Here is a 72,089-nt window from a genome sequence, read left to right as displayed (position 1 = left end):
CGATTTAAATTGCGATTCGATTTTACTAAGTATTGCGATTTTATATTTCAATTATTGTGATTTTCTTTCCTTAAACAAGAGCAGGTTGAAGCAAACACTTGACAATACATCATAAGTCATAAAAAACAATACACACATCACATCAAAAACATTTTTTTTTTTTTTTTTTATTGAAAAAAAATCGCCAGAAAAAAAATCGCGATTAATATAAAAATCGATTTTTTTGGCCCAGCCCTACTGTACACCACTGTACACCGCTGTACACCACATACCTGTGGGTTAACTACAAGAAAGCAAGCATGAAGAAGTTACAGGTTGCGTATAACGATGCATTAAGAATCTGACTTAAAAGACCTCGATGGCTGAGTGCCAGTGAAATGTTTGTAAATGCACCTTTAATGCTGTATCAGAAACCTGATGTATAGATTCACGTGTCGGCTCGATGCCTCAGGAAATCATAATTAACAGTTTGATCCATCAACTGTAGCTCCATCAGATACCAATACACCTCTGTTCTCCAGACACTGCTACAGCTGTCTCTTTTTGTGTCTGTTGTTGTGTTGTGTCTTGTTGTGTTGTGTCTTGTTGTGTTGTGTCTTGTTGTGTTGTGTCGAAATGAAGATATATATATATATAGATATATATGTATAATGTAAATACCAAGACTCATGGTTATTATGAGGACTGGGACTGAACACAGTGATGGACTTGGACCTGGTCTCTCATTGGTTTGGTCCATCCATCTATTCATCCATCTATTCATCCATCCATCCATCCATCCATCCATCCATCCATCCATCCATCCATCCATCCATCCATCCATCTATTCATCCATCCATCCATCCATCCATCCATCCATCCATCCATCCATCCATCCATCTATTCATCCATCCATCCATCCATCCATCCATCCATCCATCCATCCATCCATCCATCTATTCATCCATCCATCCATCCATCCATCCATCCATCCATCCATCCATCTATTCATCCATCCATCCATCCATCCATCCATCCATCTATTCATCCATCCATCCATCCATCCATCCATCCATCCATCTATTCATCCATCTATTCATCCATCCATCCATCCATCTATTCATCCATCCATCCATCCATCCCTCCCTCCCTCCCTCCCTCCCTCCCTCCCTCCCTCCCTCCCTCCCTCCCTCCATCCATCCATCCATCCATCTATTCATCCATCCATCCATCCATCCATCCATCCATCTATTCATCCATCCATCCATCCATCCATCCATCCATCCATCCATCCATCTATTCATCCATCCATCCATCCATCCCTCCCTCCCTCCCTCCCTCCCTCCCTCCCTCCATCCATCCATCCATCCATCCCTCCATAGTCTCAGTGATGTGCAGCCTTGACACCGTTGTGATTAACAGCTGTGAGTCAGACTCTGGTAATTGGCCCCTGACTCTGGTTGTGTGTGTGTGTGTGTGTGTGTGTGTGTGTGTGTGTGTGTGTGTGTGTGTGTGTGTGTGTGTGTGTGTGTGTGTGTGTGTGTGTGTGTGTGTGTGTGCTGCAGCGTGGGAGAGTCGGAGCCTCGTCTCCAGAGTTCGTGTCAGAACTGCAATAACTTCCTTGGACGCCTCCTCAGCAGAGTTGAGTCATCCGCCGCCCGAGGAAGAAGAGTGAAGAACAGAAACAGAAACAGAAACACCGAGGCTGTGAGAGTTGGTTGGTGTTTGTGTGTTTGTTTGTGAGCGCCGTGTGAGCGCCGTGTGAGCGCCGTGTGAGCGCCGTGTGAGCGGCACAACGTCTGACTGGTGATGTGATCGGTGCTGCTCCTAACTTAGCCGTGTCCCACAGCATCACCTCAGCTTCCTCAACCTGCATCTGTAGAAACACAGCACCAGTTCTAGGCCTCTGAGCTGTTGCATGGAGACATTTTACTCCTTTTCCCCACAGACTTCTGTGTTGTGTAAATAGAGAATGTGAAGCTGACGTTTGTTTGTTTTCACATATTAAAGTTAAAAAAGATATAACATATAAAATCCAAGACAATGTGAAGGGGAAATGCCACAAAACCCTCCAGGGACTTGTAGGGTGGCATTCTCAGATGGATGGATGGATGGATGGATGGATGGATGGATGGATGGATGGATGGATGGATGGATGGATGGATGGATGGATGGATGGATGGATGGATGGATGGATGGATGGATGGATGGATGGATGGATGGATGGATAGATAGATAGATAGATAGATAGATAGATAGATAGATAGATAGATAGATAGATAGATAGATAGATCCACCAAAACAATGACTTTTCCACACTTTTTGGAAAAGTCGTGTAATGCTCTCAATCTTGGTTCAGTCTAGCCTGGCTAACACCAGACCTCATTCGGTCTGGAAACCACCCCTTCATTTCTTCATACTTGAGGCCCAGAGCTGTTGTTTGGGCGCTACAAGTGTCTGTGTATGTCTGTACGCAGCTTCTAGCCAATGGTATCAATCATACCCGATGACGTATGTAGAGCCACAGAAATACAATGAGGAAAAAGACGCTAATCGTTGCTCTTTTTTCAAAATAAACTGTCGGTCTAAACAACTAAAAACACTTTGTAACGCTGCATTGAAAGGTAAAGCGTCGTTGTTTCGGTGTGTCGTCATCGTCTTGCTGGCCCCGCCCCCGTTCTGTGATTGGCTCCCTTGTTGAGGGGGAAAATTGGATCCATGGTTTCCATGGTTTCGACTTGCAGAGCGAATAAAACCGCGCGCAAGGCATCGTGGGTAATCGCTCTTTAGCAACGTCTGTCTTAGAATTAGAAAAACTTTATTGTCCCGCCAAGGCAGGAGATTCATCTTTGGTGTCACTTATAGACAGAACAGTCAGAACACAAACACGTGCCAGCAAGGCTTACATGAGACAAAACAAGTCAACAGCGGTCACATCACATACAGATAGTAAAAATAAAAATAAAGTAAAATAAAATAAAATCCCCTTTACTGTGTCTTGTTTATTATGTAGATGGAATTGGGGATAAAGGAGCCTTGCTAGAGGAACTTCAGGACAGGGTCATGGACGCCATTTTTCTGATGTAAAAGTTAATTCAAATGTTCCTTACAAGCAAATTTAAATCTGCTTATTTTTCAATGGTTTCCAAAGGGAGTTAACCCTTTCGTGACCATTGTTTGTCCAACCTAGCAACAGTCACACTGCAAAAACTCAAAATCTTTCCAAGAATATTTGTCTTATTTCTTGTCAAAATGTCTCATTTCTAGTCAAAACTAATCTCTTTCCACTTAAAATAAATCTCATCACCTAAAAATGAACTTGTTTTTAGATCATTTTCACTTGTTTCAAGCTTATTTTGACTTGAAATAAGTAGAAAAATCACTTTCACTGGCAGATTTTTCTACTTATTTCAAGTGAAAATCTGCTTGAAAGAAGTAAAAAGTGTCTAAAAACAAGCTGCTTTTTAATGTGATGAGTCTTATTTTAAGTAGAATGAGATTTGTTTTGACTAGAAATAAGACAAATATTCTTGGTAAGATATTTGAGTTTTTGCAGTGCAGTTCTGTTTTCATCGCCAAATTTTAATGTCAGTGATCTGGCTCCATAATATAGAGACTGAAGAAAGCCCACATCCCATAATGTCGATGTTGTGTTCTCTGCTCCAGTGAAACCAGCAGACACTTTATTATTATTCTCCCCAACACCTGCAGCCTCCCGCTCCAATCATCTGTGTCCATGTTTATCACTTATCAGAGCAGGATTTAACCCCCCAACACACACACACACACACGCACACACACACACACACACACACACACGCACACACACACACACACGCACACACACCTCCGAGTGTCACTGAAGTGATGAGATTTTTCTTTATCCGTGGAAACGCAGCATCATGTCGAGAGGAGAAGAGAAGCTGAGACACGTTTCCTTCCTCCGTCCCGGCGCTCACGTGAGGTGGCGGTGTGATGATGAAGATGAAGGTGATGATGAAGATGAAGAAGAAGGTGGGAGGGGTTATCACCGCTGATTCCCTGTAACGGTATTTCACGCCTTGGAGCTCTGAACATGGAAACACTGTAGCCATGTTTCCATCTGAAGTGATGAGAATCACTGGGAAATGATGCATTAAAAGAAATTTGAATCGTGTGTGTTTCCATCTACAGACTTTGCCCCCCCCCCCCCAGACGGATTGACGGTCTGATTTGAACACATTAGCGCGATTTAGCACATATGTTTATTACCATCATAACGCGACCTGTCCGTGTGTGTGTGTGTGTGTGTGTGTGTGTGTGTGTGTGTGAGAGACTTTATTAATGATAAACTCTGGATGCTGGTTGATCAGTTTGGTTTTTACTGAGGAGGAACTATGAAGAACTGAGCAGTAACATCATTATGATTATTGTCACCTGCTGAACAACTTGCAACAATATAATTGTAATTGCTGCTAACACCCTATGTAGGTTATTATCTATCGTTTTAAATGTCTGAATGTCATTTTATTTGTTTGTGTACCATGGGACCACGGATGGAAACTAGCTTTCTAGCTAAATCTGGCATATTTACATCAAATAATTGTTTTTGTATGTTCATGAATATGTGGAGTCCCATCTCAAATAAACTAATAAATGAAAATGAAATGAAATGAATGAAGGTGTGTGGGGGCTTTTAATTAATTAGACATGTAGTGAAACCCTGATGTTGTCTTGTGAGTGAACTGCAACACGGGAGCAGACGGGGTGAACGTGGCTACGTCACTTAACTCACATGCAGCTGTTTCCATCCCATTCCAATCAACCAAACACCGGCCGTAGCAGCGTGTTTCAGTCTGTGTGAATCAGGGGATTTTAATTCTAATCACAGCGTTTCCATCATCATGTTTGGATGCGATACATCTAGACGATCTAAACAGCTGATGGAAACACAACTACTGAACGTCAAGGACGGAAGAAAATGTAGAAACGTTTCCTTCAGCTGCTGAGACGACGTGTTTTAAAGAGTCTGTTTCTGCAGCTGCACGTCGTCTTCATGAGGAGGAGGAGGATTCTGAGGTCAGAACTGTGTCCGAGGCGTTTGGTTTGTGGGTGATTCAAAGTGGTTTGAATGGAGGAGGAGGGCCATAAATCAAACGCACCCCGGGCGGGTGGAGGCTTCATTACCTTGAGAATAAAGCTAAAGCTTTTACCGCTGATTGCATTCAGCCGAACACACACCAGCCTTCACAACCGCTTTGCTTCGTCCTTGTTCCGTTTCCAATGAGACGACGCCAGAACGTGAGCCACGACGACGAGGAAGAGGAGGAGGAAGAGGAAGAGGAAGAAGAAAGAGAAGGAGAAGGAGGAGGAGAAGGAAGAGAAGGAGAGCGACGCCATCGCTGCTGTTTAACATTCACGGCGAGCTCTGTGGCTTGGCAGAGTCATTTCTCAGAGCGCTGCCGTGATATCGGCGCTGATGCACGAGCCGCTTTAGTATGCTGGACAGGAAGTGGAGAACAAGACGTGGAGGTGAAGGTATGAAACCCCCCCTCCTCCTCCTCCTCCTCCTCCTCCTCCTCCTCCTCCTCCTCCTCCTCCTCCTCTGTTAAATCTCTCCTCCAGCAGTTTGCACCCCCCCCCCCCTCCCACTGCTGACGTCTGTGCTCCGTCATAACGTCTCAGTGTTGTTGTGTCTCAGTAGCTACAAATCAATCTGAGTCGCGGCCGACAGCATCTGCAATGCAGCGGCGCTCAGGCTGCTGGGAGTTGAGCCTTCAGGGCCACCGTAGATTAGTAACATGCAATACATAGTGAGTTGAGCCTTCAGGGCCACCGTAGATTAGTAACATGCAATACATAGTGAGTTGAGCCTTCAGGGCCACCGTAGATTAATAACATGCAATACATAGTGAGTTGAGCCTTCAGGGCCACCGTAGACTAGTAACATGCAATACATAGAGAGTTGAGCCTTCAGGGCCACCGTAGATTAATAACATGCAATACATAGTGAGTTGAGCCTTCAGGGCCACCGTAGACTAGTAACATGCAATACATAGTGAGTTGAGCCTTCAGGGCCACCGTAGACTAGTAACATGCAATACATAGTGAGTTGAGCCTTCAGGGCCACCGTAGACTAGTAACATGCAATACATAGTGAGTTGAGCCTTCAGGGCCACCATAGACTTATAGGACCAATCTCCTTGTTGTTTACAACTACTTCCTGGTAGAAAACCAGCATGAGAACAATAGTGACGGACGAGAGTTTCACTATATTTATCTCATTGTTCATGTCACTATATCACCGTTTAGACCAGAGGTCTTCAACGGGGGGTCCGCGACCCCTAGGGGGTCCGCGGAGGTACTGCAGGGGGGTCGCGAAAGTTTTGGTTGAGGGAAAAGAAATATGACAAAAGATATGGAAGTTATGAAAAAAAGATCCATAGGGGCGTTCCCTGCTGATGAACATCGGATTTTTACATACAAGTCCTCTGTTTTCCTATAATATAGGTGTCAGGGAGCCTTTGTATTGTATCTGATACAAACACGGTGCACCGTCTCTCTCTCACTCTCTCTCGCTCACTCCCCTCCACCCCCCTCTAAAATCAGCCCGATGGCGGGCGCGTGCACACACACACACCACTGGTGCTGTGACACTCGGTCCCTGAACCGTCAGCTACACAACGATGGGACTTTAGTTTTCATTCTCCATACACACTCGTTAATTAACAGCACACACTCATACGACGGTGACATTAACGCGCGCCGCCACGTCTGCTCATAGCGCATCGACAATGAAGCAGCGTCAGGCCGTGACACCGTCACTGAAACGCTCCGTGGAACCGAGACATGACACGGCGGGGCCGGGGCCGGGCCCGGTGTAAATGTTCCCAGAATCAGCTCCGATGACCGCGGCGCTGACGGTTGGAGGTGAGTCACGAGTCTTGGTAGAGCACGGCCGCTGCAGCGACCCTCCGACTGTCCCATTGCTGCGTGTCAATCCCCCCTCTCACTTTCTCTCCGCGCCCCCGTTTCTCTCCAGCTGCCCTTTCAAAATAAATGCATCAAAAGCCAGAGAAAAAAACAGTAGGGGAAACGCTTTGTTTTCTCTGTCTTTTTATGGTTTAGTTCTTTCATTGGTGCAGTAGCAGCGTTCAGTTACCACGAGCATAGTTGTGACCTGTTGTGATCATGGCATGGCATATATTTTTTATATAAGTCCCTTTGACTAAACTCCTAAAAAAAAAGCGTGATTTATAGTCCAGAATATGGTACTTTTGGCATATGGCACCAGGGCCGTTGCTAGGAATTCTGGGCCCCCTGAAAGAATATTAAAGTGGGCCCCTGCCCCCTGACTTTTCCACTTGTTTTCATAGATTACGTATGTATTATCATTTCCTGGCAATACAGGACTCGTTAAATATAAAACACAATTTTATACAATATAAGTAGGGGGTCCCCGCTCCATCTCTCCATCAGTTTGGGGGTCCTCGGCCTGGAAAACGTTGAAGACCCCTGGTTTAGACTAATCTGATGTTTGTAAAGTTTATAAAACCAATGATTGGACAAACATTACTATTTCTGTGTGCACATGTTTGTAATTAGTCATGGTTATCATAGATTAGCTGGGCTAACGGTTAGCTACCTGTTTAACTTTAATAACTCAGTGACTCAATAAACGCTCCATGAAAAAATATTTTCTCCAGCGGATATCTGAGTTCCAACATGACTGAGCTAACTGGAGTAGTTTCATGTGGTGTCCCACAACGGGAGGGTTTTAACAGCTGACGTCCTGGTGTTAACTTAGCTACCGCTGTTAGCTTAGCTACCGTTAGCTTAGCTACCGTTAGCTGTCCCTGTCAGCTGAGCCACTGATGCTTTCTAGACACTGTGATTCCCCCAAACTGAATAAATACAACACATAGCAACACAAAACACACACACAGAAATAGTAATGTTTCTTCAATCATTTCAGATTTGTCTAAACGGTGATAGGGCCTGAAAAATATGATATATAGCTAAACTCTCGTTGGTTACTATTGATCTCATTCACATTACAGCTGGTTTTCTACCAGGAAGAAAACAAAGGAGGAATTAAACAACTGATGAGTTTAATGTGACAGGAAGTGGGCGGAGCTTTAAAGGACCGAGCTGTGATTGGTCGGGAGGAGATGGAGACGTCACGACAGAAACAGCTGCTGCTTCGGCACCGTGGACCGTTCAGTCCTTCAGCTCTGCCTGTCGACGGTGCAGCGCTATGTGGTGCTGACACACACACAGACACACACACACTGAACACACAGAGACACACACACACACACATAGAGACACACACACACTCTGAACACACACTGGCAGACAGAAGGAAACACCAGGGAGTCACCAGGACTGACGGAGGGAAACTGAGCTGCAGCTGTTTGAGTCTCTGAGTCTCTCTGGTCTGAAGAGGCAACACTGGCCGACCGGTGTGTTGATTTACAAAAATACTAAAGTTAAATAAACTACAGTGCAGACAGGAGCAACTGAAGGTCTGAATAAGTTTTCTGGAAATGTATCTGCGTGAGTTTGGAGAGTTTGCTCAGGAAACTGTAGTGTATTTTCTACCTCCTAATATGTAAGTAATTTATCCTGAGGGTTACTTTTGTGTTTAGTATGTTATCCACTTCAAATTCTTTACTTTTACCTTTGGAACTATCTCACTACCTTCTCCAGGTGTGTTCTTTGCTTGCCTGAAGGTAAATGACTGGTATAACAGGAAACAAGGCGTTGTTCAAACTGAAGACTATATGTTACATTAGGTCACTTTTGTATTTGGTTTGCTTCTCCCATGTTTGAGTTAGCCTAAGGGATAACTGCCTGGTCAGGATGGTAAATACCAGAGGGTCATTTGGACAGGTTAGGTTTTGTCTTAGCTTATGTCCATCTTGGTCAGTTACATTCTTCTGTTTAGAGAGGTGGAGTTTTAGAGAACATACTACAGTATATAAGGTCTGGACTTTTGGCCAAGACCCAGAGGTCTCATATTTGGCTCCAGAGACTTCTCGAAGAATTCGGCTTTTTGCCACCACATCTTTTTTTGTAATAAACTCTTTTTTACCATCTACAAAGAAGACGTGTCAGAGTGGTCATCTTTTCATCAGCATCAACATCGAAATATACCACAAAACTCAGGAAATCTGGTGTGACGTCTGGTCTGAAGGTGTGTGAACGGACCCGAGGACTGGTCTGTTAGAGTTGTGTTGTTGTGTTTCCTGTCCGGTCCCGTCAGTCCTGGTCCCGTCAGTCCAGCTGGTTTTTTTAGTTTTTATTATGGATCCCCATTAGTCCTCACCTTGGTAAGGACTATTCTTCCTGGTCCGGGACAGAGGTCAGAGGTCGTCAGCGTCTCTGCTCCGGCTGACAGACAGAAAGTTCAACCTCCTCCCGTCCTGTGAACTTCTGCTGAGTGGAAGACGATCGTCACGGGACTGGGTTAGAAATCTTTCACCGGTGAAAGTGAAGAAAACAAAGCGGATGGAGTAGAAGGAGGAGATGGACTGTCTGTCTGTCTGTCTGTCTGTCTGTCTGTCTGTCTGTCTGTCTGTCTGTCTGTCTGTCTGTCTGTCTGTCTGTTCACCTGTCTACCTGTCTGTCTGTCTGTCTGTTCACCTGTCTACCTGTCTGTCTGTCTGTCTGTCTGTTCACCTGTCTACCTGTCTGTCTGTCTGTCTGTCTGTCTGTCTGTGACGACTCTCCAGATGATAAAAGTAATAATCTGCTCTCATGAAGCCGCGGCCTCGGGCACGGCTCAACTAAACGTCATTCGGTTCCCCACTGAACAGCTGAAAAGAGACAAATGGAGCAGCTGCAGCGTCGACACGGCGACGGAGCAGCAGCTTCATGGGAAAGTGCAGCGTCACCGTCACCGCCACCGTCACTCTGCTGCTGCTGTTACAGTACAGTAATGCTGCTGCTCTGTTCTCTCTGTTCTCTCTGTTCCTTCTGTTTCTCTCTGTTTCTCTCTGTTTCTCTCTGTTCTCTCTGTTTCTCTCTGTTCTCTCTGTTCTCTCTAGCTGCACTGAACACGGCCAGCGTGTAAACATGTAAACATGCAGAATGTGGATACGTGTTGTTGTTTTCTGTGTTTGTGTTTTTGAATTGATTTTACTTATTTATTTATTATAGATGTTTTATTTATTTGTATATTTTGCCTATTTGCACCTTAGGGACTGCACCCAATGTAGTTGTACTTGTGCAATGACAGTAAAGACATTCAATTCAATTCAATTCAATTCAATTCAATTTCCGTTCAATTCTCTCTGTTTCTCTCCGTTCTCTCTGTTTCTCTCTGTTCTCTCTGTTTCTCTCCGTTCTCTCTGTTCTCTCCGTTCTCTCTGTTCTCTCTGTTCTCTCCGTTCTCTCTGTGTTCCATCGGAGCTCGTTTGGTTCTGTCTGCGACTCATCAGACCAGATGATGTCACCTTCCTCATCATCATCAACCTTCATTTACCCAGAGAGGCTCAGAATACGTTCTGCTCTGAAGTTTAAAGGGATAGTTGAACATTTAGTCAAACTGGCCCATCACCATAACCCCTATAGTCATAGCAGTAGGTTCGTTACCTTTAATTGTCGGTGCAAGCTGTTTTTAGAACGGCGGAGCAGAGTCGTGAGCTGCTCAGAGCTACGCTACGGAGGCTCATTATGGGATTTCTTGGTAAATTCAGAGACTGCTTGCTGAAAAACTGTCCCTGAAGGCAACGTGCATCAGCTGGTTTTGCATGAATTTCCCTCTAAAACAACTCTGTGTGGTAACGTTGTGTTATTATCTCATAGCGTGGTGAATGTGCAGCTCACAACTTGTCCACCAGAGCGTTGTGGAGTTGTTGGATTGTGTATTTGATGAGTTTGATGAGGGAAACCAAGAAATCCCATAATGAGCCTTCGTAGCGTAGCTCTGAGCAGCTCACGGCTCTGCTCCGCCGTTCTAAAAATAGCTTGCACCGACAATTAAAGGTAACGAACCTACTGCTATGACTATAGGGATTATGGCAATGGGCCAATCTGACAAAATGTTCAACTATCCCTTTAACTTCATAACGAGCAGATTCCCTCTCTGTACCTCCATGCTAACTCAGAGTCGTTCCACAGGAAACTAAAGATTATTAAAATCACTTTCAGAGCGAGAAACAAACAAACAAACATCAACAATGTTTCAGATTAAGGAACCGAACCCTTTGATTCTTAATCTGAATGTTGTTGAGCTGCTGCAGAACCAGTCGGATTATTACACACACACACACACACACACACACACACACACACACACACACTATGACTGAATTAATTATATTTAGATGATTTACTTCCACAGTGAACATGTCCATGTATTAGTGTGTTAGCTTTATCTTCATTTAAATAACAAATTCAGAAACCATCGTGTTGACACAAACTCAACACTTAACATTTATTAACATAAATAAACTCTTGTCTTTTAACTCCAGTTGGAGCTTTTATTTTGTAGTTCCAGTGATTTCCTGGATCAGGTTCGAGTCCCGGGGGGTCGGGACGCCGCGTCGCCTCGTCCGTAAAAACACACAGAGCCTAAAACATCCAAAACATCCACATTAAAACATTACTCACTGACAGAGAGACTGTGACCTCAATCTACAAGCAGAGGTCACGGAAAACACACACACACACACCACACACACACACACACACACACAGACACACACACACACACACACACACACACACACACACACACACACACACACACACACACACACACACACACACACACTGGCTCTGCAGCTCCCTACACACACACACACACACACACACACACACGCGCCCTGTGCGAGAACTCATTCCACACTCAATAAAAGCTTGTGCGACCAGGCAGACAAACCTCTCACAATTGAACCTGTCACAGATGGTTGTGTTGGCGCTAAACAACGACAACGGACTGGCAGCAGCTGCAGCGTCCGGACCGACAATCCATCCACTCCAACGTACTGCACCTTTACAATCCATCCACTCCAACGTACTGCACCTTTACAATCCATCCACTCCAACGTACTGCATGTTGCAGTTTAAAACCAGAGATAAAACAACAACAACAACAACAACAACAACAACAACACAACAGATCCCGTGCTGAAGGAGATTATGGGATGTTTGACTGTCATAGTGACCAAACAGTCATGTAGTCAGAAGCTCAGACACGGAGGTTGAAGGTCGACTCACCTGTTGCCTGGTAACGACACAATGACAGGGAACTGGAGTCTGTCCAAGGTGTTTTTACTGACCCAGAACCAGCTGGTTGGAGCTGTAGCCGGTGGGTTAAGATAAAGATAAAGATAAAGATAAAGATAAAGATAAAGATAAAGATAAAGATAAAGATAAAGATAAAGATAAAGATAAAAGATAAAGATAAAAGATAAAGATAAAAGCTAAAGATAAAGATAAAGATAAAGATAAAGATAAAGATAAAAGCTAAAGATAAAAGCTGTCATGGCCTCTGTATGCCAAGCTGTTCAATGTTATACTGCCCCCTGTGGAAACAAGAGTAAATGCAGTCTTAACTCCCATTTAGTTAAGTTTCACTTTCGGTTTTGAGAGAAGGAGAGCGCATGGCTGGTGCTGGAGACCATTTTCTTTGTCTGTTGAGCTGTGGGAAGACTTTACTTTGGTATTGAAGCCGCAGAAGACCATATCTGTAAGTTTTTATGTTTCATAAGTTCGTAAATGAAGATTGTGTGTTACAATCATTTCCATTATCACTTTCATTTTGTACATTGTAATATTCAGTCATGTATGATACATAATTTAGCCACCTAGCTTAGATGCTATTTTGATTCATTCGAGGTGTTTTCTCTTTTTGTGCATATCAATATTGTTTGTACTTACCTCATTTATTTCCATGATTATTCTGCTTGTGTAACTTCATTTACAAAACTTGTATCTTTGGATTGTATTACAGTTTCACATTCGTGACATCTTCAGTAAAGATCAGTGACAACGCCACAGTCCGGTCTATGAGTCTTTTTCTGGGGATTCTCGATTGTTTGGGCTAGCTGGATAACCACTTCGGCACAAGAGGGAGGCCAGCATAAAAGCTAAAGATAAAAGCTAAAGATAAAAGATAAAGCTAAAGCTAAAGCTAAAGCTAAAAGCTGCTCTGTTCTCCTCTCGTCTGCTCTAAAACCTGTTGTTATGTTGTTTCACTCTTTTCTTCTTGTGCTTCTGCTTCGATTTCAGGCTCTTTTATTATTTTATTATGACTTCACTTGATCGATACATTTCCTCCGCCTGCCACTTGTTTTTAGATCATACGTGTGTGTGTGTGTGTGTGTGTGTGTGTGTGTGTGTGTGTGTGTGTGTGTGTGTGTGTGTGTGTGTGTGTGTGTGTGTGTGTGACCGTCTATCCTGACTCACCGTCCCTCTGCTCCTATCACAGCCTCACTTTGATCCTCATTAATACAGTCTACACACACACACACACACACACACACACACACACACACACACACACACACACACACTTCACTTTTTCTATTGTAAATGTCACACACACGCACGTTTCCTCCCGGGTCGTGTGTGTGTGTGTGTGTGTGTGTGTGTATATAGAGGAGTCACCATGAGCTGACACACAACTCTCTGGAGCCTCCACTATTTCTAACACACACCGTTTCCCCGGAGACCGGAGGGAACTGCAGCTCAGTGTGTGTGTGTGTGTGTGTGTGTGTGTGTGTGTGTGTGTGTGTGTGTGTGTGTGTGTACATACTGTACATCCATAGGAACAATGTGAGAACAGTAGTAATTGTTCTCCTGGGGGATTCTGGGTAACGGTGATTTAAAATAAAACCAAGTTGATAGTGGGAAACAGAAATATTAATCTCTACATAAACCACACACACACACACACACACACACAGCAGTGTTTAATTCAATTACGTAGCTGTAAAAACTGTTTCCATGACAGAAATGTCGATCAATCCCCAAAGGAAAATATACATGTATGTAATATAATAATAGTCTCTTATTACAGACAGTACAAACAAACTCTGGATACTAAGAAAATATAGTTGCATTTACATAAATCTGCATAAATTAAAATGTGATAGGTAGATAGACAGACAGATAGATAGATAGATAGATAGATAGATAGATAGATAGATAGATAGATAGATAGATAGATAGATAGATAGATAGATAGATAGATAGATAGATAGATAGATAGATAGATAGATAGATAGACTTTATTGATCCCAAGATGGGAAATTACAGTGATGATGAAATGTTATTTGGTAAAACAAAATGAAACCATATATATTTAATTCATACACTATTGCCTATAAAGTTGGAATAAAACATCTTTTTTTTCACCTCTTCTCATTAAATGACTGTTGATGATGTGATTTATTCTTGATAAAGTGTATATCTTCTTAAAACTTTTTCAATCAATCTCCTCCAAACATATCACTGTGGAAATTAAACCACAATTAACCTTTTTAAACTGTGAGTATTGAGGCTTAAAAACCAAACTGGAGGTATTGAACAACAGGATTGAGGGCTGTGTTTCAATTATTCAACCTTGGTCAGTTTAAACAGAAACATACTGGAGGGGATTTCATGCATAAGAATGTCAATATTATATTAATTTAAATGTCAGTGAGTCACTAATATTGAGTTTGGTCAGCGCTGATCAAGACGTTGCAGCGTCAATAGGAATAAAAAGAGGAATGTGTATGAAAACTAAATTATATTATATCAAAGATTGTGAGATAACATATAAAGAAAAACATTAAGATTTGCTTGTTTATGTTTTCTCATTTTACTTTTATTATGTATATATTTCTATCTACAGTTTGTTTAATATGTTCTCAACCCAATGTATGGATCTATACATCGCCTATTTGTCGACAATAGAAGCACAAATACAACTTGTATCTAGAAGGTGATGATCAAAGACAGTGTAAATCTACGGTCTAATTTAAAGGCACAGATGCTGATTAAAAGTTGTGTTTGTGTAGTTTACACAGTATTTTGAGCTGCAGCTTATTTCAGAAAATCTCCGTTTCAAAATAAAGTGTCAACAGTTAAGCTAGCCGGCTAGCTGTTTTAGCTAAGCTACAATTAACCTTTTATTTATGTATTTATTCATCCTGACTGTTTTAAGGTCATTTTTAAAAAGCCATCACTCACTCATTAATGTAGATGTGCTGCTATGGATTGTTGCCAAACTAAATTGTGTTGTTTAGTTTCACCATTAGCTGCTAATTGGTATTGTTGTGTCAAGTTTCACACAACTCTCACAGTCTTGATGTAAATATTATTTATTGAGTTTATTAAGTCAATTCTAGTTCATATAAACTATTTGAACAAACCACAAGTCAAGACAAACATAGCATTAGCATTGGTGTCATTAACGCTCATTAGCACAAAGCTAACTGTGCAGCCTCAGCTCATTTAAATATCTGGTAACGAGCTCATTTAGAGCTTTTAACGATCCAACGTCATTCTGTCTTGTTTGTGTTGAAGCGATGTGTTGAACTGCGTAAAGACACCGGCTCTAGTTTTCTAGAGAAAGGTTTTAAACTCAGCATGGCAGTGAAACTCTCCCTCCCTTAAAGCCTAATGCGTGTGTTTGACTGTAGAGGAGCCGAGCCGCGGTGTCGTCCTTCCTCCCTCGCTGATCGATATCCGTCCTCTCTCCAACGCGGCCGGCTGTTATTTATATCTGTCTCTGGACGCTCTGTGATTGGTCGGAGCGAGCGCTGTCCTCAAACCGCTTACTGCAGCACTCCAGCCACCAGCGCAGCACTGCACAGAGGGGACATTTATTTTTCTCATTTAGTATGCTGCTGCTGCACTGAATCCAAAGTTTAGGAGTTCATTGATTGCCGTTGCCGGGGCGTTCGCTGCTCGGTCGTCTAATATGCGAGGTGTGTGTGTGTGTGTGTGTGTGTGTGTGTGTGTGTGTGTGTGTGTGTGTGTGAGTGTGTGTGTGTGTTGTGTGTGTGTGTGTGTGTGTGTGTGTGTGTGTGTGTGTGTGTGTGTGTGTGTGTGTGTGTGTGTGTGTGTGAGTGTTCGCTGGAGTGTGTGAAGTCCTAATGGGCTCTTTGGGAGCGAGGGAACAGTTTACCTCGTGCTGCACTGATGTGGCTCTGCAGGAGAGAGCAGCGCTGGACGTCTCATCCCATCATCGCTGCGGTAACAGAGGACCGGCGTCGGGCCGGCGTCGGGCCGGCGTTGGGCCGGCGCCATCCAGAGAGACGGCCCTTTGTTGTAACTATAGTGAAAGTTATAAATCATTTGATATTGATTGTTGGCGCCGGCCAGAAAGAACAAAAAAATGAGGAAAATGTCCTTAAGAAGCCAGACAGAGATCAAAGCCCGAGTCTGTCCTCCAGTCGGCTTCTGTGGTTTTCCAATAAATTCCCTCAGTGTTGGAACGGTGGAGAGCGCCGACGCTCCCTCTTTGTTCCAGACTCTCCAGTGACTCACACTTCCTGCCACTTGTTCTAAACAGTGAACTGTTCACAGAACAAACCGGATGAAACCAGATCTCTGTCACTGCTCAGAGTGTTTCACTGGGTTACTGGTCATTTAGGTCCCTCATCCCCTCCTCCCTACTCACTATAGTGAATTCTATATAGTGAGTATACAGTGACTCACTGGTCAAATAAAAAAACACTTTCAGACACTACTCCGCCGCACAGTTAATGACGTATTACGTCGCCTAATTAAAATGTTCCGATTGTGATCGTAACGGCCGGCGTAGGTACCATGGATACAACCATGGTAACGGCCGGTGTAGGTACCATGGATACAACCATGGTAACGGCCGGTGTAGCATAGACCTACGGGTGTATAGGTACCAACATAAAAAGAGGAGTAAAAGTTGGGGACATTCCTTCATGCTATATGGGACTGTCCTATGGTACTGCCCTTCTGGAAGGTGGTGCTGAAAAACCTTGAAGGATGGCTTAAACAACCTTTACCAGAATCCCCACAATTATGCCTGTTAATGGATAGGGCTCTAATGCCACCAAGCCTTACCAAAGCAGAGGTCCGGGTGACAATAACTGGTCTTGTTGTTGCGGCTCGGCTCATACTACGCAAGTGGAAGAGCCCACATAAACCAGAGCTTGTGGAGTGGTTAAAACTCATGACAGAGACTGCTGCCTTTGAAAAGATGGTTGCTAGGGTTAATAATGTTCCAAATAAAATTAGTCAGATATGGGAAGTCTTTGTGAACTACATAAGGGATGTGCCATAGAGGGGTGTAAGGCATGGTTGGAAGGATAGTTACATTACATTGCATGTAATTGTATTTATTTATGCCTTGAATATGTATGAAGCATGAGGGGTGCCAGGGGTGGGGGCTGCCTTTGAGTTGTGGGATGAGTGTTCTGTTTTCATCAATGTTGTATTTTGTTTTTATTTTTTTCAGATGTTTTTTATTTTCTCTTTTTGTTTGTCTGTTTTTCTCCTCGTCCTATCAATCTGTTTCTCCTTTTTTGCTTTCTTGAACAGACTATTGATTTGTGCGATATCTGTAACACTTGAAATGTCTGTAAAGTTATGTTAAAACAAATAAAAATTTGAATGACAAAAAAAAAAAAAAGAGGAGTAAAGCAATATATTAAGCGGCAATATATATATATATATTTAAGCATCAAAGATGTTCAATCAAACCCACATAGTTTGAAACAACGTTCAAAACACACACAGCCACTCACAACTAAGCATAAAGTCTGCTAGCTTAATGCTAACGTATAATGTAAAACACCATAGAGGGCTAACAGAAATTAGCCTCGGCTGCTGCACTACTGCATTTATTTGGTAGCTACATCGGTCACTACTGCATTTATTTGGTAGCTACATCGGTCACTACTTCATTTATTTGGTAGCTACACCGGTCACTACTTCATTTATTTGGTAGCTACACCGGTCACTACTTCATTTATTTGGTAGCTACACCGGTCACTACTTCATTTATTTGGTAGCTACACCGGTCACTACTGCATTTATTTGGTAGCTACATCGGTCACTACTTCATTTATTTGGTAGCTACACCGGTCACTACTTCATTTATTTGGTAGCTACACCGGTCACTACTTCATTTATTTGGTAGCTACACCGGTCACTACTTCATTTATTTGGTAGCTACACCGGTCACTACTGCATTTATTTGGTAACTACACCGGTCACTACTTCATTTATTTGGTAGCTACACCGTTCACTACTTCATTTATTTGGTAGCTACACCGGTCACTACTTCATTTATTTGGTAGCTACACCGGTCACTACTGCATTTATTTGGTAGCTACACCGGTCACTACTGCATTTATTTGGTAGCTACACCGGTCACTACTGCATTTATTTGGTAGCTACACCGGTCACTACTTCATTTATTTGGTAGCTACACCGGTCACTACTGCATTTATTTGGTAGCTACACCGGTCACTACTTCATTTATTTGGTAGCTACACCGGTCACTACTTCATTTATTTGGTAGCTACACCGGTCACTACTGCATTTATTTGGTAGCTACACCGGTCACTACTGCATTTATTTGGTAGCTACACCGGTCACTACTGCATTTATTTGGTAGCTACACCGGTCACTACTTCATTTATTTGGTAGCTACACCGGTCACTACTGCATTTATTTGGTAGCTACACCGGTCACTACTTCATTTATTTGGTAGCTACACCGGTCACTACTGCATTTATTTGGTAGCTACACCGGTCACTACTGCATTTATTTGGTAGCTGCACCGGTCACTACTGCATTTATTTGGTAGCTACACCGGTCACTACTTCATTTATTTGGTAGCTACACCGGTCACTACTTCATTTATTTGGTAGCTACACCGGTCACTACTGCATTTATTTGGTAGCTACACCGGTCACTACTTCATTTATTTGGTAGCTACACCGGTCACTACTTCATTTATTTGGTAGCTACACCGGTCACTACTTCATTTATTTGGTAGCTACACCGGTCACTACTGCATTTATTTGGTAGCTACACCGGTCACTACTTCATTTATTTGGTAGCTACACCGGTCACTACTTCATTTATTTGGTAGCTACACCGGTCACTACTGCATTTATTTGGTAGCTACACCGGTCACTACTGCATTTATTTGGTAGCTACACCGGTCACTACTTCATTTATTTGGTAGCTACACCGGTCACTACTGCATTTATTTGGTAGCTACACCGGTCGCTACTGCATTTATTTGGTAGCTACACCGGTCACTACTTCATTTATTTGGTAGCTACACCGGTCACTACTGCATTTATTTGGTAGCTACACCGGTCACTACTTCATTTATTTGGTAGCTACACCGGTCACTACTTCATTTATTTGGTAGCTACACCGGTCACTACTTCATTTATTTGGTAGCTACACCGGTCACTACTGCATTTATTTGGTAGCTACACCGGTCGCTCTGGGTCGCTGTGGTAACGGCCATCCATCACCACAATGCATGATGGGATATCTTGCTCCGGTTAGTGACCATCGGATGTTCACTACATTTGGCAGTGAATTATGGGATAGATTCAGTCACTAGATAGTGAACATTAATAACCACTAAACATTCAGACACCACTACAACAACTGGTCACTAGATAGAGAGGAGGGGGTAGGACACAGCTGTGGAACTAGATAGTGAGTATAGTTGGGGGGGGCCTAGGGGGGGTTAGGACACAGCTGTGGAACTAGATAGAGAGTAGGGGGGGCCTAGGGTTACAGATAGAGAGTATAGTTGGGCCTAGGGGGGGTTAGGACCCAGCCTTAGAACTTCAACAAACATGGAGTCTGGAAGAAGCTGCTTCTTCCTCTTCTGGCCTGCATGACGCCATTTTGATTTGTTTCATCGTGCACATGCAGAAGACGACGTACGATGTTGAAAAACGTCTTAACGGTGTCTCACTCGTCAAGTTGATCCTGGAGGCGGGGCTAATGTCTGATGATGTCACCGCTCCTTTGATTGGTCACTTCCAACACCAGTTGAGTTGACAGAGAGCAACAAGAAGAAGTTAAACTATTTAAATATTATAAACACCTGACATCAATTCAACTACAATTAATCAGTTTATTGTCTTAAAAAAATAATATTTCTATTCTTTTTAATGACTTATTCTCAGCAGTGGTTGAAGATCACACGACTACAAACCTGTATGATGTGATTGAAGGTTTTAATTCGTTTTTTTTAAGGATTTATCTTTTAGAAAAGCAGCTGAATCCAACAACGACTGTTTTATTTTATTCTCTCCGTCATGGCCGCCGGTCGTTCAGGTGATTCACCGTCCTGTCGGCTTCCTTCTCTCCAACACGTCGCTATGACAGCAGCTTCTGTCCTCGCTGTGCTCGCCATCCCTCCTCCTCTTCCTCCTCCCCTCCATCCTCTTTATTCCCCCTCTTCTCTCCTCTGTCATCTCTCATCTTCTCCTTTTCCAACATTTCTCTTCTTCCTTCCTCTTCCTCTCGTCTCTCATCTTCTCTTCAGTCGATGACTTCCCCAACATCTCAACCAACTCACTTCTCTATCTCTTTTTCTACCCTGTCTCCATCATCTTCTTTCTCTTTTTCCCTTCTCTCCTCCTCCTCTTCTCTCCTCCTCCTCCTCCTCTGTTATCCTGTCGGCATCTGCATCTTACGCAGCGTGTAAATCACCTTTTACCACCGAGAGTCACTGCTCCTCCTCCTCCTCCTCCTCCTCCTCCTCCTCCTCCTCCCTCGGCTCTGTCAGAGGAGGAGGAGAGAGAGAAGAGAGAGAAGAGGAGGAGGAGAGAGAGAAGAGAGAGAAGAGGAGGAGGAGGAGGAGGAGAGAGAGAAGAGAGAGAAGAGAGAGAAGAGGAGGAGGAGGAGCAGATGATGTCACCGATGATGTCACCGGTCTCTGACCCGTTTGGGAGAAACATCCCAGAGAACAAACGAGTCGACCTGTTTTATTTTCTTCCTCCTCGTTTCCTCTCGACGCTCGGTGACATCATCATCAATCATTCTGTCCATCGCCGTGGGGACGCCGCGGCAGCGTCTCCGTGACGACAGCGACGACTCGTCCTCTTTAACGTCTTTAATCACCTCAACATGAAGAGTTGAGTGTGGAACGGAGAGGAGCTGCAGATCCAGATGTTCATCATCCTCACCACTGGAGCCAGTCTTAAAGGGACAGTTCAACATTCAGTCAAACTGGCCCATCACCATAATCCCTATAGTCAGAGCAGTAGGTTCGTTACCTTTAATTGTCGGTGCAAGCTGTTTTTAGAACGGTGGAGCAGAGCCGTGAGCTGCTCAGAGCTACGCTATGGAGGCTCATTATGGGATTTCTTGGTTTCCCTCATCATCAAACTCATCAAATACACAATCCAACAACTCCACAACGCTCTGGTGGACAAGTTGTGAGCTGCACATTCACCACGCTATGAGATAATAACACAACGTTACCACACAGAGTTGTTTTAGAGGGAAATACAGAGACTGTTGATGAAAAACTGTCCCTGAAGGCAACGTGCATCAGAGGTTTTACATTAATTTCCCTCTAAAACAACTCTGTGTGGTAACGTTGTGTTATTATCTCATAGCGTGGTGAATGTGCAGCTCACAACTTTCGATTGTAGCAGAGCTCCTCTTCCCAGTTCGACGAACCGGGAAGAGAAGCTTCCACTACAAAACAAGCTTAAAATACAGACTTATTTAGTGTTTTTCGGGACAATTTCTCATGTCGGGGCTTCAATACAAGAGGGACATTACATACGAGCAGCATGGAGGTATCTGGATGTTTTTTGGTGTGTCTTTTTGTTACGAAGACAGTTGGTATCCATTAGCAACCATCATATGGACATGCACTGCTACGCCGAGACCCCCTGTAACTCAGAGAAGAAGAAGACATTTCAATTTTGGGTGAACTATCCCTTTAATGCTGCTGCTGCTGCTGGTTGTTGTTGTTGTTGTTATTATATTATTATATTTACTGAAGCCGTCAGTGCTGCTGTTTGTTTGGATTATAAATGAGTTGTTTTCCTCCTGAAAACATATCGGAGAACAGAACAGAACACCCACCGGCTCCACGGCGACCGGCCCCGTCGCCACGGTGACGAAACATTTAGCAGCATTAATCACTGGCCGCTGACGCTGCCTCACACACACACACACACACACACACACACACACACACACACTCATCTCATCCTATGGGTCGCTCCGCAGACAAATGGCCGATCAAAGCTGAGAGGAAACTTCCATCTGGAGTCTCAGGTAGTTTGATGACCTCTTTGGTTTCCTTCATCCCTCTCTCTTCTCTTTCTCTCTGTCTCTCTCTTTCATTCTTCATCCCTCTCTCTTCTCTTTCTCTCTCTTTTTCTCTGTCTCTCTCTCTCATTCTTCATCCCTCTCTCTTCTCTTTCTCTCTCTTTCTCTCTGTCTCTCTCTCTCATTCTTCATCCCTCTCTTCTCTTTCTCTCTCTTTCTCTCTGTCTCTCTCTCTCATTCTTCATCCCTCTCTCTTCTCTTTCTCTCTCTCTCTCTCTGCTGACTCACGAGTGGTCACTGAAGCCAAATCCCTCGGTAATAAGAGAGGGATAACAGCAGAGGCAGCGAAGACGCCGAGTATCAGAGAGGAGGAGGAGGTGAAGGAGGAGGAGGAGGTGAAGGAGGAGGAGGAGGTGAAGGAGGGCAGGTATATGAGGGGGCAGTCAGAGATGTGACGGGGGGGGGGGGGGGGCATCATGTGAACACATCATGTGAACACATCAAGCTCCACCACTTGTTTTTTCTCCGTGCTGATAGTAACTTCATTGAACTGGGTTGTTGACTATGTGTCCAACTCCAACCTGGAGAAGTGGATTGCACTTTGTCAGGCCTCTACCTTCAGACCTGTCCAACTAGGGGCCGGGGGGGGCCAACCAGGGTCTTAGGCCTCTACCTTCAGACCTGTCCAACTAGGGGCCGGGGGGCCAACCAGGGTCTTAGGCCTCTACCTTCAGACCTGTCCAACTAGGGGCCGGGGGGCCAACCAGGGTCTTAGGCCTCTACCTTCAGACCTGTCCAACTAGGGGCCGGGGGGGCCAACCAGGGTCTTAGGCCTCTACCTTCAGACCTGTCCAACTAGGGGCCGGGGGGCCAACCAGGGTCTTAGGCCTCTACCTTCAGACCTGTCCAACTAGGGGCCGGGGGGGCCAACCAGGGTCTTAGGCCTCTACCTTCAGACCTGTCCAACTAGGGGCCGGGGGGGCCAACCAGGGTCTTAGGCCTCTACCTTCAGACCTGTCCAACTAGGGGCCGGGGGGCCAACCAGGGTCTTAGGCCTCTACCTTCAGACCTGTCCAACTAGGGGCCGGGGGGGGGGGGGGCAACCAGGGTCTTAGGCCTCTACCATCACACCGGTCCAACTAGGGGCCGGGGGGGGGGGGCAACCAGGGTCTTAGGCCTCTACCTTCAGACCTGTCCAACTAGGGGCCGGGGGGGGGGGGGGCAACCAGGGTCTCAGGCCTCTACCTTCAGACCTGTCCAACTAGGGGCCGGGAGGGGGGGCAACCAGGGTCTCTGGCCTCTACCTTCAGACCTGTCCAACAAGGGGCCGGGGGGGGGGGGGCAACCAGGGTCTTAGGCCTCTACCTTCAGACCTGTCCAACTAGGGGCCGGGGGGGGGGGGGCAACCAGGGTCTTAGGCCTCTACCTTCAGACCTGTCCAACGTTTGTTTGAGGGAAGAAAGAAGTCGGTGTCTCAGTCAAACCCTTGTTCTGGAGGAAAAACACTGAGATTAATAATATAACAATGTGATAGTTTGTGTGTGTGTGTGTGTGTGTGTGTGTGTGTTTGTGTTGTCTGAATAATTAAACTGTTCTTTTTAAAGTATTTACCCAAACTCCACCGGCGGCCAAACTCTCCATGTCACAAATACAAGAAGCCTCCATGTCCCAGTTAATGCTTTTGTCATTTTTTTTTTTTTTTCTCTACATTGTCGTTGTCATTTCACGGAGGAGGATGAGATTATTATTCTCACACAAACACAAAAGCTGAGAAGCTGAAAAGCTGAAAGCCTTCTGGGCTCTTTATTTTATTTTTATTATTTTTTGTGTCGAAGCCAGAGAGCTGCAGAAAGACGGAGCGCAGTCAGTCAGTTTATTGGAGTTGAGAGGGGAAGCAAACAGCCTGTAGCTCCGCTGCTCTCAGTCTGAACACATTCATCTAATATTCAGATTCTCTCGACGAGAGTCGTCGGCTCTGACGGCAGATTAGGAGCCGGCGGCTTTGATTAGCTAAACTTTACATGTTGCTGAGCCGAGGAGCCCGGAGCAACAGCAGCCGTCAGACTCTCAGCGCTCTCAGTATTCACACTCACACTCCCTCTTTACTCCCTCTTTACTCCTAACTGGGGCCAAGCCGCTGTAATTGTTCTGTAAATCAGCGGCGGCGGCCATGAAACGCCTCGGCTCGGCCTCCGTTTCATTGTAATTCTGTTCAGATGGCGGCGTTTTGTTTTCCATTACTCTCTCGCAGGCGGCACGCTCGCTAATTACAAACCAGACCGGGCCCGAGGCCTCGGCCCGGCTGTAATACGGCGCCATGAAGAGAAGAGAAGCGACGGCCGACACGACACTTCCTTACTTCCATTATTTGGTTCAGGACTGAACCAAATGCTTTGGTCTATGGCGCATGCTCCGCTGCTATTCACTCAGTGGTGTAAGGACAACTACCTCCATCTCAATGTCACCAAAACAAAAGAACTGGTAATCAGCCCCCCCTCACCTCAGCACCCCATCCTCATCAACAGCCAAACAGTGGAAATAATAGACAGTTCTAAATATGTCGGGGTCACATTGGACCATCATCTCACCTTCAACCAGCACACCAGTGACATCCATCAGAGACTGTCAGCCATCTGTAAACTGAAAGCACTCTGCCGCCCCCCACCTCCTCCTTCCACCTTGTTGTATCAAAGCATGGTCCAATCAATCCTCACATACTGTTCCATCTGCTTCTACAACATGTCATCTGTCAAAAACAAAGCCAAACTCACACGCATAACCACCACAGCTTCCAAAGTGATTGGGCTCCCTACACCAAACCTATCAGATTTACACAACAGGTCCATCACGCATCTCTATGTCAATAGAACGGGACATCACACACCCACTCAACACCGACCTCATCCCCCTCCCCTCAGGACCAAGATACAGGGCACTGAGGTGCAGAAGGGCTCGCTTCGGCAGAAGCCTAACTGTGCGTTCACACCAAAAGCTTCCAAAGCGTCAAAACGCCGGAAGTCAATTCATTTTCAATGAGAGCTTGGTGACACTGAGCGACCAAAGCGTCAACAGGCGTCGCCGCGCTTCCAAAGCTTCCAAAGCTTCCAAAGCCTCCAAAGCTTCCAAAGCGTCCAAAGCGTCCAAAGTGTCCAAAGTTTCCAAAGTTTCCAAAGCGTCCTAAGCGTCCAAAGCGTCCAAAGCTTCCAAAGCTTCCAAAGCTTCCAAAGCGTCCAAAGCTTCCAAAGCTTCCAAAGTTTCCAAAGCTTCCAAAGCGTCCAAAGTTTCCAAAGCTTCCAAAGCTTCCAAAGCTTCCAAAGCGTCCAAAGCTTCCAAAGCCTCCAAAGCTTCCAAAGCTTCCAAAGCTTCCAAAGAGTCCAAAGTTTCCAAAGCTTCCAAAGCGTCCAAAGCTTCCAAAGCTTCCAAAGCTTCCAAAGTGTCCAAAGTTTCCAAAGTTTCCAAAGCGTCCAAAGCTTCCAAAGCGTCCAAAGTTTCCAAAGCTTCCAAAGCGTCTAAAGCGTCCAAAGCTTCCAAAGCGTCCAAAGCGTCCAAAGCGTCCAAAGCGTCCAAAGTTTCCAAAGCTTCCAAAGCGTCTAAAGCGTCCAAAGCGTCCAAAGTTTCCAAAGCTTCCAAAGCGTCCAAAGCGTCCAAAGCTTCCAAAGCGTCACCAGAGGAGAAGCTGAACCCTGGTTAACTTTAGGGTAATTAGCTATGACGCGGTTCGGCGGCAACCGGCGGCAGCCTGTCAGAATAGAGACGTCCGTCGGCTGCCTTTTTTTGTATTTCGGCTCCCCAATGACCAGCGCGATCGAACTTTGACGTCAGTCACCTGACGAGTGACCAAAGCGGCTATAAATATTTGCTGTTTTGGGAGCTGTCTTGTCTGAAGCCCATCCTCGAGCGTTTTTGACGCTTTGGAAGCTTTTGGTGTGAATGCACAGTAATACCGGCCGTCATAGCGACCCTTAACAAGAGGCCAAGATAACCTGGCCAGAGTGTAAAAATGTGTGGCAATGTGTTGTAATATGTGTGTGTTTGTATGTGTCTGGTGAAACGAAATGTAAATGGTCATGTGAAAAAGAATTCCCCTTGAAGGGACAATAAATGTCTAAAGTCTAAAAGTCGACTCAGAGATTCAAGTGACTGAGCAGCAGCTTCAAAGATTTTCATTAAACGAGCGTCTGCCGGGCGCCGTCCATCATCAGCCCTGTGACTGGCTGAAGACTGGACTGTAATCGTTCTGTATTTGTTCTGGGATGGGAAACAGGGTTTCCATGGCAACAGCCCTGCTCATGCAAACCGAATATTTCCTGCAGCTTCACATTAAAACCATTTCATTCAGAACTATTTAAAGTTCTGCACAAAGGAGGGGGCGTGGCCTCTCTGAGTGACAGGTGGGTGTGTCTCCTCCTCTCTGACCATATTTGGATATAAGCTGCTGACTGGTCAGGGGGCAGAGCCACAGAGGAGGCGGCCATCTTTGTTTTTAGTCTGTGGTTTACACATTCATATTCAGTCCAACAGAGTGTTATAATATATGACATATTTGTCACTTATATAATTATCACATGCATTAATCATCTGGAAATATGAAGATATAAGTTTACAACATATATCTAGATATTAAACATACATGAACAAACATTATAAATGTCTATATTATGATTTCTCTTGTGTCATAAGTGGATGTGTTTATGTAATTCATGTTTGTTACGGCATGCAGATTTAAATTCTATACGTACGTATTGACCATTTATTTTGAACCATATCTTCACACTTGGAATCTATTGTTAATAATATGTTTATGGGCCACATATCTACAGTATAAACATATATGTGTATATTTAAATGGGCTTTACATGTACATTAGCATAAACATATGATTTTTCCATTGTTCTAATGTGTAATTGTTATGCACATACAAGCCAAGTACTGAAAGTAAATGTATATACGTGACTTTTGAGTGTACAGTTATTTGCTGATGTCACTCATCTGACAGTGGATGTGACAAAAACAGAAGTGAAGACACATGAAAACATGATTCTGTATGAAAATATGAACAGAAATAATAATTAAATATGCTACAGGTGATTAACTGAATATATATTGATTAACTGTGTGAAATCAATGATGTTTATGATAAAGGATGAATTGATCTGTTCTGCAGCTTCACCAGCTTAAAGCTAAAATCAACACAGACTGAACTTATATTTTATTAATACACTTTGTTTGACTCATGATTCTTTTTTTTTTTAAAGTATATTTTTCGGCTTTTTGCCTTTATTTGATAGTGATGACAGTAGAGATAGACAGGAAATGGGGAGGCAGAGAGAGGGGGAATGACACGCAGGAAAGGTCTGCCCGACGCGGGATTCGAACCGGGGACGCCTGCGGCGAGGACTGTAGCCTCTACATGGGGTGGCCGCTCTACCCACTGCGCCACGCACCGCCCCTGACTCATGATTCTTGATATTCAAATGTGCATGTGTTTGTTCTGTATTACTGTGCGTGTGTGTGTGTGTGTGTGTGTGTGTGTGTGTGTGTGCACGTTTTAATTGTGACCTGCAGGTGAGAATGAGCCTCAGGCTGATGCATCATCTGGTTCAATATTAAACATTTATGTTTAATATTGAACATTAAAAACCTTTGAAATAAAAGCTGAGAAGCCGCGTTTGTGTCCGACGGCACAAGATGATGAAAAATCCCTAAACAAATGAAATGCATCATTAAATATTAATTTCAAACCAGTATTATAAATATAGTTCCATCTCCTCGTCTCTCTGCAGCAGCCGGATCGTCGTCCACTCGGCCGGACCGTCGTCACTTGACTCGTTGTGTTATTTACGCCGCAGAGTGAAACATCCATGAGGAGGAATCACTAACGACGCTGTGGAGCCGGACATTTAGAAACCAATAAACATTTCATTTCATTTTTCATTTATGGTTTATTTGTGGAGGACAGTGCACATTAAAAGAATAGTTCACCCAAAATTGAAATTTCACTCATCATGATCTCCTCCCCCTCATGTGGACTAAGGGCTGGGAGAAGTTTCAGAGTCCTCCGTGGCTTCTCTGAGTTCCAGCGGGGCTCCGTGCAGCACTGCATGTCCATATGACGGTTGAGAACGGAGCTCACTTTTCTTTGTCAAAAAGACACACCAAAAAACATCCAAATACCTCCATGCTGCTCGTCTGTAATGTCCCTCTTGTATTGAAGCCCTGAAATGAGAAATTGTCCCGAAAAAAATTAAATAAGTCTATATTTCAAGCTTGTTTTGTAACAGAATTGCTCCTCTTCCTGGTCCGTCCAAATCTCGCCAGCGCAAATCGCGGTATTTGTATGTTTTTTGGTGTGTCTTTTTGTTACAGAACAACAACAACAGTAGATGAGGAAGCTGCTGACTGCTGGACTGGACTCATCATAAACCGCCGGGTCAGACTCATTTTCAGTATTTTATAATGTTGTGTTTGGGTCTTTTTTTTTCCTCAAACAATCAGAGACACAGTTTTTTTTCCAAATTACAGTATTACTTCCTTTCATCCCGGAGGCATCGAGGAATGTCAGGGAAACTGAAAACTGCAGGAGTTTGAAGATTCAGAAAACGCACAATAAAGACCAAACTATTTTACATTATTATGAGTGAATATGAATCAGAGGAGAATTATTACTGAGAAATTAACTTAGCAAATCCAGACAGGTCACAAATCTGGCAGTATTATAAACATATCTAACATTTGCACGACACATACACGTCCAAATATGATATATTTAAAAGAAAAAAAAAAAAAACTTTTCATTTTGTATCATATTGATCCAAGACTGGAGACAAGACTTAATATGTTTTCCTGTATAACTGATTTAAAAAAAAGAAGAAGACAATAAACTTTTCATCTAACTCCGTCTCCGTTTGTCGTCATAAAACATTAATTATGAGAGTGTTACTGTATCATCCATCGATATTAATCATTCAGTCAAAAATCAAGTTTTGCTCTGAAACATAAAGGAACAGAGGAAGCAGAGGAAACTGTTTATTAATAAAACACATTTTACAAATTAAAAGAAATTGGATTTAGTTTTATTGATTGATACAGAAGCAGGAAGTGAAGTAAAAACCTCAGAAACCAACAGAAGGAAGTTAAAGGAAGAACAACCCTCAAGAGAGAGGGAGATAAAAAGAGAGGGAGGGAGAGGACGGCGGGGGAAGACTGAGTGTCGGAGGGAGGAAATGAGAAACATTCATTCACACAAAAAAGGAAAAAGAAAGAAAGAAGAAGAAGAAGGGTCCTAGCAACAGATGGAGAGATTAAAAGGGCAAGAGAGAGAGAGAGAGAGAATGAGAGGAAGACCAGAGGCGGGAAAGAAAAATGGCTGAGGACGGAGTGATGGAGGAGAGGAGAGGGGGAGATAAAAGTCTCTCTCACCATCCATCTCCTCTGCTGCAGAGAGAGAGAGAGTCACCGGCTCGGCCATCAAGCACTTATTGACAGTACTGCAGCAGACACACACACACACACACACACACACACACACACACACACACACACACACACACACACACACACACACACACACACACACACACACACACTCACACTCACACTCACACTCACACACACACACTCACACAGTACAACAGACTGAGAGCTGCAGCAGCATAATTCAACATTTAGTCAAATTGGCCCATCACCATAATCCCTATAGTCATAGCAGTAGGTTCGTTACCTTTAATTGTCGGTGCAAGCTGTTTTTAGAACGGTGGAGCAGAGCCGTGAGCTGCTCAGAGCTACACTACGGAGGCTCATTATGGGATTTCTTGGTTTCCCTCATCAAACTCATCAAATACACAATCCAACAACTCCACAACGCTCTGGTGGACAAGTTGTGAGCTGCACATTCACCACGCTATGAGATAATAACACAACGTTACCACACAGAGTTGTTGTAGAGGGAAATTCATGCAAAACCTCTGATGCACGTTGCCTTCAGGGACAGTTTTTCATCAACAGTCTCTGTATTTCCCTCTAAAACAACTCAATTAAAGGTAACGAACCTACTGCTATGACTATAGGGATTATGGCAATGGGCCAATTTGACAAAATGTTGAACTATCCCTTTAATATGATAGTATTTTAAACCTGGGAGGCTGTGTGTTTATCACTGTAACCATGACGACTGTGATGAGCCGTCTACAGAGGAGCGGGGCTCCGTTTAACGGGGTGATAACGGTGTGAAAGCAGTTTGTATCTTTAGTAGCAGCATCAGACTGAGCTGCTGAGAGGAACGGGCCCAAGACCGAGGCCGAGAGGCACGTCTGCTCATAGAGCAGCAATAAAGAAGCAGCGTCAGGCCGTCACTGAAACACTCCGTGGAACCGAGACATCACCGCGCGCCCGGTGTAAATGTTCTCAGAATCAGCTCCGGTGACCGCGGTGCTGGCGAGTGGGGGTGAGTCACGAGCGTCATATGTGTTGGTAGAGCACAGCCGCTGCAGCGACCCTCAACAGTCCCATCGCTGCGTGTCAATCCCCCCTCTCACTTTCTCTCCGCGCCCCCGTCTCTCTCCAGCTGCCCTTTCAAAATAAATGCATAAAAAGCCAGAGAAAAAAACAGTAGGGGAAACACTGCTTTGTTTTCTCTGTCTTTTTATGGTTTAGTTCTTTCATTGGTGCAGTAGCAGCGTTCAGTTACCACGAGCGTAGTTGTGACCTGTTGTGATCATAGATGGCATGGCATATATTTTTATGTAAGTCCCTTTGAAATATAAAGAGTCCCATGACCAGCCAAACTCCTAAAAAAAAGCGTGATTTATAGTCCAGAATATGGCACTTTTGGCATATGGCACCAGGGCCGTTGCAAGGAATTCTGGGCCCCCTGAAAGAATACTAAAGTGGGCCCCTGCCCCCTGACTTTTCCACTTGTTTTCATAGATTACGTATGTATTATCATTTCCTGGCAATACAGGACTAGTTAAATATAAAACTCAATTTTATACAATATAAGTAGGGGGTCCCCACTCCATCTCTCCATCAGTTTGGGGGTCCTCGGCCTGGAAAACGTTGAAGACCCCTGCTTTAGACTGTATGGAGCGTCTACCTTTAGACTGTATGGAGCGTCTTTAGACCTTTAGACTGTATGGAGCGTCTTTAGACCTTTAGACTGTATGGAGCGTCTTTAGACCTTTAGACTGTATGGAGCGTCTACCTTTAGACTGTATGGAGCGTCTTTAGACCTTTAGACTGTATGGAGCGTCTTTAGACCTTTAGACTGTATGGAGCGTCTACCTTTAGACTGTATGGAGCGTCTTTAGACCTTTAGACTGTATGGAGCGTCTTTAGACCTTTAGACTGTATGGAGCGTCTTTAGACCTTTAGACTGTATGGAGCGTCTACCTTTAGACTGTATGGAGCGTCTTTAGACCTTTAGACTGTATGGAGCGTCTTTAGACCTTTAGACTGTATGGAGCGTCTTTAGACCTTTAGACTGTATGGAGCGTCTACCTTTAGACTGTATGGAGCGTCTTTAGACCTTTAGACTGTATGGAGCGTCTACCTTTAGACCTTTAGACTGTATGGAGCGTCTTTAGACCTTTAGACTGTATGGAGCGTCTACCTTTAGACTGTATGGAGCGTCTTTAGACCTTTAGACTGTGGGAGCGTCTTTAGACCTTTAGACTGTATGGAGCGTCTTTAGACCTTTAGACTGTATGGAGCGTCTACCTTTAGACTGTATGGAGCGTCTTTAGACCTTTAGACTGTATGGAGCGTCTTTAGACCTTTAGACTGTATGGAGCGTCTTTAGACCTTTAGACTGTATGGAGCGTCTTTAGACCTTTAGACTGTATGGAGCGTCTACCTTTAGACTGTATGGAGCGTCTTTAGACCTTTAGACTGTATGGAGCGTCTACCTTTAGACCTTTAGACTGTATGGAGCGTCTTTAGACCTTTAGACTGTATGGAGCGTCTACCTTTAGACTGTATGGAGTGTCTTTAGACCTTTAGACTGTGGGAGCGTCTTTAGACCTTTAGACTGTATGGAGCGTCTTTAGACCTTTAGACTGTATGGAGCGTCTACCTTTAGACTGTATGGAGCGTCTTTAGACCTTTAGACTGTATGGAGCGTCTTTAGACCTTTAGACTGTATGGAGCGTCTACCTTTAGACCTTTAGACTGTATGGAGCGTCTTTAGACCTTTAGACTGTATGGAGCGTCTTTAGACCTTTAGACTGTATGGAGCGTCTTTAGACCTTTAGACTGTATGGAGCGTCTACCTTTAGACTGTATGGAGCGTCTACCTTTAGACTGTATGGAGCGTCTTTAGACCTTTAGACTGTATGGAGCGTCTTTAGACCTTTAGACTGTATGGAGCGTCTACCTTTAGACTGTATGGAGCGTCTACCTTTAGACTGTATGGAGCGTCTACCTTTAGACTGTATGGAGCGTCTTTAGACCTTTAGACTGTATGGAGCGTCTTTAGACCTTTAGACTGTATGGAGCGTCTTTAGACCTTTAGACTGTATGGAGCGTCTACCTTTAGACCTTTAGACTGTATGGAGCGTCTACCTTTAGACTGTATGGAGCGTCTACCTTTAGACTGTATGGAGCGTCTTTAGACCTTTAGACTGTATGGAGCGTCTTTAGACCTTTAGACTGTATGGAGCGTCTTTAGACCTTTAGACTGTATGGAGCGTCTTTAGACCTTTAGACTGTATGGAGCGTCTTTAGACCTTTAGACTGTATGGAGCGTCTTTAGACCTTTAGACTGTATGGAGCGTCTACCTTTAGACCTTTAGACTGTGGGAGCGTCTTTAGACCTTTAGACTGTATGGAGCGTCTTTAGACCTTTAGACTGTATGGAGCGTCTTTAGACCTTTAGACTGTGGGAGCGTCTTTAGACCTTTAGACTGTATGGAGCGTCTTTAGACCTTTAGACTGTGGGAGCGTCTTTAGACCTTTAGACTGTGGGAGCGTCTTTAGACCTTTAGACTGTATGGAGCGTCTACCTTTAGACCTTTAGACTGTGGGAGCGTCTTTAGACCTTTAGACTGTATGGAGCGTCTACCTTTAGACCTTTAGACTGTGGGAGCTTTACGTTCAGCTGAGCCAAGCAGCAGCAGCAGCAGCAGCAGCAGCAACAACATTGTTTTCCTGCCAAAGAAGGAAAACAGCAGATGCTGAACAGAGAGAAGTTTGGCTCCGACTCGGTGATGAATCTGCAGCATCAACCTGCTACATCTGCATCTCTTCCCTCTCTGCTCAGTCTCTCTGGTGTTTGGTGTTGATCCAGTGTTCCTCCTTGTTCCCGCTCCGTTGTTGCATCCCTCTCGTTCCCAACCTCATTCTGTCACTCGCCCCGCCCGCCCGCCCGGCCGGCCCGACCCACACATATACATCAAAGCCGCGCTATAAAGACGCTGTGCAGCCAGCATGGAGGCGCTATTGGCAGAACTATAATGGAGACAACGATTTATGGGCCGGATCAGCTGTGTGTGTGTGTGTGTGTGTGTGTGTGTGTGTGTGTGTGTGTGTGTGTGTGTGTGTGTGTGAGAGAGAGATTTTGAGGAATCACACTCCTTGAGCTAATGGACTTTTCCTAATTTAGACAGGAGGAGGAGGAGAGACAGAGTTAGAGGTGAAGCTCTGGAGGATAACGTGAGGAGAGAACAGAGGAGGAAAGGTTGCTACGGGGATTATGGGACATGGAGTCCTATTTGGAAACAAGAACACACACACACACACACACACACACACACACAGACACACACACACAGACACACAAGGGTTTATTCTAAGATGAGTTTGAAGCCAGGTCGATACAGGAAGTGACACCAACAGCCAGTGTTATTACATTAGAGATCCAGTGGATTACAGTGGAGCTGCTCTACTCTCTTTTAGAGCGCTGTAAAAGAGAGTAACGACACCACCGTTGACTCCCGTGGTTAAAGCCTCATGCCCCCTAGTGGCAGGATGTGGGTATTGCAAAAGCGCCCAGAAAACCCATTCACTCCAATGTATGTGTGTTGCCCACTTGCTGGTAAATTGATGAAAACGGCCGTGTTTTTGTTTTTAGGTGTCTTGGTCATATCAGATTATACTTATAATTTGTTTATTACAAAATGTAGATTGAAACATTCATGTAGACAACTGTTTTTTTTTTACTCTCCTATGTGTTAATGTTTATCTGTAAAGGATCCTCAATGATGCTATTAACGTGGGTGATCTATAAATGTCCTTAAATTATTGAAAACACCACACTGCTCATTCACCAACAATGCAGAGATGTCAGTTCTTTTGCAAAACCCATATTCCTCCACCAGGAGGCGCTGCCATTGGACCGATGCTGTCCTTACTCTCAGTACTCCCTCAAAACCCATCAAATGCACAACCCAACAACGCCAAAATGCTCTTGTGAAGAAGTTATGACCTGCACATTCACCACGTTATGAGATAAAAACGTATATGAAGCAAATATTCTGACTCCAACAACTCTGTCTCTAATGTTACATGATTATCTCATAGCGTGGTGAATGTGCAGCTCACAACTTGTCCACCAGAGCGTTGTGGAGTTGTTGGATTGTGTATTTGATGAGTTTGATGAGGGACATGGGACCGGTACCGTTCAGCAGGAACGCGACGCACAACGTTCATTTGCGTCGTTGTGGAAGGAACACGTTGGACACGTCGGTTTCAAATATTTTCATTTTCTTAATTATTTGAATTCTGTTTGAATAGAGAAGTTCTTTCTGACAGCACTACTCCTTAGCCAACTGGTAATATCCTACTCTGTATCTAACTGTAGCCAGTTTCTAACACTGCAAGCTAACTGCTAAGCCGCTGCAAGCTAACTGCTAAGCCGCTGTTGTGCGCCGTCAGTCTGAGGTCTGATGAATGGATTAGGTCACTACAAGGCCTCATAATGTTGGCGTTTCCTTCACAGCCCTTCGACCGGACCGGTTTGGCCTCAGACCAGCAGAGCTAATGGTGCATCCAAGCACATAAGTGTCCAGAGTCTGTTCACACGTTTATGTCCGACTTCAACGTTTACATCCTGCAGCAGCTTCTTTATTGGTCCAGATCTAAATGTTTACATCCTGCAGCAGATCTAAATGTTTACATCCTGCAGCAGCTTCTTTATTGGTCCAGATCTAAATGTTTACATCCTGCAGCAGCTTCTTTATTGGTCCAGATCTAAATGTTTACATCCTGCAGCTTCTTTATTGGTCCAGATCTAAATGTTTACATCCTGCAGCAGCTTCTTTATTGGTCCAGATCTAAATGTTTACATCCTGCAGCAGCTTCTTTATTGGTCCAGATCTAAATGTTTACATCCTGCAGCATATCTAAATGTTTACATCCTGCAGCAGCTTCTTTATTGGTCCAGATCTAAATGTTTACATCCTGCAGCTTCTTTATTGGTCCAGATCTAAATGTTTACATCCTGCAGCAGCTTCTTTATTGGTCCAGATCTAAATGTTTACATCCTGCAGCTTCTTTATTGGTCCAGATCTAAATGTTTACATCCTGCAGCAGCTTCTTTATTGGTCCAGATCTAAATGTTTACATCCTGCAGCAGCTTCTTTATTGGTCCAGATCTAAATGTTTACATCCTGCAGCTTCTTTATTGGTCCAGACCGTCAGATCTAGGAAACAACAGGAGAGCTTTGAGGAGGGTTGGTGCTTTTAACCAGTTATGTATAGCCTATATATAGGAAAAATATTTACTGTAGGGGATTCTTGGATTAATATGCCTATTATATTGTATTATATGTGAAATTTTTAAGTTTTATTTAAATATTGGGGTATAAAATTAACATAAACACACACCCAGGTAAAAATATATATGAATTATTTAGGCTGTGGAATAAGTTCCCCGCCGAGATGCGTCTTATTTCTGACCTGGGCCTCTTCAAATCGGCTAAAAACCTATTTATTTAGGATGGCTTTTACTGTAATACCCAGTAGCGTGATGACACTTTTATCTTATTTTATCTTATTTGATTTTGCTGTATTTTATTGCTTTCATTGCGTTTTATTATTGTTTTTAATTGTTTTTATTTATTCTTCTTTTTATTTATGACCTGCTGTAAAGCACTTTGGTACACTGAAAGGATTGTTGTGAAGGGCTGTATAAATAAAGTACATGTACATTTATATTTATTAAGTTTGGAAATACAAGAATTAAACATATTATAGATGATCTTATTAATCCAAAACTGTGTTTCTAAACTAATAAGTATTACTAATGTAGGAGGAATGCTTTATAAATGATGGATGAGTGTTAAACTGAAGCTTCATACAGTAGTGTGTAGTTATTACGTAGTGTTCCCAGTATTTGAATTCATGCCTGTGGTTTTAAGGGGGAATGTGATGGACGTCTGTGGGAGTTCCTCCACGCTTCATTTTAACGTGTGTGTCCTATATGTTCCGGTAGATTTTGTTTATCGCGTGCGCGCTGTGCGACGCGCTTTCCTCCGAGACTTTATTGTCCTTGAAATGAATTTTTGCAAAGTAGATTTAGAGCTGGAGGCGGCGGCGAGGTGACGGCCCTAATGGTGAACGGCTGAATAATGGAGGAAGAGGAGAGACGGATGGAGAGATGGACGGAAAGAGATAAAGGCAGCGAGGGCAATCTGCTTCCATGAATTGGTGGCAAATGAGCAAATCCAGCGAGCCGTGTGAGGAAACAGAGGAATGAGTTTCCTCTGCTCGGAGCGCGAGGTTATAGATAGATAGATAGATATTATTATAGACACCTTTAGGTTAGTTCATCAGCTTCTCCTGCAGAGACCACGCGGAGCTTCACTTCACGTCATGTCATGTGTTTAAACAATGTTCTGGACCGATTCATGGTCACCACAGGATTCACCATCTCATTTATCAGTAGCTTAGTTAGTAGTAGTAGTTTCCATGAGCCTAGTTCTGATAGGAAATTCCAACTTCACTGTTTACATGGACGCAAATTTTCGTTTATTTCGGGCATGTCAATTAAATCATCATCATCACATTTCATCTTAGTTCAAGTAATACAATACACATGGCCGAAAGGGAAAGCGGGAAAAGCAAAAGCTGATCTAGTCCCGCCCCCATTACCCACAGAATAAAATCTTTATCATAATCTTTTCTTTTTCTTTTACTTATGACATTTTGACATAACATGTTACAGCAGCAGGTAGTAAACAGAGCTGAAGTCTAGCTCTAGACAGTACATACAGATTACGTGTGTGTCTGCACATGTGTCCATATTTGTCCATCATGAGTGAACAACAGTCTCATCTTGTAGCCTGGCATGTCACAAAGTCACAAAGTCACAAGGTGGTCCAATCGACAAAAGTCGGTTTGGGCAAAAGTCCAGTGTACTTATTATTTGTTGGGATGGTGTGAGAGCCTTTTATGCCATTTACATGTTTACATGATGCGGTTTTATTCAGATCGGCATTTATTCCCATTTTATTCTGATTATTTGTGTTGTATTTATATTACATCCCCCACCAGAACACAACACAAGATAATAAACTGGTCTGAAGAGAAGAGATTAATTTTCCCAACGACCGCCCACTGAATCTGTCAGAAGGACACAACAACTCAGCATTAGGACCAAAACACGTTTCTTTGTGAGTCTCTAGAGAAATAAATTGAATTAAATCTCACATTCAGACACTTAAACTTAAAAGACTACGTTTACATGTGCCCGGCTATTTTCATAAAGGGACATTTCACCCTCTCTGTTTACAAAAATAACTGCGTGCACACCAGTCCGTTTTCAGAAAAGTTGTCGTTTACACTAACCCGTGTTTATGCCGTCAAGAGCAAACCTGTAGGTGGCAGTGTAGCGAGAAGCTCAAGCCCACGTCAGCCAATCAGAATCCTGCACATGATCCCGCATAGCAACCTGATAGCAACAGCAGCAACGACAACAACGTCACTTGACCTCCTTTTGTTTAAAGTTTTAATATGTTTTCATGTGAGAAAGTAACTGTTTAGATCCCAAATCTACGGCCAGTTGATCCAAACGACGGCTGTTTAGAAGTTTGCTCCGATGTTTTTCAGAGAAGTGAAGCTCTGCAGCGACCGGGACATCACAGAGACAGCAGCCGGTCTGCAGAGCTGCTCGGCCGGCCAACCTCCGTCCTCATCCCGGGGGAGAAAACCATCGCTAATTAACTTACCCGCAGGTTTTTAGAGGTTTACCACCGGCTGGTTAAAGTATTTTTAGGAGATAAATGTTGGTCTCATTGATGAAGTCTCGCCTCGCTTCGGATCTTTGGTAGCCTATATATATATTTTCTTTTTTCCAAATATCGTGTCAATAAAGATTTAAAAATCCAGAAAACCAGACGTGTAAAGATCGTAAAGGAGAACACACACACACACACACACACACACACACACACACACACACACACACACACACTCATGAACGCAGCCACAAAGTAAAGTACAGATGGATGTTTATAGATTCACAGGTTCAGACACACACACACACACACACACACACACACACACATAACTGCTCTGTTACCCACAGAAAATAACAAGCAAAAACACACTCAGTCACACACACTCATCTATGTATGCGCATATATGTATGAATCTACGCTCACACTGTAATGTACGCGCCACCACACACTCAGGTATAACACAACATACACACATACATAAATATGAGTCTAAATCCTCCACACAGTATCACACAAACGCATCTGGCCATGCATGTCAACACAAACACTTCGCTGTGCACATGGAAACACACACGCATAAACACACATAAACACACACATAAACACACACACACACTGATACACCTATAGGGACAGAACTGTGACACACGAGCGCTGATGCAGCTTAATGATCAGAATAATGTGAAATAAAGCTTCACACACACACACACACACACACATCCTTACACTCCATCACCCACAATGCTTTGCTTCGACGCCTCGGCTCACATGAATTTTTAAAGGATCAGTTTTATTACGCTTCGGTTTTATTTGTGAGCAATAACGGAGCGGTGACGAACACCGGTCGTCTCTGAGAGGAGATTCAGCTGCTGGGGTTGCACTATATATATATATACTATATATATATATATACTGTATATACTGTATATATATATATATACTGTATATATAGTGTATATATATATATAGTGTATATATATATACAGTATATATATACTATATATACTGTATATACTATATATATATATATAGTTTATGAGCGTGCACGCTGCCGCTGCCCCCCCCCCACTCTGAGCCTCTGCTGAACGACGTCTCGCTGCAGCTCGGTGTCGGTTCTGCAGCGACGACGCAGAGATCTGCAGGCACGTGTGTGTGTGTGTGTGTGTGTGTGTGTGTGTGTGTGTGTGTGTGTGTGTGTGTGTGTGTGTGTGTGTGGAGGAGGAGAGGGGGACAAAATAATAGGAACACCTGAAACGACACTTCAAATTAAAAGCCTCGATTAGACGTATTTTCTTTATTATCACTGACGTTCCGGCCGTAAAAGCGCTTGAGTTGAATATTTTATGGGATGTTTTCCTGGTAAACACAACATTTAGTTATCTGTGACAGTCCTTTGTGAAGAGTTACGGCTTCCTGTCACAGCAGGAGAAGCAGAGTGAAATAATGTTCTGGTGTTTGGAAGTTGCAAACTGAGTTATTATGAGAGGGAACAAAATAAAGAGCGTGGAGCAAACAAAACACATCCATACATGTGACCCGAGGAAAGGACTCACTTCTACATTGTAGTGTATTATCCACCTGAACAGTTTTGCTTTAATATCTTGAATTATCTTCTGTTCTTCATGGTGTTTTCTCAGCCTAAAAGTTAAGGGACAGGTCAAGGGTCATTCACCATTTGGATAAGAACTTCATTTGTGATAAGTAACAGTTTATAGTTAAATGGAATAAATATAAATAAATGCAGATGTTACAAGAGAAAAGGCACACGCATACATTTACAGCAAGACGTTTAGATTAGGTGTCTAGCAGTAGTGTGTAAATGTGTTTCTTGTCATCTACCCATCTCTGTGGGTCATAGTTTTTGGGGAAACTTGACACCTTATCTATGTTTAGTTAGCTTGGTGTCAGAAGGTTGGATTCTGTTTTTAGATCCTGTCTTTGTCTGACCATCTTGGACAGACATATCCTTCCTTATATTGGAAAAAGGTGGAGTTTTAGAAAACATACTGTATATAAGGTTAGAGCTTTAGGCCAAGAGAGAGAGATCTCACATTGGCACCAGAGATGCTCTAGGATTCGGCATTTTTGACACTGTTCTTTTTCTTGTAATAAACTCTTTTTGAATGCAAGAAAAGACGTGTCGGCGGCGGTGATCCCTTCTTTTCATCAACACATCAATACACCAAAACATTCAGTTCGTTTCCACCCGGAGTCGACGTCATCCTTCAGGCTGCAGCCGAGGAGGAAGTGAAGCGTCGTTTCCATTCACGTGTTTATGAGCCAGAGGTGTCACACTGGACGTCAGCGGCTTCTATTACCGAGCACGGCGTTCCCCGGAGCGCCGCGGCTTCTATTACCGAGCACGGCGTTCCCTGCAGCGCCGTGTGATGGCTCCTTTAAGAGAAGTCATCTGATCCTGGACATTAGACCGCAGCCAGAGGACACGGCTCAGAGCAGAGAGGAACTCTGGGTAAACAGGAAGCTTCCATCCCTCAGCAGGACTCTAACGGCTGCACCACCGCTGTTTCCCGCTGTGATGAAATGATGTCGCTGATCGATTGTTTCCCTCTTTTATTTTGAAATGCTGTTTTGTTTTATTTGTTTTATTTGTTAGGATCCCCATTAGCTGCGCTCTGGAACGCCGCTAGTCTTCCTGGGCTCCACAGTTAAAACCAGTACATTTAAACATAAATCTGCAATCACAATATAAAGACAAGTCAACAAAATCTAACATTAAATCTGTACCATCAGATTATCAATTATCATCCACATCAAAGCACCTGTGTAAGATAACTCCGTACAGCAGTTATAAAATAAAATAAAATAAAAATAATAAAATAAAAGGGTAAAACAAATGAAAATGACAACAAGAGACCCTATTACGCTACATAAGACCCTTTATGTATGCTGAATCGTACAAAGATAGGCTATATCTGTGGTTTTAAGAACCAAAAACAGAAAACATCACAGTGTTGATTAAGGTCGCTTTCACACAAGCCTCGTTTGGTCCAAACCAAAATGTCATGTGTGAACACTCCCCCGGGCCACACTCTGGACTTTAGTCAGGACTCGGTCCGGTTCGCTTCAGGTGAGAACGTAATTGGACTTTTTATTTTTATTTTATTTTTTTATTATTAGTATATTTTTTGGGCTTTTCATGCCTTTTATTGATAGTATAGTTGAGAGAGACAGGAAACGGGGAGACCGAGAGAGGGGGAATGACATGCAGGAAAGAGTGCCCGATGCAGGATTCGAACCGGGGACGCCTGCTTAACCTCCTGCGCCACTCGACGCCCCATGATTGGACTTTTAATAGGACTAAATACAGGAAGCAAACCAAAACAGCAGTGTTTCCCATTCACTGAGTTATTCGTGGCATTCCGCCACAAATAAATTACGTCCGCCACGAATCGACTTTTCGGCTTTTGGCTCGACCGACGCAATATTGTTCCATTCATTCATCTCCGCATAGCGCTGTTTCTCCGTTATTGCCGTTCACACACACACACACACACGGAGAGAGAGAGAAGCGCACATGCATTACATTACGAAACTCATACGGTCCGATCTTTAATACAAACATCTACCTTTATTTTGAAGGAGCTTTAATACAAACATCTACCTTTATTTTGAAGGAGCGTTAACACAAACATCTACCTTTATACTTTTAATTAATTAATTATTTTAATTGTGTTATTTTTGTCCTTGATAGTGACAGTAACTGGAACTATGCGACACCACTGCTGCTTCTTATTATAACATCATTTTTGGTGAATTTTATAACATTTCTCCAGAAGTTTGTGAGTCGTTGGAATATTTCTGACCGACTTTATCTCAAAGGTTCAGAGCGGTTGTGATTATCTGACGGGAATCAAGCGCAGCACCTCAGACGTGACGAGTATTGATCTGATTGGTCGACAGCTCGGCTGTGAACCTTGATGACAGAGTTCCTCGTCTGAACTCTGAGCATCGTGTCATCAGAGCGTCGAGTCTGTGATCGCTGCGCTCCGATGACGATCAAACATCAGCAGAAGATCCGTCTAGTTAGCGAGTCGACGGCGTCCTTTCATCCTGAGCCGACGCACACGGGAATCGAACACACCGACCGTGTCCTCAGGCTGCAGCGAGTTTTACCAGCTTCACTTCTACGTCTCATCTCTGCAGCCGGGAGACAAGATCACTGCTGAAATAAAAACCAACTGAACCGTTTGCAAAGACCCAGATGATCCTGAACACCACACACACACACACACAGCCTGTTGCCTCGGGGAAACATCATTTTGAAAATGTAATCACGTCTGTCCCGCAATTAAAGTTCATTCATATTCTGCACGGACACAGAAAAGCCATTACGAAGGTTTCTATTTATTTCTCTTCACTCTGGGAAATAATGAGGCATAAAAGTCACAAAGAACTCGTTTCAGTCTCAACAACAACGTGATACGTTCATGACCTTTGACCTGCACGTTAATAATTATATAAATATATATATATAGATGTTGACTGATCAGACTGACCGGAGGTTGAACTGTTGCTGTATTATGGTGCGCTGGTCTAAACCCGGGACCAGAAGCCGTAGATCGGCCTCTAAAGCAGCGGTTCTCAACTAGTTTCACTCTGGGCTCCACATCTTCCCGTGGTCATTAAGTTGTGACCCACTTTTATAGAATTCAAACCAAGCCTTTAAAAACTCATTTAGCTCTTTATTGAGCAAAGTGCATTTCAGAGCACATGAATGAAACTGAGGAGTTACCATGACAACTGCATGTACGGAAGTGAATAAAAAAATATCAAACTGCACAAAATGGAGACCAACAAAACGATATATTTGACTTCTAATGCATCTCTGCATTCAGAGCATGTTCACTAAAGTGAATAAATATCAAATTGCACAAAATAAAGACCCACAAAACAAAACAAAACCAGATTCACTGCATCAGGCCACATTAATAAGAAACTGATATCTTTGTATTCAGAGCAAATGGAGCAAATAATCGGAAAGTGAGGAGGAGCATTACAACTGCATGTGTTCACGTGTCTCGTGCCTTTCAAAATAAGTTATTTTTCAAAATAAAAGACATGTCCAACATCAGATGTGCATTAAATATTACAGTATTTACTTTTTTGACCAGCTGTCCACGACCCATCCAGAACAGGTCCGCGACCCACTTTTGGGTCCCGACCCACCAGTTGAGAACCACTGCTTTAAAGAGCCGTCAGGAGCTTTTGAGACGTTTGGAAGTGGAGAAGAGGAACTGGTTCAGACCTGTTTGGGCCTTCAGCTGGTCATGATGAACATTCCCGGCCTTCTGCACATCCTCCACTGGAGCGATGGGATGGATCGGACTCCCAACTGAAGAAAAAGATCTCCGCACACTTGGATCTATGCAATTTCACTTTATTAAAGGCTAAGCTCTCGGTCTCAGACGACCTTCATCAGAGCAATACACTGAGACAATGCACAGGCAGGTAGAAGAACACACACACACACACACACACACACACACACACACACACACACACACACACACACACACACACACACACACTCCTATTCCAATCCAATCAGTGATATGCAATACACCTGTTATGTTGTAATCCAAGACATTTTTCTAGAATGTAGAGACTATGGTTTATGATGGCTTTTAGCCTGATACCTATTCATAGCTCTTCACTCTATTAATGTACTGGTTTTCTTTCTTCTTCCTTTTTTTTCCTTATATCTGGGTATCTCTGTTTATGACGGTTAACACCTGAGCCCCTTCAGAGCCCCATTGGTCTGTGTTTGCGAATATATGGTTTTATCAGGAGGTGTTTCATGATTGTATATGTGTTTTTTTTCTAGATTGTTTTTTCTAGATTGTTTAAAGACCCTGTAAACTACAATCCCACCACCAGGGTGCACGCAGGTGTATTGCATAAAACTGATTGGATTGGGGAGTGTCTCTGTGTGTGTGTGTGTGTGTGTGTGTGTGTGTGTGTGTGTGTGTGTGTGTGTGTGTGTGTGTGTGTGTGTGTGTGTGTGTGTGTGTGTTCTTCTACCTGCCTGTCCATTGTCTCAGTGTATTGCTCTGATGAAGGTCGTCTGAGACCGAGAGCTTAGCCTTTAATAAAGTGAAATTGCATAGATCCAAGTGTGCGGAGATCTTTTTCTTCAGTTTGGACACTTTTGATGCCTCCAGCACCTTGGCAGAGAACCCCCTTTTTGCATGGATCGCACTCCCACCAGAAGGCAAGGCAAGGCAATTTTATTTGTATAGCCCGTTTTTACCACCAGTTTGTCTCTCAAAGGTCTTTACATCCCATCATAACAACATCCTCTGTCCTTAGACCCTCACATCCACTGAGGAAAAACTCCATGGAAAACCCTTTTAACAGGGAAAACCAGGAGAAAGCTCAGGGTGAGCAACAGAGGAGGGATCCCTCACCCAGGACGGACAGACGGGACAGAGATGTTGTTACAGACAAGAAAACAGTTTACAGTTTATGACACAGAATGTGCGAAATAGAAGGAGCTCTGAGCAACGACGGCCAGACTTCGGCACCCGTTCTGGTTCCGTCAGAGCAGACAAGTCGACTCCACTTGGACTTCACCTGCAGCACCAACGATGGTCGTAGATCGAGAACAATTTCAGTGGTAAAGTAAAAACGAGGCTGTTTAGGTTCAACGGTTCTGATTCATGTCGATATCTCCAGCGCTCTGTCGTCCGCCATTCTGCTTTTGAATTGTGGTTTTAAAGGTTTAAAGGTTCATTCTGAGACGTGATGAAGTGTTAAATGGAGAAATCTTCCCAGAGTCTCAAAGTGAGAGTGAGACAGGGAGAGGAGTTCATGACCAGGCAAAGACCTGAAAGAAAAGAACGATTAATAAAGTTGATTGAGTCTTCACAGGCCACTGGAGCTCGGAGGAAAAGGTCTGAAGAGAAGAGGAGGAGGAGGAGGGTGAAGTCGTCTGTGAAGCAGCTGTCAGTCCCATCTCATCATCAGACTCTCTGACCTTTGGGACTCGGCCCGGCGGAGCGAAGCCACTCGTTCCTCTTCCTCCTTCACGTGTGACGGACGAGTGTCTGTCGGCTCAGTCTGACTCACCGGCCTCGGGACCAGAACCAGCTGCAGACCGGGTCCAGACCGGGTCCAGACCGGGTCTCGCCATCTGCTCGCTCATCCAAGACGAGTCCTTTAGTAGTATAGGAAGTCCTAGAGTACTCTAGTACTAGTAGAGTACTCTAGTACTATAGTCTCAGTCTTACTCACCGGCCTCGGGACCAGAATCAGCTGCAGACCGGGTCCAGACCGGGTCTCACCATCTGCTCGCTCATCCAAGACGAGTCCTTTAGTACTATAGGAAGTCCTAGAGTACTCTAGGACTATGACTATAGGGGGGGGGCAGGGAGAGCTGGCCAGCTCGATGGGAGGACTGGGTGGCAGACTGGTCCATGGGTACTAGAGTCCTCTAGTACTATAGTCATAGAGGAAGTACTATAGTCCTATAGTACTATAGTCATAGAGGAAGTACTATAGTCTTAGAGTACTCTAAGATTATAGTCCTAGAGTACTATAGTCCTAGAGTACTATAGTCCTAGAGTACTCTAAGACTATAGTCCTAGAGGATGTACTAGAGTCCTCTAGTACTATAGTCATAGAGGAAGTACTACTCTAGGACTATAGTCCTCTAGTACTATAGTCTTAGAGGACTCTAGTACATCCTCTAGGACTATAGTACTAGAGGAAGTCCTAGAGTACTATAGTCCTAGAGTACTACAGTACTAGAGGACTCTAGGACTATAGTACTAGAGTAGCCTACTGGTGGCTGTGTCCCCACTGCACCAGGACCCAGCGGGTTGTTATGGCGATGTGCGACAGTTTCCATCATTGCGCGGTTGTTGTGCAGTTGTGCTAACCCTTTTTTTTTTCTTTTTTTTTTACTGCTCTTGTTTTTTTTTTCAGCAGTATAGACGCTTTCTAAAAAAAAAAAAAGATGCCTTCTCGATCGTCGTAATCCTGCGATCACGTATTTATCAAAAAAAAAATTCCACCAGGACTACTGCTGCTCTCGTCTTTTACTGAGTTATTCTCTCTTTTCCAGCCGTCTCATGTTTTTAGTAACGTTGGGTTTTAATAAACATGCAGCTCATTTCGTGTCTTTCTCTTAGCGTCGCATCCTGCTTGAGTCTGACCAATCAGCTCAGAGTAAATCTCAAGCCCCACCGGGTCTGAGTACTAGTAAACTAGTAAACTAGTAATCCTATAGATTACTGGTGGACTAGAGTAACAGATGTAGTGTATTATCCACCTGAACTTTTTGCTTTAACATCATGCATTATGTTCTTCTGTTTCTCTTGGAACTGGAGGAAAGTGTTTAGTAACAGTAATAGATGAGACATGAGTGACCCTTGTGAGATGCACCCGAGGAGAATGTGTTTTTGTTGTTCACAGCCTTAAACTGATGTTTAGCCTCGTCTGAAGGATGAACTCAAGGTCGTAAAATTATATATAGGCTAGATCCTGTCTTGTGTTTATGAACACAAAACATGAACTGTGTATGTTAGACAGATACAGGTATTGTTTGGATTTACAGAATGCTTCCATTAATGTTGAACAGTTAATGCCTATTATGTTATAAGCTATATCCTTATGTTGGGAGAAGGTGGAGTTTTGGAGTTAGAAAGCATATAAAGATTGTGGTTTTGAGCCATAGAGAGAGAGATCTCACATTGGCACCATGAGATGCTCCAAGATTCAACATTTTTTGTACTCTGATTCTCCTTCTTGTTAATAAACTACTTTTTTGAATGCAAGTGAAGACGTGTCGGCGGTGATCCCTTCTTTTCATCAACACATCAATATACCACATAGATTACTAGAGTAATAGAGTTTGGCCCGTAAAGGTTCCTGTAAACGGCCCTGTGAAAACCATGAATGGAATAAATAGAAATGAAATGAAATAATGTAATGTAAATGTAAAAATATTGGGTAGATAATATAATATAGATGCATTTCAATAATCTGCTTTAGATAAACTTGTATCAATTAAGTAGATATAATAAGTGATACAGTTGCAATGGGTTTTAACATAAAATAATTCATCATATATATATTTTAAGTATATGCACATGTACATTGTTTTTACTACAGGTATTTAATATGTATTGTTATAATATGTATGTGACAATAATCATATTGATATGGGGCTGAAGCTCATTCAGGTGAACAGCTGCTAATGCTACGTTAGCTCTGCAGTGAAACTTCTATGGTGCAGTGAAAAGTAAGAATCTTTCTGTGGGAACACACACACACACACACACACACACACACACACACACACACAGACACACACACACAGTGGGTAGGGTTTTATCTGATTTGTTGAGCCAATATTCAGCATCATTAACGTGGGCGATTCTCACTGAAAGGTGAGAAATAAAAGCGGCTCCACTGCAGCTTTACTACGTCATAAAGTCATAAAGTTCCTCCAGCAGGAGAACAGAGGAGGTGATAACAATAATAGGGGAGAGTGGGGTAATGTGAGACACCCCCTGTATCTAGAAAACGGAACATATTTTTGGTCGTGTGACCGTTATGTTTTCAAGCCCCTTCCATTTCCCCATGGCCATGAAGGAGAGGACCTCATGATGCTGTGGAAAGCATGTTTTTTTCACAAAAATATGATTTTTGCATGTAAAAGTAAAATTTTTTGGTGTCAACTTAATCAACTGTTGTGCCAAAGCAAATTGATTCAGGTAGAAAAACTTCTATGATACATGATGATGAACTACCAACACATAAAACCATGTGATGATGCTGGCTGAAAATTAGCCTGAATTTCTAAGGGAGGTCGTTTTTTCTAAAATGGGGGTGTTGGGGTAAAGTGAGACGAATGTTGCGGGGTAAAGTGAGACCATGGATGTATTATAATAAATCCATGAGTGAGACTGTGAGCACCACACACAAAGATTTACACTAGAATCACGTCCCCCAAGCCAGAAATCTCGCGTGATCAATGATCTGTAGCCACACTTCTTTGTTATGCTATGTGCTCTTCAGTCAGCTCGTTTATTTATTGGTTAATTAACTCAATTTTAGTCACATTCCACTTTGTCGGCTCCCCCCACACACAAGAGGACTTTTGATCAAAATGGTCACGATTGTCCTACAATCTGACCCCCAGACTGTGTTTTAATCTAACTGGTTCTATCTGTCATTTAAATGTTAATTAAAACATTTTGTGTTGTATTTGATTTTGTTCTTGAGTTACTTTGTGTTTAGAAAAAAAAGTGCTTAATTGACCAATCCCCATGATTCTGTTACTAGTCCGACATTAGTTTTGGGAAATGTGGTTGTCAAGCTGTCAGGATTCTAACTGTTACAACATGTGTTGTTATGGTAGTTTCACAGTGGAAAAAGTAGTGGATCAGTTTACCCCATTGATTTCTCTGGTTTGTCCCTTTTTTTTAAAAAAAAACTCTACCGTTTTACTATTATTAGGTTTTTTTTGTTTTTTATAATTTAAAATTTTTATTATTTTTTCATTATTGCAACAGACACAACGAACATCAAATACAACAGACAAAATGGAGATCAAAAATAGTAATAATAGAAAAAACATATAAAATAAATAAATAACATGAAAAATCTGAAAGTAAATTAACTAAAAATAAGACAGGCTGGTAATAAATAGGCAAAGACAGGCAAATTAACACATCTGTCTACCAAAACTATCCCATTTTTCTTTTATCATACAATTTTTACTGTTATTAGGTTTAAAACTCTGGCCAATTAAAACGTTGAGTGACAGGTCTGGAGACCGCTGCTTCGAGGCCAGTGGGCGGGCCCTCGGCCGGCTAACGGCTGCACCGCTCCAAATATGGCAGTAGAATCCAACATGTCGCAGTTCAAACCCCCGTAGTAGCGGCACAAAACAGACTCCCCCAAACCACTGGGGGACGTCACGGTGCTACGGCCGTTCTCTCTATAGTCTATGGTTTGAGCCGAGCGTGGCTCTGCAGGACGAGAGACGAGGACCAGAAGTCGGAGGAGTTACTTGGTATTCAGGAGGATTAACGGCGGCTAACGGCGACCTTTAAAGTCTCTGCTCTGTCCCTTTAAAGTCTCTGCTCTGTCTCTGTGTGACCTCGACGTCTCACTCTGTGAAATAAAACAGAAGCGGCGACGGAGGAAGTGAAAGGAGAACAGAGAGCTTCTCCTTATCTTTCACTCCAGCGTTAGAACAGCAGAGAAATAAACATCCACTTCACTCTCTGATAAATCGGCTCTAACGGTTCACTCACATAGAAGAGGAAAACAAATGAAACAAACTGCTGTTGGGTTCAGTTCCTGAAGGTTAAAGTGATAAAACCACCGTCTTTTCTCTAATGAAGCGACGTCTGACATTAAAGGTCGCGTAGTTTACACGTCACGGTGTTTTAGTTCAAATACGGATGTCGATGCACCTCAGTCTGTGTCTGTATCTGTTCTATTGTTGATTACAAAGCAGATCTGGGTTTAAAACGAGCCGTCAGGACTTCCTGTTACTTTGTGATGTCACAACATCACACAAAAGAACATAACCAGGGGGAATGCACATGTAAATGTGGGGTGCGGGGTCTTAAGTCTTATGTCTTATGTTCTTATGTCTCTTTTTAATTGTGGTGTATGAAATGTGGGAATGTATGTTAATGTATGTAAGCTGCACTTCTCCAGGCCGCTCTGTACGAAATGGTGAAAACTATTTTCCTTGGAAAGGACAAATAAATCTATCTATCTATCTATCTATCTATCTATCTATCTATCTATCTATCTATCTATCTATCTATCTATCTATCTATCTATCTATCTATCTATCTATCTATCTATCTATCTATCTATCTATCTATCTACAACTAATCCACTATCCAACCACTTGGTTTCTCTGAGTGTTTTATTCTGAAATCTGCTCTGTTTTCATTGGATCACTTTAGTAAACAGTCAGCCAATCAGAAGAGAGGCTCAGAGCCTCCTCCTCTGTTCTGATTGGCCGACACTGACCTGTTGTTTCTAGAGACTCATCACTGTAACTTTCTTATGGTGCAGACACACCAACTCCACCGGTGAGTGTGCGGTTCTGTGTGACGTGGTGCGGAGCTTGAGTTTGTCTCTGCCGTTTCCAACATGGCGGCCGGGTCACAAACGATCTCATTCTACAGTTAAAGCAGCAGTAAGGTGAATGTTTGTGTTAATCTAAGTCTTAAATAGTTGTATCTTGGGGCGGTGTTTAGCTCAGTTGGTAGAGCACCCGCCCCATGTGTTGAGGCTGTAGTCCTCGCTGCAGGCGGCCCCGGTTCGAGTCCCGCGTCGGACGGCCCTATCCTGCATGTCATTCCCCCCATCTCTGCCTCCCATTTCCTGTCACACTCTCAGCTGTCCTATCGAATAAAGGCATGAAAAGCCAAAAAATATACTTTAAAAAAAAAATTAAAAAAAATAGTTGTATTTTCCGACAGCAATCACTTCTATAGAGTGTTTGGTCTGAAACACGGGTCTGTCAGTCACTCTGCTCTGCTCTGAGCCCAGGAGAAAACTTTCCTTGTATCCTACAACCTTTATCCAATGAGGAGAGAGAACGGCATAAAGGGGCAGTCCTCTCTGTGTGTGCAGCCAAGGGATGCGCCTGAATGTGGTGACGTAGGGACGAGGACCAATAGATCCATGACGAGGGCGGGGGCTGCTAACTCCATCTGCTGACAGGAAGTTAGACAAAACCACCGGATCACTGACTGAAGCTTTAAACAACAAGGCAATTTTATTTGTATAGCCCGTTTTTACCACCAGTTTGTCTCAAAGGGCTTTACATCCCATCATAACAACATCCTCTGTCCTTAGACCCTCACATCCACTGAGGAGAAACTCCATGGAAACCCTTTTAACAGGGAAAAATCAGACATAAACACACAAAGTTTGTTTCTGAAAACATTTGAGGAGGGAAATGTGTAGTGCAGTAACAGAATCTGGATTCATATCTGATCAACACGGCCTAGTTGGATAGTTGGAACAGAGTTTCTGAGCCGCCGCGTTGCGTTGGACGGACGTCATTTGCATAAAGTTCAATCTATCAAACTTTATGCAAATTCACACACGGCGACGGGGCCGTCAACTGGACGTGCTGTGTCCATCGGAGCTGCTGCTCTACATAGACGATGAATGTGATCCGTCGACTTCACGTCTGTATCATTATACCAACACGTCGTCAAGGTTACCACGTCCTCCTGCATCCAGGGGTTGTTTGACCTTTGACCTTGTCGACTTCCATGTGGGTCCGTCTGTCTGTCTGTCACACTTTTATCTGTGTGATCTCTGGTTTGTCCCCGATGGGATGGAGACACAGTCCAGTCGGTGTGAAAAGGTTTTGATTTATTTCCTCCTCATGAAACTCTGTGTGTGTGTGTGTGTGTGTGTGTGTGTGTGTCTGTGTGTGTGTGTGTGTGTGTGTGTGTGTGTGTGTGTGTGTCTGTGTGTGTGTGTGTGTGTGTGTGTGTGTGTGTGTGTGTGTGTGTGTGTGTCTGTGTGTGTGTGTGTGTGTGTGTGTGTGTGTGTGTGTGTGTTTGTGTATGTGTTTGTGTGTGTGTCTGTGTGTGTGTGTTTGTGTGTTGTTGCAGTCGTGACAGATTTTGAAAACACAAAGCAGCTTTTAATGAAGCTCATTGTGTTTCCATCACGACTCAGTCGACTGCTCTGTTGTTCCCCGTCCATTCACATCCCTACATCCCATCATTCCCCCTGAGCATCTTTTAGGAATCCCCCCCCCCCTCCCCCTCTCCCCTCTATCTCTCCCTCTCTCGCCCGCAGTCATATTTCTTTTGGTGTTGCTGTGTGTGTGTTTGTGTGTGTTGCTGTGTGTGTGTGTCCCGTTGTGCTGCGGCTGCCACTTTGTGTTTGGACCGGGAAGTGGACGAGACACGACAAGGTGGGGGAGGAGGGGGAGGGGGAGGGGGGGGCAACACTCACACATTCACACACAAACTGTGTGTTTTTCTGTCTCCACTCGTTGTGTAACTCTGAACTTAACCTGAAAACTAACACAACACGGGGCGGTGCGTGGCGCAGTGGGTAGAGCGGCCGCCCCATGTAGAGGCTACAGTCCTCGCCGCAGGCGTCCCCGGTTCGAATCCCGCGTCGGGCAGACCTTTCCTGCGTGTCGTTCCCCCTCTCTCTGCCTCCCCATTTCCTGTCTGTTTCACTATGAGCTATCCAATAAAGCCAAAAAGCCGAAAAATATACTTTAAAAAAAAAAAAAAAAAAAACTAACACACCGCTACAAAGAAGGTTAGGGTTTCACACCAAGATACAAGTTTATATCAGAACAAACATGAAAATCCATTAGTAAACTTAGATGGGTCGAATGTATCACAGTGGTTTCCCATCAGTGGCGTCATTAGGCCTATTTTAGGGGGGCTGAAGCCACCCTAAAATATTCTCAAGCCCCCCCAAATAATTTGGCGTTCTTTTATTATGGGACTTTTTTTTTTTATATGTGACATATATTCTCCTTTTAACTTGAGAACCAAAAGACACCGGAAAGTAAAGAAGAAACAAGTGAAAATATGATTACTGATTTTATTTAGTTTCAAGAAAAATGAACCTCAAGGTATTCAGCCTATCAAATATACAAGAACAATATACAATATACAAGAACATATTGTTATTGTTTTGGCTTTGATTTGGCTTTATTCAGGAGCATTTATCTGACATGACTGACTCATCATTAAACCTCCTATGAGAGGATGTAGAGAGAGAGCAGAACAGTGAGGATGACTCCGGTGGCTGGACCGACACTGGAGGAGGCTGCTTTGATGAAGCCCGGCTGGTTGGTGGTGATGTGGCTTTTGACCCAGGACTCATACTGAGACACTCGGGCAAAGACTCCTGGAATTTTGGGCAAAGCACAGCCTGTGCTTTGAAAACTCACCACTCCACCCTGGATCCACCTGGAGCCATTTGTAGTCATCATGGGGCCGCCAGCGTCAAACTGCACAGGATTGACACAACGGTTATTAGGGGAAGACAAACTCAGATTTATAATGTAAAATTGGTGATACCACTTAATTACTGATTTATTTTTAAATTACCGTGGCCCTGAGGGCTCAACTGACTGTAGCTTAAAGAACACACGCAAAGACCCAGTTAAAGGTTAAGCTAACGGCACTAGCCCTTTACCCATAACTACATACCTTGGAAAATACTGCAGTACTTGCTCTACTCCATAACGATAGAAAAAAAGCAGTTTTTTAGAGTACTGAATCACTAGAATCAGTTCATTGAAAAGATTTGTTTAAAAAAAAAACAGTTAACTGAATAGTTCAGTGCTTAGAGAGAACCCCGACTGCACGGTGCAGAATCTGACAAGGTCTAACTGATACACAACCAAACAATTCATGATTCAGTTAATGGCTCAACCCTGAGGCTCACATTCACTGTACATTCTGTGAACGAGCTGACGAACAGTACGTTCACTGAATATACTACACATTCAGTAGTACGTTTAGTAAACGACACGTTTGTGAATGCGTGTGATTAGTAGGGCTGCAGGATTATAAGCAAACCTACGGTGGCCGGGAAGTGAAAACCAACATTACAAAATCTGAAACACTTTTACAAAGCTTGAGACAAATTAACATTTTAGAAAACATTTTTACATATCATAAATCAAATGTACAAGTCCTGAAACACATTTACATTACAGAAAAGAAATGAACAAGAAACTAATACAAATTTACAAGTCACAAAACAAATTTACAAATAACATCAACCGGAAAGGGAATGTACCAACTCCAGGGTTGAACCAGAAGAGATGACGGGAGCGGATGGAGCTCATGGTGACCCAAGATGCCGATGCTGCCGCCATTACCAGTACAGGCAACGACTACGGCTAGGATACTGGCAACGGCGCAGGTACCAGTAGTGACGGCTGTACCCGCAACTGGGACCGCTAGTACCGGTAAAGGTAATGGTGGTGACGTTTATGGCACCGGTACCTGTGCTTCTGTCATTACCGTTTCCAGTATTGGCAGCGGCACTGACCACTGTCCATCTTGGGTCACCATGAACTCCATCAAGAGGTGAAAAGCTTCCAGACAGACTCACATCACAGAAGTTCTTCCCTCCTGAGGAGGTGCCGGCACAGATCATGTTGTCTGTAATTTGTACTCTGTAGACTTTGTTGCACTCCTTGTTGGAAATCACAGGAATTTCCACCTCCTGCAGCGGCATGATAGAAGGAACAGGCGCTGAGGAAGAGAAAAGTTGTGAGTGTGAACAGAACGTTAACTGAAGGTTTGAGAAGAACTAACTTACTTAGACATGTTTTTTGCATCAATTTGATCAGATTAATAATTAAAATCCACAAATCCCAGAAAACTGACAATTTGTATATTTATAGCTTTTTGAGTTGAATTACAATCATTTTCTCATGTCTGACCATTTTTTCTTTCATGTTATGTAAAACTTAACATGTCATATTTTTTGGTTAAAATAGCATGATTTCTCTGTGTCCATCAATTTCATGTTCCACCCCGTCACACCAATGTAATTATGCGGCAAAATGCAATACACTTCCTGTAAGTGACACTACTAACAAGTGTTGAGTTTTGCTTTTTGTTTTAGAACACTTTTGGTAAATTTTTCTATCAAAACCTGCTCTGTTAAGCATAGCATATCCACACCGTCACACAAAAAATGGGGGAAACAATTTTTAATCAAATTTTCAAATTACATTTGTATAGGGGAGAGCGGGGGCCAATTTTTACTTAAATTGCCTTTAAAGCAAGGGGATTATAAAAATGCCCCCAAGTAATATACAGTATGTACATATAGTTTAGGATGTTGTGCATCCCTGGGAACAATCACTTTGAATCTTAAATAAACCGTTTCAGAAATATAGCTTTAGAAAAAAAAGTGGGTTTGTGGCACAACTTGCCCCCGGTGCGGGGTAAGTTGTGCCATTAGAGAGAATACACTGGGGTAAATTGTGCCATTGATAATTGAAGTAAAACAGATCATTTTAATCTCACAAATGATAATGCTATATAAAAGCAAGTCTTCAATACAAAATTAAAGCCAGAAGCGGCGATGATCGGGCCCTTGCTTGTCCCCATGTAGTCACTGAGGCCTGAGGCACGCTGGGAGCTGTGGCGCAAAGAAACACACTGTTTTGTTCATCCACCAGGTGGCGCTACGAGCACAACCAGACTGGGCAGGTGTGTTCAGGGGCAGTCCCTCATCACACATGTTAAGTTTCAAGCAAATCAGTGCCCACTGCCATGTTTCTCCTATACACAGACAGCACTGCCACTGGCACAACTTAACCCAGGCCCTTTGGCACAAATTACCCCAAGCCCAGCATTTTGAGAAAAAAGGATTCCCCAGCTGTTTTGAGCTGGCATCATGCTAACTGTATAGACTCATGGTGTAGCTTAATAAAGCACTTAAACATGTGTGAACTGTTTTCAAAGTTATCTATAATTGTTCAAACACGGCAATCAAAAAACCTTGATCATAGAAATTTTACTTTGGAGGGCAAAAACTTGTTTTTTGAACATAAATGTGCTTTCCTCTCAAGCCATTTGTCTCCCTTCTTGATAGGATGAGTGAAACTTCTTCTATGGTTTTCTATCTAGATAACAGGGGTGGAACTACTTGCCCCATGGCAGAAATTACCCCACTCTCCCCTACATCATTAATTTTTTTATGTAGTTTCATGCTAACTGTGGTGTTAGCTTTTAGCACATCCAGAATTGATATGTAAATACTATGTACTACTGATGACCTAGGGAGCTGATTGATACATTGTAAATATGTTGTATGGACCACAGGAAGAATAGCTTTGGCATTGCCATAGCTAATGGGGATCCAAATAAATCAAATCAAAATTCCAGCCATATTGCTTTAGATTTTCCACCCTGTCACATTCCACCTCATCACACTAAAGCATATAGCACTAAAGCATACTAAAGTATATGTATATATCTACCGTATGTTACCTGTTGGGTTTAGGTCCGGTACAGTTACTATCACAGATTGTAAATAAAGATGGACGTAAACCCTGATTATTTTGAAGTCGCTCCAAAGTGGGCATCTTGGGAGTGCCTGACTCCACCCCCTAACTCCTGGCTGATCCAAAACAGAGCAATGAGGCTGCTCCATGTTTCAGTCACTGGGCTACTCATTGATATAAAGGTAAAGGTAAAGGTACTTTATTAGTCACATATACAGCTAGTACAGTGAAATTCTTTCTCTGCATTTAACCCATCCCTGAGGAGCAGTGGGCAGCCGCGGTGCAGCGCCCGGGGACCAACTCCAGATTATGAGCCAGTGCCTTTGGTCAGGGGCACTGACTGGAGGATTAACCTAGCCGACATGTTTTTAGTGGTGGGGGAAACCGGAGCACCCGGAGGAAACCCACGCAGACACGGGGAGAACATGCAAACTCCACACAGATTGATACTTACTGTCAGTTTTTCCCCAGCCAATGACCCATGTGTTCGTCCCGTCCTTGTAGACACTGTTATCCGCTGCCAGACACACAGGTCTGATGTAGTCGTTAAAAGTAACTGGTGAGGACAGTTTTGCCAGGGCGATGTCGTTATTCATCGTGCTACTGCTGAATCCTGGATGACTGGTGATCTGGGTCACTGTGCGACTCTGCTCATTAGGATTTGGGCCTGATAGTGTGTAACGTCCGAGGTGAACCCTCACTGCAGGAGCGGTGGTGCTGAGAAAAACAACAGGACAACATGACCACGTGACTACTTTTTAATCTCTCTGTTTGGACAGGTGAGGTGTATGATGTGTCAAAGCTCACCCGGAGAGACACTGAGCGGCCGTCAGGACCCACTGGTCGTTGATGAGGGAGCCTCCACAGCGGCGAATAGTGCCGTCTATGTGAATACTGACCTGCCATGGCCACGCCCCCTGAGCAGCTTCCTGACCTCCTACAATCTTTGTGTTGAGAGGTGCGGTGCCACAAACTGGAAGTAAAGGGTTAAAGTTTAGGTGTGTTTACATCTGTGAAAAAATGTGAACTGAAAAGATGTCACTCTCCACCTGATGTGTTTTGAATATTTAATCCTGAACTGGGAAATAAAACAACTGAGCCAAACTCACCGTCTAACTGAGCGTCAATTCCTGTGGAAGAGACACAAGAAATAAACAAGGATCAATACAAATCACAGTATTATAGAAGATGCTATGTGTTTTAATTAATAATAAAATAAATAAATATGAGCTGTTTGGAAAATTACGACCAATAAATCCCTAAAGTTACATTTTAGATACATTTCATTATATATGTACCAGTTGTGTATAAAGTTACTATTAGAAAACACACTTTAATTCGATATTAAGAGGGATTTAATGTCACAAACCATACATACTGTATTAACCTATGACTTATATAGTACAATTAATAAGTGATCAATAGTTTAATTTTTCAAAGGGAAGTGTGTCAAAAATAAAAAATAAAACAAACAAGAAATGTGTTTTAGTTTTTGTTATATCTGCCAGGGTCACAATTTCTACGATAGTTGACAAATCACCTACAATATTATATTCATAATATGGAACAGGCAGCGCTCACCTGTGAGTGTCGACACCAACAGCATGGCAGCACAAAGCAGCTTCACCTCCATGATGGAAACGTCTCCAGACTGAGTTGATACCAACAGAAGATGTGACTTAAGAAGTGAAGGTTACTGTTATTTAAATACCTGAGCAAACCCGGCCCCACCCACAAACCACCAACTCTAATCATTTAATGACACTATCAATGATCCACTGACATCCTGTAAATAAATAAATGATTAACCTGTTATTATAGATGAAATAATCATCATCTCCATTATTAAACATATTTTAGATGAATCCAGACTGAAACTTTTATAAATGTGTTTATATAAATTGCACAATTAGTATCAGCATAGGGGGGAAAAAAACACAAACTCCAAGTCAAATTTTATTTATCTTGCTCAATGTCATTTATACAACTTATTGTACATTATGCATAGAAAACAATTCTGTGTCGTATGATTAATAATAAAATATGATACAGACATTTTTGGATCCAGGTAAAATAAAAACCTGCGTCAGTCTCAGTAAACGCAGAATTATTCATAAAAAACCTTTATGACATTGTGTCATAAAAAAAAAAAGTTAAGTTATTTCATAGGTGAATTTCATATGGCCTCAGCTTCCTGTACAGACTAATCACTGGAGGCAAACACAGGCAATAATAAAACAAGCCTCATCATGAGCTGTTAAACAGTGACATGTATGATCACACTGGAGGGTTGATGGACATATGATAAAAAAAAAACAACAACTCAGAGATTAATAATTGATCCCTGTCAAACATAACGAAACTGTTGAGACTCATTATCTTATCTCTGTGACAACAAATGCCTATAAAACAAAAAGCTTTTTTTAAAACAAAAAAAATTCTAGTGTAGAACAAAGACAGGCCTTGAGGGGCTAGGGTTTGGATCATAGAGTCATAAAATTATAAATTTAAATTGAACTTTCCGCTAGCTGACTCATCATGAAGCTCTTCACAAATTGTAATTTAAAAGTGTTGGCATTAGCTACAAAACAAAATGAACGTAGAAATATGCAAAAATGCCGTGAACAATTATTCTACACAAATGTAAATAATTATCTACATTTTTGCATTTATCTTTTTTCATTTTTTTTATTCTATTCTATTTTTTTTTATTGTACCCTCTATACCATTGGTTCCCAACCTAGGGTTCGGGCCCCCCCTAGGCGGGTGTCAGAGATTTCAGGGGGTCCACAGAGCTTTGTCTGTTCTGAGGTTGTGAGGTTATCAAAATTATATTTGTGCATATTGAAATTTTTAAATCCCAACAACACACCCAATTTGATAATCAAAATCATGTATAAACAAAGACAATAGGAACAAAAACCTACAACCTACCTGCTCATAGGCACATGATGAAAATGATGACATAACAAAGGAAAATGGACAGAAGAAAAAATAAAAATAAAATGAAATAAAATAAGATAGAACAAGAATAAAAAGAATCAGATTAATAATTCCGAATGGATTCAAAATGTATATGGGGCTCCTCATTGTAATAACATTTTATCAACTGTTTATTTTTGTAAATAAAAGTTTGAATCACATTATTCTTTTGACCCGTGTGCAGGCAGGGGTTGTGGATGGGGTTGGGGGGGCGTGTATCATTGTAACACCTCATTTCCTGTTGTTTTCTGTACCTATGTCGACTGTTTGTATGTTAAACCATGTGTTGTAATGTATTTGTCCCTTATGTTACCTTAAGCATACTGAATGATGTTCCTTCTGTGTTAGGTAGTGTTGTTCCAATACCATTTTTTGGCCCTTGATACCGATTCCGATACCACGCCGTTTGAAAAAATAATATATAAGAGCTTTTTTTCTTCTAATACTAAAGAACTGCATACTCCACTTGTAAAATCATTGCTATCATGGCTTGGTCAGGCACTGCTTAAAAACCTTTGTGAAACAGAAAAAAAGACTAATACAGAGTGAATCCAGAAGAACTTTTTTATTGCCTACCTGGTATAGTTTAGTTTAGTTTAGTAAACCTTATTGTTAATCACACTATGTAATTGTCAGTTACACAGGGGATTGAAATTACATTTCCCCAAACTCCAAATGTGCAATTAAAAATTTAAAAATTCAACACATTAACCACACATAAATGACATAAAAGTGGACACAGACATCAACGATAAAAAAAAAAAAAAAAAGCACAGATATACTGGCAGAGGCCTATGATGTTTTGGGGAGATAATAAAGTGCAATGTGAAAAGTGCAGAGCAGCAAAGACAAGTCCATATGTTATGTATGTGTATGTTCATGTATTTTCATGGAATTTCCTTGAGTGAGTTGAGTAGTCTGATGGTCTGTGGAAAGAAGCTGTTGCTGAGTCTGGTTGTCTTGCACCGCATGCTGCGGTAGCGTTTGCCAGATGGTAAGGGGGAGAACAGTTTATGAGCTGGGTGGGTAATGTCTTTGATGATATTGATGGTTCTCTTGCAGCAACGGGATGTGTACAGATCCTCAATGAGTGGTTGAGCTGATATGGTGATCTTTTCTGCTTGTCACCACCCTCTGTAAGGCCTTCTTGTCCGCAGCAGAGCAGCTGCTGTACCAGACAGAGAGGCTGCTGGTGAGGATGCTCTCAATAGCACCCCTGTAGAAGGTGGTGAGTGCAGAAGGGGGCAGATTGGCTCTCCTCATCCTGCGGAGGAAGTGGAGGCGTTGCTGTGCTTTCTTGACAAGGAAGGTGGTGTTGGTTGTCCATGTCAGGTCATCTGTGATATGCACCCCCAGGAATTTGGTGCTTTTCACAGACTCCACAGCACTGCCATTGATGGTGAGAGGTGTGTGTGACATGTTTTTCTTCCTGAAGTCCACTGTTATATCTTTTGTTTTATTGACATTGAGTTGCAGGTTGTTCTTGTCGCACCAGTTGATGAGTTGATGAACCTCCTCTCTGTAGGCAGAGTCATCGTCGTTGCTGATGAGGCCCACCACCGTTGTGTCGTCTGCGAACTTGATGATGTGGTTCTAAGTGTATTTGGCACAACAGTCGCTACAGTACCACAACCGAGGGGATTACCTCTGAGGCAGTGGAGGTGGCAAAGCTGATCTGCTTTGTGATCTCTCTCCTCAAATTGAGCCAGGAGTGTGTTGACTTTCTCCAACAAGGTCCAGTCGTTTGCAGTCAGGGTCGCTGGCAGCTGGTGGTCAGCTGCGTAGACTGAGATAGCACTCTTTTGCTCCAGCAGGCTTGCTGTCATATAGAAAGTGCTATTCCAGCGGGTAGAGACGTCTTGTATTAGTTGTTTGACTGGCATTCCCAGTCCCGTTTCCAGCCATGATGTGGCCAGTGGAGAATGCTTAAAGTGCCCGATGATCTTTCTCCCATTCGCCAGCGCGTCACCTACACTCCGCTGTGACAGCAATCCCTCATGCACCACTAGCTGAATCAAGTGGGAAAAACATCCCAAGCTCGACACCCCCAGGTCCCTCATCGCTTTCTTCATAGAATGGCCCTTTAATAATAATAGTAATAATAATAATACATTATAAAATTTGTATTTTGTACAGCGCTTTTGAAACAGGTCTCAAATTGCTGCAGTATTTTTTTTTTCCTGTAAAAGACAAGTGAAAAAACAAGAGAAAATAGCTAATTCTAGACAAGAGTAGGCTAACGTTACCTTTGACTTGGGGATGTTCCAGTTCAGCAGCATATTCTCTATTGCTCCTGCAATTGCTTCACCGGTGTGGGATCCTTTGAACTCATTTGCATGCAGCACCAGGCTTTCCAGATTGAACGTTTCAATGTCCACCCAGTGAACAGTTATATTAAACTAAGCAGGGAAAGTGGGGAGATGTGGCTGCTCCAGATATCAGTAGAAAAGCTTAGGGCCTGCACCTTTTCTAGCTTCCTTGAAACATGCTCCGTCACCTTCCTTTTGAGTGCAGGGACAGCCGTCTCTGCGGCTTGGGACCTTGTATTTTGGTACTGCGTGAGCCATAAAAAGCCGGAATCCCACGTTGTCAACAAAGGAGAGGGGCAGGTTACAGAGCACAGTCATTTCGGTAATTTTCTTGGAGATCTGTCTTGCTGCTTCACTCTTCTCACCCCACTGGTCCTTCCTCTGAAGTGAACTGAGCAGAGTTTGTTGTTGTGGTCCATCCCCCTTTACCTTCCTCGCAGTTGCCGCCGCCGCCTCAACCTCTTTGTGTTCATTCACATGTTTCGTTCTCAAATGTTTTATCAGGTTCGAGGTATTGAAACTGACCGTTTTAGTTCCACCTCACGCAACTTTCAGACTACAAATCTTGCACGTACTGTAGCTGTTGTACTCGCTGGAGTTTCTATGTTGAAATATTTCCAAATCGCCGAAATTTTCGCTCCTTTGGCACGCTGGTTTGTTTTACCTCAACATGAAAAAGCTGCCCCGCCATTGGTTAAGAGCGACTATTGGCCCGCTTCCATTGGCCCGGAGCGGGTCAATAGCGTTAGCTGCTTGGCACGGCATGCACTAAACACATGTGATCACAGTGGGTGTCGGGCGAGAGAAGACACAAGGCGCTGCGTTCAAAGTTCCATAGTAGTATCGGTAAATGGCATCGGCGCATCATTTGTTAGTACTCGCATTATGGTACGCATGCGTGGCGTTCGAGTGAGTCTGTTGGAGCTCCGTCATTTTAACTTGTCTTAAACTGCTTTGTAAACAAATTCCTATGGTTTTTAAAACGACCTCATGGACAAATCCAGTCTTTTAAACAGTGTACTCCTGTTCGGGTTGCCTGTTTTAGTAATCGAATAGACTGATCACTCGTTTTTTTAACCAAATCAGCCGTCAGCGCCACAGACCCGAGCCGCCATTGACGTATGGCCGGCTTTTAGCTGTCTTTACCCCCTTTCTTGTTTTTCTCCTCACCATATGGGCTGGGCTGCCTACCTCCTCATGCAGGAACCCCCCGTGAATATTTCGGCCCTCATCTGACAGATGTGGACCGAGGGTTGAAGATTTTTTAAACAGTTCAACAACCTCCGGCCTCGGTTTGACAGCGTGGGAAAATCTCCACTAGCTGTCACTACAGTCAGAAGGAGGAGAAAGAGAAGAGGAAAAGTGGACGGAAAGACACTGAAACTTACCAAGTGTTGATACATCGCAGCGGGCCTGGTTCTCAGGCCCTCGATGGTAAGTTTCTCCACTACTATTCCGGCTGGAAATCTGCCATTTCTCCGCTGTGGGCTCCTGTCGGAACCGCTCCTCTGATGTCCACACTATCAACATTCCAGCACATCTCCCTGTGTGTCCGTCCTGGCGCTCTGCTGGCTGTGTTTCTTTATTTTTCAGTTCTACTAATGGGCTCGTCATCCCGGTAGATGCTACGCAAACATGGTCACCTCCTCGGCCATCTCTGAGATCCGGAGTGAATTAACCTCCATCGAGCAACTCATTTCGGCCCTTCTGCAGCGACAAGAGGACCTCAGCTCCAGACTAGCTTCGCTTGGCGAACCGACACCTGGCTGTTCCACCTGGGCTGCAGTGGCCAAGGGAAAAAAGAGAGCGTCCCTCCCGCTGTTCGACTCCCAGGACGATGCTGCCGATCTGGAACTATTTAACTTCTTCTCCCCTCTTGCTGCTCTGCCTGCGTCACCTCCACGGTTGCTGAATGTAAATCCTGTCAGCGGAAAATACCCAGGTGTTTCAAAAAGGCGCAGGTCTCCTGACACCTACCCCTGCTCAACAGCCGTCTCTCCTATTGACAAGCGCCCGCGATGGTGCACATCTCCACCTGGGGCTTGTGGCGGCGGTCCCGGTGGATCTCCAGCAGCCAGCCCTCCAGTTACTCATCAATCTCCCCGCAGCCCTGGTTCCTCCAACCGGGGTAGCGCGCCACTTGTTACTGCTAGTCGACCAACGGTAACAACAACAACCAGCCCTCCAGCTGCTAGCCAAACCATCCCGCGGTCCTGCAGGCAGTGCACCGCCTGCCCCACCTGACCCGATTGGTGTTGATGCTAATGCTAGCCTAGCCAGCCCGCGGCTCCCACCGAAACTTTCCACCTACAGCGACAGCCAGGTAGGCAGCAGTCCTGATATTCTAATTGTGGGTGACTCTGTAGTGAGATATCTAACTATACCTGGTGCTATCACATACTGTCTCTCTGGCGGCAAGGTTCGTGACTTAATTGAACTCATTCCTGCACTCATTGATAAGCATCCCACAGTAAACATTGTGATATCGCACGTAGGAACGAATGACGTCATGGCTAGGAAATCCAGCCAATTATATGCCGACTTGGAGTCCCTGTGTTACACTGTTGAGAGTCTGGGAAGACATTGCATTATGTCTGGACCCATCCCAGCTCCCTCCAAAGGATGTGAACGTTTCAGCCGGCTCTTTAGTCTTCATCACTGGCTAAAAAACTTCTGTACTGCCACAGGTTATGATTTCATCCCCAACTTTGATCTCTTTTGGTCTAATTCATACCTGTACAAGAATGATGGTCTGCACCCAAATAGACTAGGAACGAAGCAATTGATAACTAATTTCATCCAATTCATAGCTTCTAACTCATTCTGACATGCACAACGGTATGACCCTGATCAGATCTGTGTGTTTCCAACTGTAGCACTCAGCTATGATAGTTTGGGTCCTGCCACTGTGGTGAACAACCAGAGTATCCCTACTTCTACCACTGCTGATAAATCTAGTCACTCTGTAAGCACTTTAAAGTTTGCGCTTTTAAATGTCAGATCTCTCTCTAATAAGACTTTCATCATTAACGATTTTATAACTTCACACAGACTTGATGGTATTTTTCTCACAGAAACCTGGCTAGATGAAACCGGCGGCAAGGAATTAATTGAAGCACTCCCGCCAAATTATACGTCTCTACATTGCTCTAGAGCAGACAGAAGGGGTGGTGGTGTGGCTGCCATTTTCTCAGATTGTCTATCAAGCCGAAACATGCTATTTGGTAGCTACAACACTTTTGAGTATTTAGCAATGGACATGAGGTTTGCCCATCCGTGTCTAGTACTCACTATTTATCGTCAACCAAGGCTTAAAAAAGGTTTCATAGATGAATTTGCTGATCTTCTATCAAAAATCACTGTTGATTATGATTCAATTCTTATTTCTGGGGATTTCAACATCCATATTGATACTCCCACTGATCCTCTTGCCAGTCAGTTTACTAGCATGCTATCAACGTTTGATCTTATTCAGCATCATTTCTAAAGGCCTTGGTGTAGTCATGAATTGTATTTTGGATGTTGGCATATCAGACCACTTTTTTTTTTTTTTTTTTTTTTTTTTTTTAAAGTATATTTTTTGGGCTTTTATGCCTTTATAGATAGTACAGTTGAGACAGACAGGAAATGGGGAGGCAGAGAGAGGGGGGATGACATGCAGCAAATGGCACCCGACGCGGGACTCGAACCGGGGCCGACCGCAGCGAGGACTGTGCCTCTATACATGGGGCGCCCACTCTAACCACTACGCCACGTGACGCCCCATCAGACCACTTTTGTATCTTCTTCGACATGCCTATACTGACCAAACAAGTGCCTGCATCTAAATCCCGCAGACAGCGCTTCTTGTCTCCTGGCATATTGAATAATTTCATCACCAGATACAGTACCAGGGAACAGTCTGATTGTTATTATAATTCTGATCCTTCTTTGTGTCTGTGTGACAATTTGGTAATTAATTTCAATCAGTCTGTGACGCAAATTCTGGATGATATAGCTCCATACAAAACTAAGACAATCGTTGGTAAAGCTAAAGCACCATGGAGAAATACAGAAAGAGTGAAAACACTCAAAAGAGATTGTCGTAAATCTGAACGCAAGTGGTGTAAAACAAAACTACAGGCTGATTATACAAATTACAAGGATTTGCTCAGCAACTATAACTCTGTAATTAAACAATGCAGGCAGCACTATTTCTCACAAATTATTGCCAACAATGTTAAAAATTCTAAGTTTCTATTCAGTACAATTGATAGACTGGTCAACCCAGCCAGACCACTACCTGCTGAGCTTTATTCCTCAGGAAAGTGCAATGAATTTGCCTTATATTTTAAATCTAAGGTTACCAACATTAGGAACAATATAATTTCTACTCGCACGGGTACAAGTGACTCTCATACTACTCCAGTGTGCCACAGTGCTGCAACCTGCACTCTTGATGTTATGCCCACCAAGTTATGCCATCAAGTCTTTGAGTGTCTGGAATACGATGTTCTTAAGATTGTTAATACCTCTCTGCTCTCCGGAATTTTCCCTACTACACTCAAGCATGCTTTGTCACTCCATTGTTAAAAAAGAGCAACCTGGATCCACTGGTCACTAGCAACTACAGGCCAATTTATACATGCTCCCACTTGGTTCCATAATTCGACAGCATAACATATCATATCACTCCTATGCCGATGACACAAATTATGTGTATCTGTTTCTGCAAACCACCTAAGTCCACTTGAGGATCTTGTCCAGTGCATTAGTGATGTCCACCACTGGATGACAGATAACTTTCTTCAATTGAATGAGGACAAAACAGAAATTCTGTTGGTGGGCCCAAAGGCACTGAGGCACCAGGTCTCGTTGTTACTGTCTTCATCTTCTGTGAAATCCAGTGAACACGTCAGAAACCTAGGTGCGATTTTCGACGAAGACCTTAACTTCCAAAAGCACATCTCTTTTATTTCCAAAACTGCCTTTTATCATCTAAGGAACATTTCTAAAGTTAGATCACTTTTATCTGTATCAGACTCGGAAAAACTGGTTCATGCATTCATTTCTAGCCGCTTAGACTACTGTAACGCTCTTTTCCCCAGATTAACAAACCAATCACTCAATAAACTTCAACTCATTCAAAATGCTGCAGCCAGAATTGTATCAAAAACACACAGGTACGTTCACATCACTCCGGTTTTAAAGTCTCTCCACTGGCTCCCAGTCAAATACAGAATTGATTTTAAAATTTTACTTATTGTTTTTAAATCTCTTAACAGTACTGCCCCTCCCTATGTTTCTGACATGCTCACCCAGTATACACCTGACAGATACCTCAGATCCTCATGTAAATCTCTTCTCAATATACCACGTATACATTCAAAATCAGCTCAAGGTGCTTTCAGTTATTATGGTCCAACACTATGGAACTCTCTGCCCATTGAACTCCGCTCATCTCCAACAACATCTTCTTTTAAGCGTAATCTTAAAACATACCTGTTCTCGCAAGCTTTTAATTAGTTTTTTTGTTTGTTTGTCTTAACACATTGGCTTCTGTTTTAATATGCACTAACTTTTTGTTTTAATATGTACTCACATGTATTGCATCTTGCTTTTATCATGAAGCACATTGAGTTTATGCTTGCCGTATGAAATGTGCTATATAAATAAATTTACATTGACATTGACATTGGTGGTGCTGTAACACCTTGTTGACTCTTGGGGTCCACTCTGTGTTAGCTATGGAAAGCCAATGTTATCTGACCCTTTCAGAGTAAAACAACAGCACAAGAACTGCAAAGCTGAAAACACTCAAACAAAGGGACGAAGGTATGGAAGGAAGTAGCTGATTGCTGCCAGCTGCCTCGACGTCACGACACGGCAGCCACCTACTCGAACCACTGAAGCGGGCCCTGCCAGCCATGGGGTAAGTCGCTCAGTCAACCGTCCTGCCGGGACTTTAGGTCTCAAGGAACGCTGTGTCGACACAGAACGTTTCAGAGACTAAGATGCCCAGTCTGCCTCAGCCGATGGACAATCACACTACACTGCGGGCGGCTGTAGCTCGACACGGCGTTCCTCGAGACCTGAGGTACCGGCAGGACGGCTGACTGAGCAACCAACTGATCCCTACCTGAGCAGGTGAAAGCGGAGCAGCTGGTTTATGCTTCAATCTCTCCACTCCTCTCACACACACCAGTAACTTGATTAGGCTACTTTTAAAAGGAAAGTTAATCTTATCTCTACCAACGGCTTTTAAATCGTTAACCAATAATAAGGATTTTGTTGTATAGAACAAAGACAGACCTTGAACGCACCACAAGTCACAAATTGATATAACAAGCCTCATAAAGGTTTATACAACCAGTGACAGTAATACTATATGATCACAGTGGAGGGTGGATGGATGCATGATCAACAACAATTGATCCTTGTCAATCAAACAAGATGAGACTGTTGAGACTCATGTTATCTTATCTCTAGTCCTATAAAACCAGCGGCTTTTAAATCGTTAACCAACAAGGTATAGAACAAAGACGAGCCTTGAACGCACAGTTTAAGTTGAACTTTCAGTGACCACCTGACTCATCATGAAGCTCAGATTCTACTGATATGATGAAAAGACGAGGCAAAACTTATGGTTCAGGTTTTTATTGTTGAACACAATGACACATGAACACAGCATTTTATATGGAGCTGGTCACAAGAGATCAGGAGCCAATCTGCTGAACCAGGTAATAAGACCAGGGGCCTCATTTATCATTGTGGATACACCTTTTTTTACACCCTTTTCCCCCCTGTTTTGTGCGTACGCACTTTTCTCCGCCAAGCCAAAACCTGAGTGCGGACATTTACACCCATTTTGACCCTGGCGTACCGTGATTTACACCTTTTTTGAGGAACAGGAGGAATTGGCGACACCGTTGCTGAGTCAGAGAACTGCAGTGTGAGAGGGAGAGAGGAGCGCGGATTCCATTTAGAAGAGCACAGTAGGATTTTTAGAAGTAAGTAGGCTAGTGGTAGTGGTGGACCGTTGCTGCTGGAAATCCAACCCGCTCTATAATAACACTAGGCTCTATGTTAATTGATAAACAGAGCGGATTGAGGATTTTGCTTTTACACACTCTAGTGTGACGTCTGACAAGGATCAAACCATCCAAGTTTAAAAACACACCGGCAGCAGCGCACACTGATCTGCAGCTACTGAGACTGTTATTCTGTCACCTGAGATAACAAGGTGCACGTGAGTTTGGAGCTGACGAGAGGAGAGAATAAAGAGCGAGACAACGCGGCCCTGAGGAATATGAAGGACTCAGCTGTAATGGAAAATGACCTAAACTGAGTCCAATAGAGCTGTAACTGTGTAGTGGAAAGCCATGCAAAGTAATGGTAACTATCGTGGATATCCTGCTTTACATTGTTTTACAGTAACATCTAGGTAAAAAAAAAAAAAAAGATACATAAGATTCTTCTTCTTTCTGCTCTCTTTTGTTGAGATTTGGGAGGTTTTTGTTTTTATTGTAGCTTATTTTCATGCAAGATCACTGAGTTATTGCCCGATGTCGCCCGCCCAATGTCGCCGTGTATCTCGCACCGCACAGCCACTGCATAAACGCATGGCCCAACACAGGAGAGCTAACTCCTCAGGTTTGGACTCTGCTGTCCATTTTCATCTCAAGGAGAAAGCCCACTCCTTTGAGGACAGCAATGTTCAAATCCTGGACAGAGAGGACAGGTGGTTTGAAAGAGGAGTAAAAGAAGCCATCTATGTAAAAGTAGAGAAACCATCCCTCAACAGGGGAGGGGGCCTCAGACACCACCTATCTCCAATTTACAATGCTGCCCTTTCATCCCTTCCCAGGAGATTCAACAATCTACCCTCAAAGAACAACCACTGTTCACAAGTGGCAAGTGACTCCAACTGTCGTTATAACAACATAGGGCACTAACGAAGTCAAAACCAACTTTCCACCAAAGACAGTCACTTTAAAGACCCACTCCCATGAAAATCGTGTTTTTCGTGCTTTTCACATGTTCCTGTGGCATTTTTCTTGTGTTAGAGGACATATCAGCAGAAAAGGAAGGGGTGGGGTGCGAGGAGGTGGCTGGGCGGGTGCAGAGCAGCGCAGTCTCCGCCCACCCTCCAGAGGTGCATTGCTAATGTGCATTGCTAATGAGCTGGTTTTAAAATGACCAAAAAGGGTCGCGGGAGTGGGACTTTGACGACTGTCGTTGGCATTTGGAGCACAAAAGGGAACCAGTGACATCATCACCCTTGTGAACGCCCACACAAGAGGTTAAATACCTGGGTCTTCACACCAGATAGTTGGACCAGTCCCAGCCTGGTCAGTTGCGTACATGAACTGATGAAGCCTCTTGGATGAAGGTGAAACGTCTTCCTAGACAAATAACCAAGTCCAGTTGCTTTCAATTTAACCTCCTTTGAGAAAAGTAAAAGGACAGAACCAGGAAGCATCCAGAAAAAAGTGATAGAACATTTTTAGACTATTTCCCACTCTTGCTGATGATGTCACTTACATTTGAATTTTGTCAAAATTTTAAATTATTTTTAAACTGTCATTAATCAGAAACTGTTGGATTTCTGAGGTCGCTTTCACACCAGAGCTGTTTTGTCTGCTTTAAACGGACCAGGGTTCATATCCTGGGATACCGTAAAACTTCAAATAATGGCCGAGTCCCAAATTGCCGCCGGTCCCAATTAACCGCCGGGTGTAGCAAAATATTTTTTATATTAAACGCCCATCCCAAATAAACGCCGGGTCAAACATTGTTTTTCTGGTTGCCAAAAAATATTCAATGCAAATATAGCAGCTGTCTCGTGACGTTAAAGTCGGCCGAGGACTGACGGGACGCCTCTGGGCTGGTTGCTCCTGCCCGGTCTGTCCACTCCTCACATCCGCACTTCAGCACCTGTCCTGGGCTGCACAGTGTCGGCTCGGCTCGGCTCGCTCCTCGTTTTAAATGACTTTACTCCTTTTAAAAGTAGCGTAAACAGCCTACTGTCCTCTGATTACTCATACGCGTATTTAGTTAGGCTATGTTGCATTATTATTAGTTATAAGCCTATTCATTCAATCAAAAAAAAAAAAAAAAAAGGACGGTGATGCGAGCCAACACAGGTGCTGAAGTGAGGGAGAGGGGTGGAGAGACTGGGCGTCCGCAGGGTTTTTGCAACTTGCGGCGGAACAAGAAGGGCGGAGGACCGACATGACGGGGGTCTCAGTCTCCTGGTACCTGTGCGGGCCAGGACGGCGGAGGTCAGCGAGACAGAGAACGAGTCCGCCCTGGCCGTATTTACAGTAATGCCTTGAGAAACGCACGTATCATTCCACCGCTGCCTGCCGCCACAGAGTGAAGCCTCTTTCCCCAGAAGGAGGTCCAGGTTGAACACTATTAATAAACGCAGGTCCCTAATAAACGCCGGTTGATTTGAGCGATTGAAGCAAATAAACGCCCGGGCCCTTATTTGGTGTTTTACGGTAGTCTGCTTCGTTTGGGCAGGTGCGAAAGCTCATCCGAACTCTGGAACGGACCAAACAAGCGAAGCCTGGTCTGCCTGTTGCGCCTGTCTTTCAACAAAACTTCAGCCGCTGAGGAACTTAAAGCTCTTTTGTGACGTATCCAAAAACTCCATGGGTCCTCGATCAGTTTAAAGTGTTTATTGTGACAAAAATCAAAAAGAGCCAACAAGCAGTTAAATCAAAAGGGAAAATAATATGTGCCCTTTCAATAAACAATAATGATGATAATGGTGAGATGATAAAGTGAAAATGACAGTGAATTGACGGTCAACAAAAAATATATGAGCTTAGTTCTCTCTCTCTCTTTGTGTTCAAAACTCCCGCTACCACACACAATAAGTAAAGAAAATAACCACACCCACTCAATGTGACAATGCAATGACGCCATCAATGCAGTGACGTGTAACTTAAATCAAAATGGCAGGCAAAAATATATTTTTGCTTCTACACTGCCTAAAAACATGGGTCTTGGTTCACTTGCGGCTGTGGCTCAGGCGGTAGAGCGGGTCGTTCACTAACCGGAAGGTCAGTGGTTCAATTCCCGGCTCCCCCTGTCTGCATGTCGAAGCGTCCTTGGGCAAGCCACTAAACCCACACCCGCCCTGTGTGAATGTGTGTGAATGATTATCTTCCAAAGCCTGTCTGCGAACAGTGTTGTGAAAGGGTGAATGCGACCATTACAGTGTAAAGCGCTTTGAGTGGTCCGAGTGACTAGAAAAGCGCTATATAAGTGCAAGTCCATTTACCATTTACTTGCAAGTGAACTTTGGTGCGGACGATTTGCCTGCAATGTGAACGCCCACTGCAAACCAAACACAGGACCAAATGTAGAAAGTGTTGCAATACACAGTGCATCTGT

General features: G+C 43.4%; 1 protein-coding gene across 1 annotated transcript; it reads right to left on the bottom strand.

Annotated features, from left to right (window-relative positions):
- Nucleotides 1-53,133: 53,133 nt before the first annotated feature.
- On the bottom strand, nt 53,134-58,045 carry LOC146979217 (chymotrypsin A-like). Its single transcript, XM_085788892.1, has 6 exons — nt 57,994-58,045; nt 57,522-57,542; nt 57,220-57,385; nt 56,867-57,129; nt 54,504-54,646; nt 53,134-53,388 (listed from the first exon to the last, which is right to left on the bottom strand). The coding sequence occupies exons 1-6, from the start codon at nt 58,043-58,045 to the stop codon at nt 53,134-53,136; spliced, it is 900 nt and encodes a 299-aa protein (XP_085645018.1).
- Between the last annotated feature and the right edge of the window lie 14,044 nt (nt 58,046-72,089).

Source organism: Trachurus japonicus, chromosome 10, assembly GCF_045865225.1.
Source record: "Trachurus japonicus isolate A0001 chromosome 10, Traja_1.0".
NCBI lineage: Eukaryota > Metazoa > Chordata > Actinopteri > Carangiformes > Carangidae > Trachurus > Trachurus japonicus.
This window is presented reverse-complemented; position numbering and strand designations above follow the sequence as displayed.

What these genes read in the sequence shown, in the direction of transcription:
- LOC146979217 (XM_085788892.1), bottom strand. Translation starts at nt 58,045, where the DNA reads ATGGAGGTGAAGCTGCTTTGTGCTGCCATGCTGTTGGTGTCGACACTC. An exon ending in GTTGGTGTCGACACTCACAG is followed by an intron (nt 57,543 to 57,993) that starts GTGAGCGCTGCC and finishes TCTCTTCCACAG; the next exon opens with GAATTGACGCTCAGTTAGAC. An exon ending in AATTGACGCTCAGTTAGACG is followed by an intron (nt 57,386 to 57,521) that starts GTGAGTTTGGCT and finishes CTTTACTTCCAG; the next exon opens with TTTGTGGCACCGCACCTCTC.